Below are 72,089 nucleotides of genomic sequence, written 5' to 3'. Positions count from 1 at the left end.
TGATATGATGTATCAATAAAGAACAATTGAGACGGAGATATGATATGAAATGCATGAACATGACTGGGTATATAATATCAATAAAATCAGTGAGATGACAGCAAGAAACGACCACTAGGGGTCCCAACAGTTCCGACATAAATCCTAAACATGATATCTAGCATGATTAATAGCTCAATTACTTTATCATAAGATGAAAACACGGATATCAACAAAATAGAGTCACTATATAGTTCCATGGAATCAACCAGGACACAATTCTCACGGTGCACGCTTGCACGCCCGTCACTTGGCATGTGCATCACCTCAATACCAATCACATAGCAAATAGTTTGGGGTTTCGAACCCTCAGAACTAAGTTTGAAAGCGTTACTTACCTCAAATCGAGCAAATCCTACTCCGAAATGCCTTTGCCCCTCGAATCAGTCTCCAAAAGCCCCGAATCTAGCCACAAGCAGTACGGTATAATTAATATAGGCTAAAGGAATCAATTCCACAAGAAAAATACGAAATTATAAGCCAAAAATCTGAAATCAGCCCAAACCCGCCCCCCCGGCCCACGTCTCGAAATCCGACAAAAGTCATAAAATCCGAAAGCACATTCACTCACGAGCCTAACCATACTAAAGTTACTCAAATCCTATAAGAAAATCCCATTCAAAACCTCAAAATTCTAATTCAAGAGTTCTTCCTCTTTTTTCCCCCCAATTTCTCACCCCAATTCACAAATTAGATTATAAAATTAAAGATGAAATCATGGGATTTAACCAAAACCAAGTAGGAATTACTTACCCCAATCAACTCCACAAAAATCCTTTCAAGAATCGCCCAACCCCGTGTTCTCTAGCTCAAAATATGAAAAATGGGTTCAAACTCTCGTTTTTGAAATTAATACTATCTGCCCAGATTTCCTTCAGCGCGAACACGACCGTCCTCTCGCGTTCGCGTAGGCCAACTCAAACTGCCTCCCAGTTTACTCTTCGCGAACGCGATCAACGCTTCGCGAATGCGAAGCTTTACAAGCTCAACTCATCGCTAACGCATCCCATACCTCGTGAACGCGTAGACTAAAGACCTGGGGTCCCCAGCTGCCTCACTTCTCTTCGCGAATGCGACACCACTTACGCGTTCGCGATGCATACGTAGACCACACCTTCGTGTTCGCGTCCTCTTCTTCACGAACGCGAAGAACAAAATCTTCGTAGGTAACATAAACCCTTCACGAACGCGAGGCTCCACTCGTGAAAGCGTAAGAGGAAACCAAAACATATACACCAGCAGATATTAGCCATCAACCAAAGTCCAAAAATGATCCGTTAACCACCCGAAACTCACCCGAGGCCCCCGGGACCTCAACCAAACATACCATCAAGTCCCAAAACACTATACGAACTTAGTAGAATCCTTAAACCACCTCAAAAAACATCAAAAACACGAATCACTCTCTAATCCAAACTTAATGAACTTCAAAATTTCCAAATTCTACAAACGATGCCGAATCATACCAAACCACGTCCGATTGACCTCAAATATTGCACACAAGTCATATTCAATATTACGGACCTACTCCAACTTTCAGAATCGGAATTCGACCCCGATATCAAAAAGTCACCCCCGATCAAACTTCCCAAAAATTCGACTTTCGCCATTTCAAGCCTAAATTAGCTACAAACATCAAATTCACAGTTCGAACACGCTCCTAAGTCCAAAATTACCCAACGGAGCTAACAGAAATAACTCCATTCCGGAGTCGTCTTCGTACCATTCCGACTACGATCAAAATCCTAAAACTTAAGCTTCCGTTTTAGGGACTAAGTATCCCAAAACACTCCGAAACCAAAACAAGACCTTCCCGGTAAGTTACATTAGCAGAAACAGATACGGGAAATGCTGTAAATAAGGGAGCGAGGCTAATACGCTCAAAACGACCGGCCGGGTAGTTATAGGACATCGCAAGTAAGGCCACCATATTTTAATGGACAACACTTTTCTCATTGGAATGTGCGCCTGGAAAGTTATGCAAAGTCCTATGATGTCAAATTATGGCATGTTTTCAAAAAGGATAACCATCCACTTCCAGTAGCAGGACAACCACCTGCTGATCCTGAAGATTTAGATGACTACACTGATGAGCAAATGGATGTTGTCCTAGTTAACTCTAAGGCATGAAACTTGCTTTATAATGCTATAAGTGGAGAAGAATATGAGAAAATTTCAAGTTGTGATACCGTAAAGAAAATATGGGACAAACTGGAAGTTACTTATGAAGGAGCTAGCAAAGTGAAAGAAATTCGGATAAAGAAGGTGAATCCATTGAAGAAATGTTTTCAAGATTTATCAAAATCATTGGTGATCTGAAAGCCGTTGGTAAACCTTACTTAAGTGGTGATCATGTTAGAAATATTTTGAGGAGTTTGCCTACCACATGGCAGACAAAAGTAGTTGTACTTGAATCTCAAAATTTAGACAAACTATCATATGATAAACTACGTGGAGATCTCATAGCATTTGAGAAAACACATCTCAAGAAAATGCATCAGGAAGAGAAGAAGAAAAGCGTTGCATTCAAAACTACAACTGAAGGACATGAGAACGATATTGATGACGACGCAGAAGCTCTTGAAGAAGAAATTGCCATGGTTTCAAGAAATATAAATGGATTGATGAGAAGATATAGAAGCACAAAAAAGGGAAGGATGCCATCTAGAAGAACCAGATAATATAATGAACAAGACAAGAACAATTGAAAATGCTTTGAATGCGGAAGGTATGGTCATGAGCTGAATACCCGGATATTAAAAGAAGTCTACAAAAGGTTCAATAAAAACAAATCATTCGAAAGCTGGAGTGCTGAAGATAGCTCAGAACATGAAGAAATAGCAAACATGTATTTCATGACTATCTTGGAAAATGATATGAACAAATACACTGGTTGCTGGACTGATGAAGATGTATCAGATAGTGACTACAAAGAAGATACTAAAAATTGCTTCATTGCACAAGGTGAAACAAGTGAGGTAAGACCCTATAACTGTGAAAAATATAATGAATTACAGGATATTCTTGATCTTACCCTAAAAGAGTCTCAAAAAAATTCTAAATGAATTAAAGAGACTCAATAGGGAAAAGAAGGACTGGGAACTCAAACTTGAAGTCTATAAAATCGAAAGGGACGTGCTTCAAGATGAGGTTCAGGAATTACAAATGCAACTTAGTGGCATGCGCAAATTCACCAGTCATAGTTCTGTCAAGTTCAACCAAGTGACTTACAAGTCAACTGGAAAAAGATCTGTTAGAACTGAGTCCACAAGTACTAACACCAGTGGTAGATCAAAAACTGGATCAACCCCTGTGTGTCATTACTGTAACAAGGCTGGACACATATATTCCTTCTGTAGATTTCGTAAATCTAATGTTTCAGGATGGATTTGTAAGCCCAAAAATAGTACTGATCCTAGTATAACTAACCAACAAGGACCCAAGCAAGCTTGGGTACCTAAAAGAATGTGATAATTCTATTTTGCAGGAACACCACAAAAAGAGTACGCAAAGGGAAAGGGTACTTAGACAATGCATGTTCCAATCACATGACGGGTGATAAAAATCTGTTCAAAGAAGTAACAAAAATAAATTGAAGAAATGTCAAATTTGGTGATGATTCAAAAGGAAAGATAGTTGATACTGTCACAATTCCATTCAGCAATAACGGTAATATTACAGAAGTATACCTTGTGAATGGACTCAACCATAATCTCTTGAGCATAAGTCAACTATGTGATTCGGAATATGAACTTAAATTCAAGAAAACAGAGTGTGCCATTGAAGATGAGTCAAGTAAAATCATTCTCCCAGGAAAAATATATGAAAATATATACATTCTAGATGGCATTGAAAACTTAGATGGTCATATTTGTTTGGCATCCATATCTGATGATCCATGGCTATGGCATAAAAAACTTGGTCATGCAAGCATGCATTTAATTGAAAAACTCTCCAAGCATGATCTAGTTATTGGCCTTCCCAAACTCAATCTTTCTAGAATTCATGTATGTGATGCATGCGAGATTAGCAAATATTCTAGAAACTCTTTCAAAGCCAAGACATTGTGTCCACAATCAAGCCCTTACAATTACTTCACATAGACTTGCTTGGACCTACTAGAACTGCTAGCATTGGAGGTAAATGATATGCTTTTGTTATTTTTGATGATTACTCACATTTTACATGGGTAATTTTCTTATCTCATAAAGATGAAACTTTGAAATTTTTTGAGATTTTCTGCAAAAGAATTGAAAGAGAAAAAGTGTATCTTATCTCAACCATACAAAGTGACCATGGAGGAGAATTTGAAAGCAGAGCCTTTGGAGAATTCTGCAACGATTAAGGATATACTCACAATTTCTCATCCCCAAGATCACCCCAATAGAATGGGGTAGTTGAACGCAAGAATATAACTCTGCAGGATATGGCCAGAACAATAATATTAGAACATTCATTGCCAAATAATTTTTGGGCAGAAGCAGTAATCATAACATGTCATATCCTCAACAGATGTCTCATAAGATCCATTCTGAAGAAGACTCCATATGAATTATAGAAAGGCAAATGGCCTAATATAGGCTACTTTCTTCTGTTATGAGGTAAATGTTTCATCCAAAACAATGGTAAGGATAAACTTGGAAAGTTTGATCCAAGGAGTGATGAATGTATTTTTCTTGGTTATTCAATTAATAGTAGATCTTTTAGAGTTTACAACAAACACACTTTATCTATAGAAGAATTAGTGCATGTTATATTTGATGACAATAACACTACGACTGAGAAAGAAATCATTGCAGGTGATGAAGATGTCAGTCAAGAAGCATCACAGACGAACAAGTCACAAAAGTCAATTGATAGTACATACATAGTCACAGAGTCAACTAGTGAACCTGCTAGCAACCATACTAAGCCACAAAAGGAGTCAACTACTCCTGTAGTTGGAACACAACCAAATAAATGGAGAAGCGAACTAGAATATCCTTAAAAGTTTATCATAGGGGATCCAAGCGAAGGAATAAAAATGATGGGAACTCTCAAGAAGAAGGCAAACATTACACTCATTTCTCAAATCGAGCCAAAGAAAGTTGATGAAGCCTTAAAAGACTCCAGCTGGGTACAAGCTATGCAAGACGAACTTGATTAATTCGACAAGAATCAAGTTTGGGATCTGGTACCTAAGCCAGCAAATGCTACTGTTGTTGGAACCATGCGAGTGTTCAGAAACAAGTTAAATGAAGATGGAAAAGTAGTCAGAAACAAAGCTAGATTAGTAGCTCAAGTCTATTCACAGCATGAATGAGTCGACTATGATGAAACCTTTGCTCCGGTAGCATGGTTAGAATCAATTTGCATATTAATTGTCTATGCATCTTTTAAACGTTTTAAACTATTTCAAATGGATATCAAAAGTGCCTTTTAACCAGTTTTATTGATGAGGAGGTGTATGTAAAACAACCTCCTTGTTTTGAAAACTCACAATTTTCTTACCATGTATATAAGTTAGCTAAAGCTCTCTATGGACTCAAACAAGCCCCTCGAGCTTGGTATGGAAGACTGAGTTCCTTTCTAACTGATCTTAGGTTCAGCAGAGGTAAGGTAGTTACTACTTTATTCATCAAAAGATTCACTGAAGGTAATCTCATTATCCAGATGTAGATGATATTATATTTGTCAGCACTAATATTCTTTTGTGCAAGGATTTCTCAATTCTCATACAGAGCTAGTTCAAAATGAGTATGATGGGAGAACTCACATTCTTCCTTGGACTCCAAATTCATCAGTCAGAAAGTGGCATATTCATCTGCCAGACCAAGTATATATAAGAACTAATTCAAAAGTTTAGAATGAAAAATGCCAAAGCAATTGGAACTCCTATGAGCCCCTCTACAAGTCTAGACAAGGATGAACAGGGAAACTCAGTGGATAAAATGAAGTATCGTAGAATGATCAGATCTTTACTATATCTAACTACTAATCGACTAGATAGCATGTTCAATGTTTGTAAATGTGCCAAGTTTCAGTCAGCTCCTAAGGAGTCACTTAACTGCAGTAAAGCAAATAATTCGCTATCTTATTGGAACCATTATTTATGGACTATGGTATCCACGTTCTAACAATTTTAAACTTGAATGATTTTCAGATGTTGATCTTGCAGGTGACAAAGAAGACAAAAAAAGCGCAAGCGGTACTTGTCAATTACTGGAAAAGACATTAATCTCCTGGAATAGTAAGAAAGAGCGATCAGCAGCTCTTTCCGCAACTGAGGCAGAGTACATTGCAACTGGATAATGTTGTGCTCAATTACTCTGGATTTTACATAAATTGGGTGAATATGAATTATCTTTTAAACCTATTCAAATATTTTGTGATAATTTTAGCGCTATATGTCTATCTAAAACTCTTGTGCATCATTCTAGAGCTAAGCATATAGATATAAAGCAACATTTTATTAGAGACCATGTCCTTAAAGGATATATAGAATTATATTTTGTAAGTTCTATTGATCAATAAACGGATATTTTTATAAAATCCCTTCTTGAGGGCAGATTTTGTGCATTACGAGACCCTCTTGGCATTATTTTCATTAACTCATAATTTTAGGACCTTTGTGATAATTTTCAATTTCCCATCTTTTAATCCGCGTGTTTCCTTATGTGTGTAAGTAGCATTAATCATGTGTCCTTTACTTTTTCTTTTTCACACCTTTTCAATACCTTTTCAGAGAGCAGTCAATCATCGCGTCGAATCATTGACACATTTTAGTCTATACTCAACCGTTCATTTTTATCTTTTTAAGTCCAGTTCATCCACCAAACTCCCTCACATTGTTTGTATCTCCAAACCCCTGTTCTCAACCCTACAATGGCGAAAAACTCCAAAACCCATCTGCCTCAACCCATAAAAGCACTCATTCTCGAGCAAAACCCTCTTCTCAATCTCCTGAACCCGTAAATCTAGGATCAAACCACTCTGAGGAGTTTGCCTCTTATCATGACCTCTCAGATGATGCACGTTGCCACAATGAAAAATCCCTAGGAAAATGACCCATCGAAGGCATCCCTGAAACCTTCACACCCAAAAAGCCCAAAACTGATCTCTCAAGTTCTCTCGAATCAGACCTAAATTTTTAGGACACACCTAAAAAGTATGCCTTCATAGCCTTCTAAGACAAACCTGTAGCTCATGGTAGTGTCATTGATCTAAGTGTCATGGAGAGTCTCAACTACAAGGTCAGGGAACTCGTCGACTTCCAGGGGTGGAAAAACTTTCTTTTCCTGCCTTCTCCAAAGGTATACGAATCCCTTGTTAAAATATTTTATGCTAATCTTTGCTCTAACAAACCCGACAAGTTAGAATCCTTAGTCTTAGCAAACACATTGTGTTGGATTGTACTCTATTTGACTCCATTTTTCAGTGTAATTCTCTATATTGTTTAAGAATACCTGGCCTGACGAATTTGAGATTTCTTTTGATCAAGCAAAAAGGTGTATAGCTGAGTCACCCTCTGATTCCCTTTTCAGTCAATTAGGACCCAGTGATATCTACTTTGAAACCCGTGTCCTAGCACATATTGTAGCAATCACTCTTCTCCCAAGAACATTATCCTTCTCTACCTTTTTCCAACGTGATAACTTCCTGGTCTACTATTTTTGAACTAAGCACATGGTCAAAATTTCCTCCTATGTCATCAATTTCAAGATAGAGAGTGCCGATTATCCCATGAGTCTTCCCTATGGTATGGTCTTTACCCATATGTTAGAATCCCACAACATATCTCTTTCCAATTATCCTTATGTTACTATCACTAAGTCATATAATTCGCTAGCATGGGGTACATTGCGGTAAAGGAACTTTGGGAAAGAAGTAAGATGGTGAAGCCAGGAATGCTCCTACAGACTCAAAAGCAAAAACCTCTGTGTCTCTCCCAGTGTAAGTGATCTTGATCTCTTGGAAAAGTTAGCCTCCATCAATGACAAATTGACTTCCATCAAGGACTCTCTAACCTCTATGTAAAGAACAATTGAAGATGTCCATGAAGTGTCAAAGGAGACAGGTTCTGATATGTCCAAGATCAGGGTGCAGATTCTTAAGACTGGAGAGAATGCAATAAAGGCTTTTAAGGAGGTGCACGACAGTATTGATGGGATCTCAGTGACAGTAAATGCAAGCTTTGAACGCCTCAAGGAGGCTGTCTGCAATACCCTTACCTACTTTCTGCGATGTTGATGCATGGTTGTTTAAAACAATTTATTTTTGCTTCTCTTGGGACTGATGTTTTAGTCATGGATTGTACTGTTAAGACAATTACTTACTTTTGCTCTTGCATGCTGAATTAGATAACTATAGACTGATATTACTAACTTTTTGCTGATGCCAAAGGGGGAGAAAGTAATTTCTTTGTATTCTTGTGGTTGTTCTGTATTTTCTCGTGGTTGTCTAGTGTCTCCAGAAAACTTGTAGGTACATTATACAGTACATAATTGAGGGGGAGTTGACCACAATAACTAATCAACATGATGTCAAGCTGAGGGGGAGTCAACTACAACGAACGCAGAGTCAACTAATAAATAGGGAAGTAAACTGGTGTTATCATATTGTAATTTTGTCATAATAAAAAAGGGAAAGATTGTTAGATCTACATTTATTTTAATGATACAAAATAACATATCCTTTATGTGCAGAAACACTCCTGAAGCAATGAAAAGGAAGTAAAACAATCAAGGACTTGGTAGAAGATTAATGGAGACACTCCTAAAGCAATGGAAATGAAATATCGAAGATTTGAGATGAAAAATGAAGGAGTAGCGGAAACTCAAAGGGAAAATCAATCAAAGATTCGGTAGAAGATTAAGGGAGGATATTATAGGAAGTGCCTTAATCAAAGGAAGTCAAGATCGCAAAACTATGCACTGAAGATTCCTCCATCAAAGGACGACAATTCAAAGCCGAAATCAACGGATCTAATTTGATTCTTCAAATAACGGGAATATCTGCTCAGCAAAGGAAATATCCAATAAAGACCACAAGTCAAGGCAAATCAACAGAAGCAATATCTTATTCTTAGAAATAATAACTTTATGATTCTTTTCTAGGATCAACTCCCTTAGGTTTGCAATCTCTCAAGATTCACGAGATAAGAAGACCTCACGGAGTGTGTGTGTATATATATCTGTACCAGCATTGAAGATATATACTTTAATTATACGAACTTCATACTCTTTGTTCTACTCTAAAAAGTATTGTAATCTTAGCAAAGTTTATTGTGTAATCGGTAGAGAGAAGAAAGAGAGAAAAACATTGGTGAAGCATTGTATCACGAGCGTACATAGATTCAGAGGTGAGTTGGTATTCAAGATAACATCAACACAATTATACGAAACTTTTAAGGAGCTTTTAAGAGAGAACACTCTTGTAACCCAAGGGGATTGGAGTAGGATTCACCTTGAATCTGAACCAGTATAAAAATCTGGGTGTCTTTAATTCCTGCATTTTACTTTAATTCAGAGGTGTCTTTAATTCCTGCATTTGGATAATTTTGACATTGCTAAGGTAACAAATGCTAGATTTAAGCTTGAATTTGTTGCTCTTTTGTGAAATTGAAATAGAGGATATAAGTTCTGAGATAAGTTACTTGAAATCGTTTTTTGTGAGTTATGTTATTACACCTACCATTCTCAATATTTAATGGGCATGTGAGCAAACTTTGGGGCAAACATGGTATCAATAAGGTGTCTATGTTGAAAAATGGCATTGTATTGGTAAGATTTGACTCTGATGTAGAGAAGAATGAGGTACTGCAAGGAAGGATCTATCACTTTTATAACAAACCAGTTATAGTGAAAGCTTGGCATCAAGATATGGAATTCACAAGGGAAGAATTGTGCATAATTCCTATATGGGTTAAGCTGCCTGGGTTGGACTTCAATTATTAGAGTCCTAAAGGTTTGAGTAAAATTGAGAGTCTAATAGGGAAGGCATTGATGATTGATAGTCATACAGAAAAGAAAATAGGATTGAGCTTTTCTAGACTTCTCATTGAGGTTGAGATGGACACTCAGCTACCCAACAAAGTATTTTTTAAGAATAAGAAAGGGTTGCTCATGGAGCAAAAAATGTAGTATGATTAGAAGTCTATATTGTATAAATTGTGTAAGAAATATGGAGATGATGAGAAAATGTGTAGGAAAGAAGGTACAACAACCAGCAGTCCCTAAGGTGCAAAGTGGAGATGATCAAGTGGTAAAGGAACAAGCAAAGGCTAATGAAACAGGTGTTATGCAAATGGTAGAAGAGAAGACTTCAACTGGACCAACAATTACTAACTTATCACAGGCTAGGAAGGACAAAGTAGGTTGGGTTACACCTATGAATGTGGCTAAACAAACAACTAGACAAGTACTCCAAGAGAATAGAGTAGGAGAAAAGGGCGACCATAATAACTTTCAAGTCTTCGAGACTGGGGATGAAAATAAAGGTAAAGATGTTCAATAAAGTAATTGGACTACTAAGAATGTGGGAAGGAAAACCACACCTCCTAGTGGACATGGATAACATTATCTGCTGGAATATTAGGGGTATGAATGCCCCTATCAAACAAAAGGATATAAAACTCCTTTGTAAAAAGAAGATGTAGGCTTGATAGCTTTGTTGGAGACAAAAATTAAGATTGAAAAAATAGACCAAATTACCAGTAGGCTATTTGGTGATTGGGGTTGTATAACAAATCTGAGTAAGCACTATAATGGGAAAATATGGGTGTGATGACCCAAAATGTCATCTTTAAATTTAATAATTATTTCTATAATCTAAGACCTCGAAAAGTACTATTTATCATTCCTCGACTTGCGTGCGCAGTCCGTATAATTTTTCAGAAAGTTTTTATATGAAAAATTCATTAAAATATAAAATAGAGTCTTAAAACTCAACTGAATTAACTTCGGTCAATATTTTGAGCAAACGAACCTGGATCAATATTTTGACAGTTTCGTAGGTCCGTATCGTAATTTGGGACTTGGGCGTATGCCCGAAATTTAAATTAGAGGTCCTTAGCTCAAGTTATGGCCATTTTGACAGAAACTAGAAATTTAAAAGCTAAAGATTTTCAAAGTTTGACCAAAGATTTGACTTTTTGATATCAGGGTCGAATTCCGATTTCGGAAGATGGAGTAGGTCCGTTATGTCATTTATGACTAGTATGCAATATTTGAGGTCAATCGGACTTGATTTGATAGGTTTCGGTGTCGAATGTTTTAGTTGAAATTTCTTAGTTTTATTAAGCTTGAGTTGGGGTATGATTCATGGTTTTAGCATTGTTTGATGTGATTTGAGGTTTCGACTAAGTCCGTAATATGTTTTGAGACTTGTTGGTATGTTCGGACGGGGTCCTGAGTGGCTCGGGTGAGTTTCGGGGTTGTTTCAGACCATTTCTAGGCCATTTTTAGTTGCTGGTTTTTGGCCACAGAGGTATGCATCGTGATCGCGGACAAACGGTCATGATCGCGAACAGCAATTTTGCTGTTTGAACACTGTGAATCGCGATCACAGAAGCCTTTTCGCGATCGCGTAGAGGAAACTTCCGCTGCACTGACCCGAATTTGGAAGCTTATATCTCGCAATCTATAAGGAATTTGGAGATGATATAAAAATAAAATATTAGCCCTTTGTGTCTAGTTTTCAGAAAGGTAAACCATTTGTCATTTGGAGTTGTGTACAAAAGGTTATGATGGATACACTATAGATTGTCTGGGAAGAGTTTGGAAATCTTTGTTGCACAGGGCTGACTTTGGAACCTTATATCTCGCAATTTATAAGGAATTGGAGATGAACACCAAATGAATGTTATAGTCCTTGGTGTCTAGTTTTCAGAAAGTTAAACCATTTACAATTTGAAATTTTGTACAAAAGGTTATGATGATTATACTAGAGGCTATCTGGAAGAGCTGGACACTTGTTCTTCGCGATCGCGAAAGGCAAATTTTGGGCTGAGAAAAGTTGTGCTTCGCGATTGCGAAGCATTTTCCGCGATCGCAAAGATGTGGGCCCCACTGTCAATTTTTGAGATGAATTTCAGATTTTAATACGGAAAATTGGTAAATTCATATGGAATTAATTCCTGCGATTTGTATTGAGTATATTGAATTATTTATGACTAGATTTGAGAATTTCGTACACGAATTCGCGAGGCAAAGGTTTATTGGATTCTTGAATTTGGTTACAGCGAGATAAGTGTCATGGTTAACCTTGACTTGAGGAAATAAAACCCTTGAATTATTTGTTATGTGAAATTCACGTGAACGACGTATAGACGAGGTGACGTGTGTCTATGCATCATCAAATTAATTGTTTAAACATCTTAAATTATTTTAAGACACTAATTAATTATTATAATAATTATTTCTCTCATATTCCTTGTCAGATATTAATTCTTGAATTCTTGCAATAATTGTTACATGATTATTTGATTTGCGTGTCTTAATTGCTACTTGACATTTAGCATATTAAATATTAAACTGTCTATTTTCTCCTTGATTTTCATAATTAATTGATGCTTGTCATTATTTATTTCATAAATAAATTATAATTATTGTATGATTTGATGCTTAATAGTTTCTCATTGAATGTGGTAATTATTGGAGTAGTTTTATTACATTTAAGAGTTGTATGAATATATTGGAGGAACGGGTTGCACGCCGCAACCGAATTGATTGAAATGAATATATTGGAGGAACGGGTTGCACACCGCAATAGAATTGATTGAAATAAATATATTGGAGGAACGGGTTGCACGTCGCAACAGAATTGATTGAAATGAATATATTGGAGGAACGAGTTGTACGCCGCAATAGAATTGATTGAAATGAATAAATTTAAGGAACGGGTTGCACACCACAACAGAATCTGATATGAATATATTGTGGGATCGGGTTGCACGCCGCAACGGAAACTGATTGAAATAATAATTGGTTATGACTGCGAGTTGGCTTCAATTGTTGAAAAGCGATGCCTGTTTTATTTCTATTATTGTTGTTATTATTGTTATTGCGTACAGGTTAATGTAAGTGACCTACCTTAGCCTCGTCACTACTTCGTCGAGGTTAGGCTCGGCACTTACCAGTACATTTGGTCGGTTATACTGATATTACACTATGCACTTCTTGTGCAGATTTCGGAGTTGGCCCCAGCAGCGTACTGTAGATTTGCCCGGATACAGCTACCAGTGGAGACTTGAGGTATAACTGCACAGCGTTCGCAGTTCTGAAGTCCCCTTCTATCTTATCTCAACTGTATATTATATTTCAAATAGCTTGAACTTTTTTCAGACCTTTATTTGTATTGTTCTAGAAGCTCGTGCACTTGTGACTCCAGTTCTGGGATGGTATTTAGATATCACGATTATTATGGAATACTCACTTTATTTCAAACTTTATTTCCGCATTTGTTTTATTGTTATTAATTAATTTAATTTTTTTTTAAAATGGCTTATTATATTCTAACATTGGCTTGCCTAGCAAGTGAAATGTTAGGCGCCATCACGATCCCGAAGGTGGGAATTTTGAGTCGTGACAGCTGGTATCAGATCACTAGGTTACATAGGTCACACGAGTCATGAGTAAACTTAGTAGAGTTTGAAGGATCGGTACAGATACGTCTGTACTTATCTTTCAGAGGCTATGAAGTTTAGGAACAATATCATTTATTTCATTCCTTATCGTGCGGTATTGATTTAGCTTGAAACATATATCTCGTATTCCTTTGTATCCACTCGTGTAAGACATTTTGCGCTCGGTATCAGTTGTACGTCGACTGTTCGTGATGCCGCATATGGACTACGAGGGAGCCAGAGATGCTCAAACATTGCCTCAACGTGTGGTTCCGACTGAAGATGCAGACGCATTGAGAGACCACCCAGTGAATCATGTGTGTGTGGGGATCATGTAGGGGGTGCAACGGACCTTGGCATCTGGTTGATTTATACGAGTTGTGAAGGCTAATATTGTCGATCATCGGACGTGGTGAACTATGACTTTGCACTGAGTAGGGGGAGTCCACTATCAATGGATGGTTTGCGGGGTCATGTGTTATATCAGTTTTGGCCTGAAATCTATATATGTGGTACTGAAAGGTTCCCCAAAATTTTACACATGTTTAAGTCCTGAGATTTTGTAGAGGATAAGGTTGGCATTTGCGGTATGTCCGCCTACTTAATAATCCTATACTTTAGTACCAAAAGAGTTAGAGAAACAACTTTAAATTTATAGAAGGTCTACTCAGCTTGGACGTCATGGTTGCATATTTTGGGGTGTTTCAGAGGAAGTACAGTGGTTGACGAGATTCTGGACTATGTGGTTCGTTCTAAAAATTGTCTGTATGGAGTTCTACTTTTGTGATCATTGTATATAAATAGGGGTAAAGGTTACCCCAAAGAAGAATCAAAGAACATGTTAAGAAATGGGTCAGCTCAGCAGTGTTGAGTCAGCATAACAAAAGAAGAAATTGGCATTGGGAGAGATAATTCTCCACAAGTGTTCTTGGCAAGCCTATGAAGAGGGCAGACCAGCCAATGCAACACCGCCCACTTGGCTCAGTTCTCATAAATGCTTTTGAAAGAGTTTGTTTCCCGAATTCTCCGTAATGCGTGGCAAATAGGTTTTGAACGGTTGCGTCAGGTCACCATGACGGTGTCAGAATATACCATCAGGTTCAATAAGTTAGCCGTCATATTCCTAGTTTGCTCCCTACAGCCAGGGAGCGAGTCCACAGACTCATTAAAGGACTCAATTATAATCATAAAATTTTGTACGACTTTGGAGTTACAGGTTGGTACTTCATTTCCACTAGTGGTAGAAATTGCCAAGATATTAGAACTTGTTCGGGGTGAGGAAAAAGGAAACTAAGGAGACCAAGACGTCTCGAGGTTCTGGGGGATTCAGTGGATTTTACTCTGCGAGTATAAATTATTATGGCGGGGGCTCGGGCAGTTGGCCAGTCCAGTCCATACATCAGATTATTCGGGGTGCTCCAGTAAGTTCTTTTAATGCACCACTGACATGAGTTTCCTACAATGGTTATTCCAGCTATCTGGCATAGACTCAATATGAGCAGCCAAACCCGCAAAGGGGTTGTTATGAATGCGGTGATACTAGGCACATCATGAGAAAATTATCCCAGACTTGGGAGAGACATATTTCATCAAAGCACTCAGGCTACGTGCCCTATTGCAGTTACTACACCACCCACACGACCAGTTACTACACCACCCGCACGACCAGTTGGCTGGGTAGAAGGCATCCTAGAGGTGGAGGCCCAACCCGTTGATATATATTTTTTATGGTATGGCTGAGGTCGCTACATCAGATAGTGTCATTACAGGTACGACCACGATTTAAAATAAAGGAATAATTTCCTTAACTTGATTCAGTTCTGAGTATCGAGACGAGTCCTCCTATTGTGCTCCACTTATGAGAGAGCTTCGTAATTCTATAATCTACTTATGTGTTTGCTCCTGTTGTGAGATTCTATGGAGATAACTACGCCTATCATTCCATGTGGTCACTAATAAGAGTTGCGAGGCTAAAGATGGCTTTCTGTTACTCATTTCGGTAAGTTTTGATGTAATTTCTGGATAATTAATTACAAATTGTGAATTATATGCCCTACCGGTGTGAGGTTCATTATGTGTTATGATTTTGTGTAATCGAAATTATTTAAAAGGAGAAAATGAAATTTTTTGATTGGCACGATGTGCATATTACTTGTGATTCAGAACTGAGGACAAGAACCTCACATTTTAATATAAATTGATATGTTTAAACCGGGCTACGAGCTGCGGTGGAAGTTATATAAGGACGAAATCCTTGTGAGGAAAATTCTTGTGTTTAAGTTCTCCCTTGTGAAATTAAATTTGTACTACAGTAATAATAGGGAGTCATGCCTGTTAGTCTCATTTGAAAATTCTTGTATGAAATTCTCTGTGCATACTTGCCAAATTTATGTTGTAATTATTGAGTTTTAACCTACGAGGTAGGTGCCCGCCCAAGTGGCGTTAAATGTGACTCGTTAATTGAGGTAAATAATTATGAGATCTTCATGCCTCACATCTCGTTATCAGTATTGTGAAGGTTTGAAATAAGAGTTTTGTTAACATGAACTTAATTGACAATTCTGTAATTGATTATGAACAACTATTAAGACCAGATTGACCCAAAAGGGTTCCCCATTTAGATGGCCAGACGAGTGTGAGTTGAGCTTTCAGAAGTTCAAGACCGCTTTGACTACATCGCCAGTGTTGGTATTACCCACAGGTTCAGGATCTTATACGGTGTATTGTGATGCATCTCGCGTTGGGCCTGGTACAGCATTGATGCAAGATGGCAGGGTGATTGCATATGCATCACGGTAGTTGAAAGTTCACGAGAAGAATTATCCCGTTCATGACTTAGAATTGGCATCCATTGTTCATACGCTGAAGATTTGGAGGCACTACCTTTACGGTGTCTCGTGTGAGATATTTACTGATCATCGTAGCTTACAATATCTATTCAAACAAAAGGATCTCAATTTGAGGTAGAGAAGATGGTTGGAGCTGTTGAAGGACTATGATATCACTATTTTGTATCACCCCGGAAAGGCCAATGTGGTGGCCGATGCTTTGAGTAGAAAGGCTGTGAGTATGGGTAGTCTTGCGTATATTTCGGTTGGTGAGAAGCCGTTAGCTACAGATGTTCGGACTTTGGCTAATCAGTTCGTGAGGTTAGATGTTTCTGAGCCTAGTCGGGTTCTAGCTTGTACAGTCTCTCGGTCTTCTTTATATGAGCGTGTCAGAGAGAGACAATATGATGATCCTTATTTGCTTGTCCTCAAGGACACAGTGCAGCACGATGGTGCCAAGCAGGTTACTGTGAGAGATGATGGAGTTTTGCGGATGCAAGGCCGTATATGTGTTCCTAATGTGGATGGGCTTCGTGAATTAATACTTGAAGAGGCATACAGTTCTAGGTATTCTATTCATCCAGGTACTACCAAAATGTATCAAGATTTGCGGAAATATTATTGGTGGAGGAGAATGAAAAAGGATATAGTTGCATATGTAGCTCAGTGTCTGAATTGTCAGCAAGTTAAGTACGAGCATTAGAGACCTGGTGGTTTGCTTCAAAAGTTAGAAATTCCTGAGTGGAAGTGGGAGCGTATCACTATGGATTTTGTTGTTGGGCTTCCAGGGACTCATAGAAAACTCGACGCAGTTTGGGTCATTGTGGACAGGTTGACCAAGTCAGCACGTTTCATTCTAGTGGCAGTTACCTATTCTTCAGAGTGGTAAGCTGAAATTTATATTCGTGAGATTGTTCGCCTTCATGGTGTGCCTGTGTCTATTATTTCAGATCAAGGTACACAGTTTACCTCACACTTTTGGAGGGCTGTACAACGTTAGTTAAGCACACGGGTTGACTTAAGTACAACATTTCATCCACAGACAGACAGACAGTCAAAATGCACTATTCAGATATTGAAAGATATGCTTCGCGATTGTGTTATATACTTTGGAGGTTCTTGGGATCAATTCTTGCCACTTACGGAGATTTCTTATAATAATAGCTACCAGTCGAGCATTCAAATGGCTCCATATGAGGCATTGTATGGAAGGCAATGCCGATCGCCAGTTGGCTGGTTTGAATCGGAAGAGGCTCGGTTGTTGGGTACCGATTTGGTACAGGATGCCTTGGATAAGGTCACAATTATTCAGGATCAACTTCGCACAGCTCAGTCTATGCAAAAGAGTTATGCCGACCGTAAGGTTCGTGATATTGCATTCATGGTTGGAGAAAGAGTATTGCTCTGGGTTTCACCTATGAGAGGTGTAATGAGGTTCATAAAAAGGGCAAGTTGAGCCCTAGGTATATAGGACCCTTTGAAATTCTTGAAAGGGTGGGTGAAGTAGCCTACATGCTTACATTACCACCTAGTTTATCAGTGGTTCATCCGGTGTTCCATGTGTCTATGCTCTGAAAATATCATAGTGATCCGTCCCATGTGTTAGATTTCAGCTCAGTCCAATTGGACAAGTATTTGACTTACGAAGAGGAGCCGGTAGCTATTCTAGCCCGACAGGTTCGATAGTTGAGGTCTAAGAGTTATCCTTCAGTTCGGGTACGGTGGAGAGGTCAGCCGATAGAAGCATCTGCTTGGGAGTCCGAGTCGGATATGCGGAATAAATATCCACACCTTTTCACCAACTTAGATACTTTTTCTAATTCCGTTCGAGGACGAACGTTTGTTTTAGAGGTGGAGAATGTGATGACCCAAAAGGTCATCTTTAAATTTAATAATTATTTCTGTGATCTAAGACCTCGAAAAGATTTATTTATCATTCCTCGACTTGCGTGCACAGTCCGTATAATTTTTCGGAAAGTTTTTATATGAAAAATTGATTAAAATGTGAAATAGAGCCTTAAAACTCAATTAAGTTGACTTCGGTCAACATTTTGAACAAACAAACCCAGATCAGTATTTTGACAGTTCTGGTAGATCTGTATCGTAATTTGGGACTTGGGCGTATGCCCATAATTTAAATTGGAGGTCCCTAGCTCAAGTTATGGCCATTTGACGGAAACTAGAAATTTAAAGGCTAAGGATATTCAAAGTTTGACCACGGATTTGACTCTTTGATACCGGGGTCGGATTCGGATTCCGGAAATTGGAGTAGGTCCGTTATGTCATTTATGACTAGTGTGCAAAATTTGAGGTCAATCGGACTTGATTTGATAGGTTTCTCGAATGTAGAAGTTGAATTTTCTTAATTTTATTAAGTTTGAATTAGGGTATGATTCGTGGTTTTAGCATTGTTTGATATGATTTGAGGTTTCAACTAAGTCCGTAATATGTTTTGAGACTTGTTGGTATGTTCGGACGGGGTCCCGAGTGGCTCGGGTGAGTTTCGGGATGGTTTCAGACCATTCTAGGCCATTTTTAGTTGCTGGTTTTTGGCGAGTGAGGTATGCATCGCGATCGCAGACAAATGATCGCGATCGCGAAGAGCAATTTTGCTGTTTGGACACTGTGAATCGCAATCGCGGAAGCATTTTCGCGATCGCGTAGAGGAAAATCCTGCTGCACTGACCCGACTTTGGAAGCTTATGTCTCGCAATCTATAAGGAATTTGGAGATGATAAAAAAATGAAAGCTATAGACCTTTGTGTCTAGTTTTTAGAAAGATAAACCATTTGTCATTTGAAGTTGTTTACAAAACGTTATGGTAGATAAACTATAGGCTATTTGGGAAGAGTTTGGAAATCTCTGTGGCATAAGGATGACTTTGGAAGCTCATATCTCGCAATCTATAAGGAATTGGGAGATGAATAACAAATAAAAGTTATAGTCCTTGGTGTCTAGTTTTCAGAAAGCTAAACCATTTGCAAATTTGGAGTTTTGTACAAAAGGTTATGACCATTATACTAGAGGCTATCTGGGGAGAGCTGGACACTTGTTCTTCGCGACCGCGAAGCATTTTCTGCGATTGCGAAAGGCAAATTTTGGGCTGAGAAAAGTTGTGCTTCGCGATTGCGATGAGTAAATACCTGTGCAGTAGCTATATTTAGAGGTTTCGCCATTTTTAACATATTTGGAGCTATGGAGCTCGGATTGAAGCGATTTTTGAGGCTATTTTCACCATATGGATTGGGGTAAGTGTTCTATATCCTACAGTGTTTATATTTCATGAATCTATGATTATATTCATCATTTATATTGGATTTAGATGGAAGAAATTAGAATTTTTGTAAAACTTTCCAAAAATAAAAATTTAAGATTTGAAGGTCCATTTCACATCAGAATTTGATAATTTTTATATGGTTGAACTCGTATCGGAATGGGTGTTCGGATTTCGTAAGGTTTTTTGAGATTCGAGATGTGGGCCCCACTATCGAGTTTTGAGATGAATTTCAGATTTTAATCTGAAAAATTAGTAAATTTATATGGAATTAATTCCTGCGATTTGTATTGAGTATATTGAATTGTTTATGACTAGATTTGAGGATTTTGGATACGAATTCGCGAGGCAAAGGTTTATTGGATTCTTGAATTTGGTTGCAAAGCGAGGTAAGTGTTGTGGTTAACCTTGACTTGAGGGAATAGAACCCTTGAATTATTTGTTATGTGAAATTCACATGAACAACGTATAGGCGAGGTGACGAGTGTCTATACATCGTCAAATTAATTGTTTAAATATCTTAAATTATTTTAAGACACGAATTAATTGTTATAATAATTGTTTCTCTCATATTCCTTGTCAAAAATTAATTCTTGAATTCCTGTAATAATTGTTACATGATTATTTGATTTATGTGTCTTAATTTCTACTTGACATTTAGCATATTAAATATTAAACTGTCTATTTTCTCCTTGATTTCCACAATTAATTGCTACTTGTCATTATTTGTTTCTTAAATAAATTATAATTACTGTATGACTTGATGCTTAATAGTTTCTCATTGAACGTGGTATTTATTGGAGTATTTTTATTATATTTAAGAGTTATATGAATATATTGGAGGAACGGGTTGCACGCCGTAATAGAATTGATTGAAATGAATATATTGGAGGAACGGGTTGCACGCCACAACAGAATTGATTGAAATGAATATATTGGAGGAGCGGGTTGCACGCCGCAACAGAATTAATTGACATGAATATATTGGAGGAACGAGTTGCATGCCGCAACAGAATTGATTGAAATGAATATATTGGAGGAACGGGTTGCACGTCGCAATAGAATTGATTGAAATGAATATATTTGAGGAACGGGTTGCACGCCGCAACAGAATTGAATATGAATATATTGTGGGATCGAGTTGCACGCCGCAACAGAAACTGATTGAAATAATAATTGGTTATGACTGCCGAGTTGGCTTCAATTATTGAAAAGAAATACCTATTTTATTTCTATTATTGTTGTTATTATTGTTATTGTGTACAGGTTAATGTAAGTGACCTTCCTTAGCCCCGACACTACTTCGTCGAGGTTAGGCTCGGCACTTACCAATATATGGGGTCGGTTGTACTGATCCTACACTCTGCACTTCTTGTGCAGATTTCAGAGTTGGTCCCAGCAGCGTACTGTAGATATGCCCGGATACAGCTACCAGTGGCGACTTGAGGTATAACTGCACAACATTCGCAGTTCTGAAGTCCCCTTCTATCTTATCTCAGTTTTGTATCATATTTCAAACAACTTGAATTTTATTCAAACCTTTATTAGTATTATTCTAGAAGCTCGTGTACTTGTGACTCCAGTTCTGGGATGGTATTTAGATATCACGATTATTATGGAATACTCACTTTATTTCAAACTTTATTTCCGTATTTGTTTTCTTATTATTAGTTAATCTAAAATTTTGTTAAAAATGGCTAATTATATTCTAACATTGGCTTGCCTAGCAAGTGAAATGTTAGGCACCATCATGGTCCCTAAGGTGGGAATTTTGGATCGTGACAATGGGTGGCTTGGAGACATGATTGTTTCAAGGTTGACCTACTGACTAAGAATGCACAAGCAGTTACCTGCCAGGTGAATCATGTTAGCATGCATGTTACTTTTGTGTTGACAATAGTGTATGCTTTTAATACTAAGGAAGAAAGAAGAAGCTTATGGTGCTATTTAGAAACAATGTGTAGGGGTGTGAATAGCCCGTGGATAGTTATGGGTGATTTCAACTCTGTCTTGAACATTGAAGATAGAATATGAGGGAACTCTATAATAATGGCTGAGATTGTAGATTTTCACTAGTGTGTAGAGAACTGTGAGCTGATAGAATTGCCTACAAGTAGAAGCAGATATACATGAAATGACAAACATGGAGACAATAGGATTTTATCCAAGATTGACTGGGTATTTATCAACTTAACTGGCTAAATTCTATGCCTAGTTTCAGTGCAGAATACCTGAATGAAGGAATAAGTGACAATTGTCTACTCAAGCTAACTCCTCTTAATGTACACAAGAGAGCTAAAGAAGACTTCAAGTATTGCAATGTGTGGGCTACTCATCCTAACTTCCTAGAAGTGGTGAAGGAGGGATGGAACCAGCCAGTGCAAGGTTGCAACATGTTTAAAGTAGTGAGGAAGTTAAAAATGTTAAAATACAAGTTGAGGGATCTAAACAGAAGGTACTTCAACAACATTATATATATTGCTGATGAAGATAGACTGGCCCTTGCCAGAGCACAAACAACACTACATAGTAACCCCTTGGATACAAGGCTGCAGGAAGAAGAACAAAAGAAGTTCCACAATTTTAGGAAATTTTCTTATCTTGCTGAAGTTTTCTTGCAACAAAAGAGTCAAGATACATGGATTAAATTGAGTGATGATAATAACAGATACTTCTTTTCTGTGGTCAAACACAAAAAATTACAACAAGCCATAATTTAGTTAACAAACAATCAAATGAGGGTACAAACTAACCAAGAAGACACATCAACAATCTTTGTGGATTATTAGTAGGAGCTTTTAGGGACAAGAGGTAGGAATAGGGTACAAGCCTTTCAAAGTTTCTTGAGAAATGAGCAGACACTAACAACTGCACAACTGATGCAGTTAGTTAGGCCATACACAACTGCTGAGGTTAAGGTTGCCATAATTGGTATAGAGGAGACTAAGATCCCTGGTCCAGATGGCTATGGGAGTAGATTCTACAAAGCCTCACGGTCCATTATTGGGGAAGAGGTGAAAAATGTTATATTGGAATTTTTTGAGAATGGTCAGCTGTTTACACATATCAATTCCACTATCATTGCTCTTATTCCAAGGTAGACAACCCCTATTGGCTAGTCAATTTAGGCCTGTATCATGTTGAAATGTCATCTACAAATGCATGTAAGAGACTAAGGAAAGCCATATTAGTGCTTGTTGCTGATAATCAAGCAGCTTTATTGATGGGAGATCACTTATTCATAATGTACTTATCTGTCATGACCTATTCAGGCATTATAATAGTAAGACTACTCCAAGGTGTTTGATAAAAAATAATCTAAGAAAGCATATGACATGGTTAGCTAGGAGTTTCTGGAAGAGGTACTTAAAGGCTATGGATTTCCCATACCATTTGTACAACTGATCATGATGTGTGTTACAACTACTACATTTATAGTTAAAGTAAATAGTGTTGGATATGGCTTCTTTGATAGGAAGAGAGGACTCATGCAAGGAAACCCCATGCCTCCACTTTTATTTGTGTTGGTCATGGAGTACATAACTAGAGTGCTAAGGAGAATGAGTGACCTCCCTTATTTCCAGTACCATCCTATGTGCAAGAGTACAAAGCTCACCCCTCTCATCTTTGCAGATGACTTAATGTTGTTCTGTAAAGGCAATCTCAAGTCCATACACAGGGTGATAGAGGCTGTCAACCACTTTCATGAAGTATCTGGTTTGGTGGATATCCTTGACAAGTCAAATATCTTCTTAGCAGGGATTGATGATGAATTGCATCAGACAATTTTGAGCACTACATGATTCTCAATTGGAACATTACCTATGAGATACCTTGGATTACCTTTATATTCTAAGAAATGGAGTAAAGTTGAATGTCATAAGTTAATGGAGAAGATTACAAAGAGGATTAATTTTGGTTATCCTAAATAGCTTTCTTATGCTGGTAGACTGCAAGTTATTAATGCTGTCATCTTTTCTGTTTATAAGTTTTTGGGAGTTGTGTTCATACTTCCACAAAGTGTTATAAATGATATTGGTAGAAAGTGTAGAGAGTACTGAAGGGCATAGGAAATCGGCACTAGTGTCTTGGGATATAATCTGTAAACCCAAGAATTTTTGAGGGTTAAATATTAAGGGATGTAAACTATGAAATGTGGCAGCAGTAGGCAAACTACTATAGCAACTGGTGACAAAAAGGATGTACTGTGGGTCAGGTGGGTACATGACATTTATATGACATCATATAGGAATATATGAGATCATCAACCGCCTATAGATTGCAGTTGGTATTGGAAGAAGTTTAATGGGCTAAAGCACAATGTGGTACATTGGTATAATGGAAGCACACATACACTAACTGCTAATGATAGCAGTTATTTGCAATGCAAGATAAATGTCAAGATTTTGGGAGGTGGACTTGATCTGGAGTGGTGTTATGTTACCCAAGCAGAGAGTTCTGTTGTTGTTAGCCAACCAACAAAAGCTGCTAACCAAGGAAAGATTACTGAAGCTGCATATTCCTATTGCTAATGACACATGGTGTTGTTTGTGTGATATAGGTGTCCTAGAGACTCACCAACACTTGTTTGCAGATTGTAGCTGGGTAAGTTCTTTGAAGGGGGCATTAACAAGTTGGTCAGGTATTCCCTTTGAGACCTTGCAGTGGATTAGACGAAGGCATTGGAGGCAATTTAGAAAGGAAGTAGCAGTAGCTATTATTGGTGCTATGGTTTATCACACATGGCAAGGTAGGAACTGGAAGATTTTCAGAGAAGTTAGCTTTAACACTGATTTTTGTATTGGTCAAATTCAAAAAGAACTCAAACAGAGGATTAACATGCGTGCAGAGTCGAGGAGAGCAAGGAAATGTCAAGTTTTGGTTAGCAGATTTTTGTAATTCGTTCATGTATATACTAATTATGTTTTTCTTGAGGTCCTGATGCACTGGGAAGTTCCTAGTACTCTTGATGCTCCTTAGTGCGTAAAGCTTTTGGTTGTTATGGTAATATTCACAGATTATTACCAAAAAAAAAAGTACACGAAATTCAAGGCATTTGCCCTTCGTTATCACTTTGGGCTAGTCTTGCCCCTTCCGTTAATAAAAGAGCCAAAAAACGTCCTTAATTTCAAAAATATACCAGCTGATAAAATTTTAATACTAATTCGCCTAATTATGTTACTAGTTTAACAGAAGAGGAAAAATATGGGCCTCCCCGCAAACTGTAAGAGCATTATTAAACCTACTCAATTCAATACTAATATGCACATTATAGTATGCACCATGCAACATCTTTTACCACTTTTAAGGCATCACATAGAGCAAAATATGTGTTATTATTAAGAAACTTATGTAAGCACGTAATTTTTGACCCGCATAATTTTTAAAAGTTATTTTTAGCATTTGTAGTATTTTTAATATTTATTTGAGTTTATAGAATTTTTATCTTCAAACTTAATTTTAGAACATAAATTTGAAAACACCAAAAATAGTTTCACAATATAATGTAGTTTATTTTAATTAATTAGTGTTGATTTTTGCATTTTATAGTATATCTTGTATTATTTTAGAAGGAAGAATTAAGGTTTTGAATCCCATAAATTTCAGATTTAAGAAGCTTGCTTTGAATTAATTTTGGAGGAAGGTTTACCTAATTTTGAGCTCAGATTTCGGTTTTTATTAGCCCAATTCGGCCTAACCTTGAGCCCAATCCCTTAGCCCGCGACCTCGAGCCTCTTTTGTGTTTATTTTTACTTTTGTGTGTTTCTATCTCAATATGAGTATTTCTTAAAGCCAACTAGATCAGGTATGCAACCGTACTAGTTACGAGACTCGTGGAATGCCTAACACCTTCTTCCCGAGCTAAATGAACCCCCTTACTTGGATTTCTGGTGCAGATTATGTTTAGAGTAAAAAATATTTTTAAGGGAAAATTATTTTTTAAACGGTGACTTGGTACACCAAAATCCATGTCAAGTGGTGACTCTGAAAAATCCCTTTTAAACAAGCAAACTTTGTCACTTTCAAATTGAGACCCTTTTGAGCTCACAAATCTTTTTATCTTATTTAAAGAAGGTTAAGGGTAAAAAATGGGGTGTGACAACTTTGGCGACTCAGCTAGGGACTTGCAGGTTCGAGCTGGTACTAGATCTTGTTAACTTTTTAGAATATTTGGTTGAGATTTTTTATGTTCTTTATTTGCTTTGTTTGTTTCTTATTTTGTTTTATTTTATTTGCTAGTTGTTTTTGTGTTTGCAATTTTTCCTTTATATGTTACTACTTTATAACTGTCATCATTTGCATAACCCTAGGTCAATTCTTTCTCCAACAAGTCTCGTAGTATGCTCCATGTACACAAAATCTTTGTTGAGTCACCCTTATTTTATGAGGGGGGCCGTCAGACGTATGGAGTGGGTGAAAAGCTTGAGCAGCCACCATTAACCATACACTCCCCCGACTTGCCTTGTTAGTGAACCCCAAACGTAAGTCAGCCTTTAGGTCACGACTATGTGCATCATATCATTATGACCTAGCAGGGACCGGTCCTAGGTACCGTGTTCCTTTGTAGGAAGCCTCTCCAACCAAATGGGCCCGCTGGCCCATAAGGACATTGAATCATTCTATGTGCTAAATATTGCATCTTTGAGGGTAGAAAGGTCACTTGGCGGACTGATGTTTGGGAAAGAAGGGTAGAACAATGAAGTAAGAGAGAATATTGAGGGTTTTATCACTTTTAGTTTTCTTGCCCAGTTTTATAGAAAGATTAAAAAAAGAAAAAAAAAAAGATTTTACACTTTCTATCATTTTTCAAAAAGATAAAAAGAAAGAGTTTTTTTTCCAAATCAGTTACATTTTTCAAAGCTTTCTCCCATATCCAATCCTCCCAAACTACGCGTGCCTGATTCTTGTCTTTCGGGGCGGGATAACTAAGAAACCCACATAACGTCCGATCTTTTCTCATCTTCCTAGTGAGTCTCAAGGTCTTGATTTACGGGATTGTAGCCAAGTGTTGCATGTCTAGCCACTTTTGACCACATCGGTCGTTCTTGCAATATGGAGTTATTTTCGCAAAAGTGATTCCGTGATCCGTGTCTTAGATTCTTGAACCCACCATTATGTGTCTCCTTATTTTAGGGCCCGTCCTTGTTGAATTTGCATGTCTAGCCACTTTTGGCCACATCGACCGTTCTTGCAAAGCGGGGCCATTTTCGCAAAAGTAATTCAGTGACCCATGTATTAGAATCTTGAGTCCACAACTAGGTGTCATATTACTTTAAGGTCCGTCCTTGTTGAATTTGCATCTCTAGCCGCATTTGGTCATAATGGTAGTTTTTGCAAAATGGGTACTTTTGCGGACTATGATTACTGGGAATTTGAATCCATATAAGCCTTAGTGATGTATTTCCATGTCTTAGAGGTCACCTTTTTGTTGAGTTTTCACTAATATCCACCCTTGGTCACGTAGGCCACTTTGCAAAAATAGCCCAATCATGTCTTGCATGTGTCCAATAGGAGGTGTAGTGGTGTCACATAGTGCCTTGAGTCACTAACTGTATTCTCTTCATTCAAGTATGGACCCACTAATTCTATCCAAAGTGTTGATGGTAGTGAAGATTCCAAGGAAGTTGGTCAAGTGGTGGAAAATATTTTCCCTGTTAGAACAACCCGAGTTAATGAATAAGTTGGGCACCCTCACTTCACTTCTTGATGTCACACCTCGCCCAGATTTAGTAAAGGTAATGTTTACCTACTGGGACCCGTAGAATATGATTTTTAGATTTGGAGAGTGTGAAATAACTCCTACACTGTCAGAAATGTCTGGTCTCACTCGCATAAGTTACATAGGCAAAGACATGATACTTCCCTGAGATCACTCTAGAACTAGATTCCTTAGTGATTTGTTCCTTAAAGACAATAAACATTTGGGATGCCTCGAGCAGTCTTGGATATCTTTGGAGTATTTGGTTGCTAGATTTGGGTCTCAAAATGGCTTTGATGTCTTTTGGGATGAGTTTTGCATGACTAAGGCAAAGTGTCAAAGATGTCGTCTTGAAGCATTAACCTTGCTTTGTTGGGTATATTGGTGTTTCCTTTGGACGGGAGGCATATTAGCACCCGGTTGCAATCAGTAGTGATGGCATTATTTCATGAGAAACAGCGCAAAACCGTTACCGCTGTGCCAATAATCTTGATGGAGTTGTATCGAACCCTTAGTGAGGTTAGGGGAGGTGTTAGGTTTTTTGAGGGGAGTAACATTTTGCTACAATTGTGGATGATAGAGCAATTACACACCGCTTTCTTACTTTGTCCCATCAACCGTACTTTGTGTGATCGAGTGGTATACATTGAGCGTATGATGAAGTCTCCTAAATTTACATATCTAGTAGGCGTCATGGGTTGGATTGAGTTTTTAAGGTTGAGTACAAGTGGGAATGTTTTGTGGACCTACCTTTGGCTTCCTTTAGATGAGATCTTAGTAGGATGTCGCATGCAACCTTTCTTGATGTAAATAGGACTTAGGTGTGTCAGTGTATACATGCCGATTAGGGTGATGCGACAATTGGGTAGAAGGAAAGGGGAGTCGCCAACTCTGAATCTTTGAAGGCACATCATGAATTTTAGCAAAAAGACGGTTGATGAGATCAAGTACGTGTAATATTGGAACAATGCAAAGAAGATGAGAAAGAATACATTAGTAGAGGACATTGGCAGGCAAGCCCGAATGTACTCATGAGTACTTGATTTGGTTGTAGTCTGTTCCATCAGGAGTCAGTACCCCATTACCGGCACAACTCAGGGATTGAGCAGTTCAGACATATGATTCTTAGGAGGCTTTGGATCCAGATCCTTGGGGTAGGCTTGAGTTGTTAGGGTCCTAGTTAGCAGGTTTGTTAACAAGTGTGGAGCAGCATGGTCAACATCTTTTTAGGATCAACATTTAGGAGACGGGGGCACACGCCAAGACCCTTATTCCCAGTATTGGTGCATCTTTATGGGGCATGTTACAGAGCCTGAGCATGACAGACGCCTTAGGACCATCCCAGCCAGGGCCGTCGCATTCAGGAGCTGCTTGAGTAGGCATTTTAGTAATATTTTTTGAATCCGTTTTATGTTGTCTTTTATTTCTAGTCTTATTTAGTAGTATTAAGTCGTCTAGGTAGTGTCAGAGTCTGTCGTAGTCTAGTTGAGTTCGTCGAGTCTTTTTTTATCGTACTTTCGATTTTGTATTTGAAAACCAAAAAACAATTAATGAAAAAAAACTTCAAAAAAGACTTTTTTGTTTTTTTCCGTTTATTTTGTTCATCACTTTTCTAGAACTACGCTTGGTATGATTCATGTGGAGCATGATACGTAGGCAACTTATATCGGGTTCGATCGAATTATTTTTGAAATTAAAGAAAAAAAGGATGAAGTTCTGGGATGTGAGAAATGAGAGAAAAGAAAAGAAAAGAATGATAAGCAGAAAGAAAAAGAGGTAAACCAAAGAGTGTTAAAAGAAAATAAAAGAGGACGGTTGGAAGGAGCAAATTGGGATGATGCCATATGACCCTGTGACCCTCAAAGTCATTCTAGAACTGTTAATTGCTGCTAGGTGCATCACACGTAATGTGATATTATGATCTGACAAATGCCCTAACGGTAATATGTTGGCTTTGTTTTTCTCCTTTCTATTATTTTCATTGTTATCATGGAGGAAAGTGGTTAGTTTGTGACATTCTGGCGAGTCATCCATACAATACTAGGTCAAAGAGCAAGGCAGCCATGACTAGTAAGGAATTGGACACATGCGTTGTTGATCCGTCAAGAGAGATTGTGGAGTCAGAATCTGAATTGAAAGAAGAGGTCCAAAGGTTGAAACAACAGATGGCAGAGATGTATCAAGCTTGGATAAGTGGGCAGCCTCCATCCTCATTTCCCTCTAGCTACACTGAAAACCCTGCCACCATCCCACCACCATCGCAAGTCCAGATTCCCACTACTGTTGATCTTTCCCCACAACATGAACCAGGCTTTACCCCTTACCACAACTATCCTAGCACCTTGTCCCAACCTTTTCATACTCCACTAGTCAAAATAACCTCATATCCCGCTCCAATATCCACTCTTGTTTTTGTAGCCCCTCCACAAGCTACCATCCATCGATCTTCTAGTGAACCCACGTTCAAAGTTCCTGATGCCCAATACTATGCTCCAGAACCAACTTTAAAGGTCCCGAATCCCTATTGCTATACCCCTCACTTCGAACCTCCCATTAAAACTGAAAAGCCCGCTAAGAATGTGGAGCAAGATGAGAGATCCAGGCAGGTGAAGAGTCTAGAGCAGTCTTTGAGGAACATGCAAGGAATAGGGAGCCAAGTAAGTGTGTCTTACAAGGACTTATGCTTGTTCCCTGACTTCCAACTACCTGCTAGGTTCAAGATGCCAAAGTTTGATGTGTATGACGGACATAGAGATCCTGTGGCCCATTTGAGAGGTTATTGCAGTAAGATGAGAGGCGCTGGTGGGAAGGACAAGCTATTGATGGCCTATTTCAGTCAGAGTTTGAGTGGGGCCGCTCTGGAATAGTACACCCGTCAAGATTCTAGCAGGTGGTATACAGGGACGATATGGCTTAGGCCTTTGCCTGAAACTTTTAGTACAATGTAGACATTGTCCCGGATCTCCTGTCCCTGACCAAGATAGAAAAAAAAGCCTAATGAAAGCTTTAGGGAATACGGGCTCAAATGGAGAGAACAAGCTGCCCGGGTCAATTCTCCGATGGAAGAAGACGAGATGGTCAAGTACTTTCTTCAAGCCCAAAAGCCTACTTACTTTGGCAACTTTATCTCAGCCATGGGTAAGTCTTTAACGATGTGGTAAAGATGGGAGAAATAGTGGAAGAGGGACTCAAGTCGAGCAAGATACCAAATCCACCCCCAAAGAAAGGCAGCAGCGGAAAGAGACCTTTACCCCTCTGGGAGAGTCCTACGCCATTTTGTTTCAAAGGTTGAGGAAATTGGACGTGTTGAGGCCGACTGAGGCAATGATACCAAATGTAGCCCCAAAGAACCTTGATTATTCTCTGAGGTACGCATATTGTTCTGATGCCCCGGGGCATGATATAGAGAAATGTTGGCATTTGAAAAGAGCAATACAAGAGCTTATTGATACAAATAAAATTTACAGAGCCCGGATGCGCCAAACATCAACCAAAATCCTTTGCCAGCCCATGCAGAGACACACATGTTTGAAATGGTTCATAAGGATGGGGAGTCCGGGAATTCTTCCAAGTCTGTCATGATGATTCGTGCTAGTGAAGGTAATTAAATTAATGCTCTAAACTCTACAAAATCAATGCCCTTGATAGTTAAAGGGGTGACAGAGAAACTAGGCATGATCAACGTGAAGCCACATATGTTGGTTGTGAAATTGCCTTCGAAGGATGTTGGGGCAAGTCAGGAAAAGCCGAAAGTGGTTGTGCCAGGGATACCAAGCAATCCTATTGCAATCGTGAAAGGGGATCCCATTACCCCTGTTGTTATTAAGACAGTGACCCAATTGGGAGTGGTTGATACAAAGGATGTCCCGTGGAACTACAAACGAGTAATAGTGACGTATAAATGGAAAGAAGTAGAGGAAGAAGTCAATGAGACTAGAGGACTGACTCATTCTGGAAGGTGTTTTACCCTAGAAGAATTGAGGAAGGACAAGCCGTTCAAAGATAGACAAATCTCAGTAAAGAAGCCGGTCACCGAAGAAGAGGCTGAAGAGTTCATGAAAAAGATACAAGCACAAGACTATTCCACTATAGAGCAATTAAGGAAAACACCGACTCATATCTCTCTTTTGTGTTTACTGATACATTCAGATGACCACCACAAAGCCCTGATGAAGATTTTGAATGAGGCACATGTACATAACACAACCGAGCTCTTTATCTCATGGTGACGTGCGAGAATTCTGTTGTCTCGAGGGTACTGGTTGATAACGGCTCTAGTGCAAATATTTGCCCTTTGTCTACTCTGCAAAAGTTAAACTTTGGCACCGAAAGAATCCACATAAACAGTGTATGTGTTCGAGGCTTTGATGGGGGAGGGAAAGATTCTATCGGTGATATAATGCTAGAATTGTCGATAGGGCCTGTTGAGTTCACTATGGAATTTCAAGTACGAGATATGACTGTCTCCTACAATTTATTGTTGGGCAGGCCTTGGATACACGCGGCTAAGGCAGTCCCTTCTCCTCTGCATTAAATGGTAAAGTTCGAATGGGACATGCGGGAAATAGTTGTGCACGGTGATGAGGACATATCTGCTTATAATGATCTGTATGTACCATTTATTGAAGCTGAAGATGATAAAGGACCTTGGGTCCACCAAACTTTTGAAACAGTGTCTGTTGAGAAGATTCCTAAGGCAGAATGCATTCCAGGTACGAGGCTATCCTCAGTGTCTGTCATGGTAGCAAATGAAATGTTGAAGAATGGTTTTCTGCTGGGTAAAGGTCTGGGTTCATCTCTACAGGTATTGTGCTTCCAGTGTACCCATGTGATAATTTTGGTACATTTAGTTTGGGATTCACGCCTTCAGAGAAGGACGTAAAAAGTGCTAAAAGTAGGAACAAAAGGTATAGTCGCTCCCCAGGCCTGTTCCACATGTCTCCAAGTCTTTTGTTGAGCCAGGGCCGCAAAACATCTAATATCATCAGTCCCGAAACCTGTAATCGATGTTGATGAAGAGCTGATCAAGAGGTTCCACAGTCTGTTTGATTAGGTTAATTTAGCAGAAATTGGGGAAGGTTCTAGTAACGTAGATGTGTAGCTCGTTGGGCCAAATGCAAAGCTTAGCAATTGGGAAGCTACTCCTCTCCCCACCCGGAAGGAGTTTTGGTAGTTTGCTTCGTTTTCCTTTCTGTTATCTAGGTTATTCCAGGATTGTAATCCAGATTTTTATTTTCGCTTGTTTTGATGTTCAAACCCTTCTATCCTTTTATTTTCAATGAAATGCAATTTTCTGTTTTCCGTTATTCCTAATAGTGTTTAATTTTCGTTTTTCTTTTGTACATTTCTTTTTATACTGGTTCTAATTACACGACATGCATGAGAATTTTTTTGCAAAGTCTTAAACGCCAGTCTAATATTGAAATAATGGACCAAGAAGTAAAATATGAGGAAGTTAAATATGATGAAAAAGCAGCATTTGAGGAAATAAGTGAAGAGCTAAAATATTTTGAAGAGAAACCAAAGCCTAATTTAAATGAAAGTGAAGCAATCAATTTAGGAGATCAAGACAATGTCAGGGAGACAAAGATAAGTGTGCATCTGGAATCGCAAGTCAAGGAGGAAATAATCAAAATACTGTTTGAGTACAAAGATGTCTTTGCATGGTAGTATGAAGATATGCCGAGCTTAAGTACTGACTTGATAGTTCATAAATTGCCAACTGATCCTGTATTCCATCCTGTTAAGAAGAAGTTATGAAAGTTTGAGACTGACATGAGTGTGAAGAATAAAGAAGAAATCACAAAGCAACTTGGGGCAAAGGTCATTCGGGTCACTCAATATCCTACTTGGTTAGCTAATGTTGTGCCACTACCAAAGAAGGATGGTATGGGCAGGGTATGTGTTGATTATTGCGATCTTAACAAGGCAAGCCCAAAGGATGATTTTCCTTTACCGAACATTCACATTCTGATTGATAATTGTGCCAAGTATGAGATTGGGTCTTTTGTGGATTGCTACACGAGATATCACTAGATCCCGATGTATGAGGAAGATGCAGAAAAGACAACGTTCATCACACCATGAGGAACATATTGCTACCGAGTAATGCCATTTGATTTGAAGAATGTTGGGTCAATTTATATGAGGGCGATGACTACCATATTTCATGACATGATACATATGGAGATTGAGGTTTATGTGGATGATGTGATCATAAAGTCAAAGAAGTAGTCTGACCATGTCAAGGATTTGAGAATTATTTTTGAAAGGCTCCGCAAGTATAACCTCAAGCTTAATCCAGCAAAATGTGCATTTAGTGTCCTGTACAGGAAGCTGTTAGGATTCGTGGTTAGTCAACGCGGTACTGAGTTAGATCCGTCGAAGATAAAAGTCATCCAAGAGTTACCACCGCCAAAGAATAAAATTGAGGTGATGAGCCTGCTTGGAAGACTAAACTACATCAGCATGTTTATTTCTCAACTCATGACAACTTGTGAGCCCATTTTTAAGTTACTGAAGAAGAATGCTGTGGTCAAGTGGACTGAGAGTGTCAAGAAGCATTTGATAAGATCAAGAGGTACCTATCAAACCCACCTGTGTATGTCCCACCTGAGCTTGGAAAACCTTTAATCCTCTATTTGGCAGTCCTGGATAATTCTTTTGGCTGCGTAGTGGGTCAACATGACATCGCAGGAAAGAAGGAGCAAGCAATCTATTATCTCAGTAAGAAGTTCACTCCTTATGAGGTTAAGTATACTCTTCTTGAAAGGACATGTTGCGCCCTGACTTGGGTGGCATAAAAGTAGAAGCATTATCTTTTGTCCTACATTACTTACCTCATTTCTCACATGGATCCTCTAAAGTATATCTTTCAGAAGCCTATGCCCATAGGCAGACTTGTAAAGTGGGAGATTTTACTCATGGAGTTTGATATTATCTATGTGACTTCGACCGCAATGAAAGCCTAAGCCTTGGCCGACCATTTGGTCGAGAATCCGGTGACGAAGAATATGAGCCATTGAAGACTTATTTTCCCAATGAAGAAGTGTTATATGTTGACGAGGTTGATCATAATGAAAAGCCAGGTTGGAAACTCTTCTTTGAAGGAGTATCTAATATGAAAGGTGTCGGAATAGGGGCTGTACTCATTTCTGAAACATGGCAACACTACCTTGTAACAACCCACCTTCCATTTTATTGCACCAACAACATGGTTGAGTACGTAGCATGCATTCTGGGTTTGAGGTTAGTTGCAGGTATGGGAGTTCAGGAAATATTAGTTCTAGGAGTTTCAGATTTGTTGGTTCACCAGATTCAGGGAGAATGGGAAACTCAGGATCTGAAGCTCATACCGTATCGACAATGTCTGCATGATCTTTGTCAACGATTCAAGTCAGCTGAATTCAGGAATATTCCCAGGATTCATAATGAGATTGCCGATGCCTTGGCTACTCTGGCGTCAATGCTACACCATCCGGATAAGACTTACGTTGACCCTCTGCATATCCAAGTTCGTGATCAGCATGCTTATTGTAATGTGATTGAAGAAGAACTTGATGGTGAACCTTTGTTCCATGACATTACGAAATACATCAAGTCCGAGGTATACCCGGTACATGCGACATGTGATCAAAAGAGAACTATTCAGTGTCTGGCTAGTGGATTTTTCTTAAGTGGGGAGATCTTGTAAAAGTGGACTCCAGAGTTGGGACTGCTAAGGTGCGTGGATGCTAAAGAAGCTTCAACTGTCATGACTGAAGTACATTATGGAGTTTGCGGGCCATATATGAACGGGTTTTTCTTGGCAAAGATTCGAGCAGGTTATTATTGGCTCACCATGGAACGAGATTGCATCAACGTTTTTTGCAAGTGTCACCAATGCTAAGTGCACAGTAATTTGATTCATTCTCCGCCATCTGAATTGCACACCATGTCTGCACCTTGGCCCTTTGTTGCTTGGGGAATAGATGTTATTGGACCAATCAAGCCGACAGCATCGAATGTGAAAAGTTTTATTCTGGTGGCCATTGTGGAAGTAGTGACTTTCAAGTCCGTGACCTAGAAGAAAGTGGTATATTTTGTTCATTCAAAAATCATTTGTCAGTTCGGGATTCTAAAGGTAATCATCACAGATAATGCTGCTAATCTCAACAGTCTTCTGATGAAAGAGGTATGGCAATAGTTCAAGATGATGCACCAAAATTCCACTCTGTATCGCTCCAAGGCAAATAACGCTGTTGAAACTGATAACAAGAACATAAAGAAGATACTTCGTAAGATGGTACAAGGTTCTAGGCAGTGGCATGAAAAGTTACCTTTTGCTTTGCTGGCTTATCACACCACTGTTTGCACTTCATTAGGTGCAACCCATTATTTGTTAATATATGGAACTGAGGCAATTATACCTACGGAGGTTGAGATCCCATCCCTTCGGATCATCGTGGAAACTGAAATTAATGATGATGAGTGGGTCAAAATCCATCTAGAGCAATTGAGTCTGATTGATGAGAAAAGGTTGGCGGTAGTATGCCATGGTCAGTTGTATTAGAAAAGAATGGCATGAGCATACAACAAGAAGGTGCGTCCTAAAAAATTTGAGGTGGGCCAGCTAGTATTGAAACGCATCCTTCCACATCAGGCTGAAGCTAAAGGCAAGTTTTTCCCAAACTGGCAGGGGCCGTTTGTTGTGACAAGTGTGTTGCCATATGGTGCTTTGTAGTTAACAGACAGAAGGAAAAGTTGTGGATATGGCTATCAATTCTGATGTAGTCAAGAGATGTTATGTATGATTTCTTCGCTCATCTTTAATCGCATGTTTTGTACTTGACATTTTCAAAGTTAGGTAGGATGAAGACATGTCATTCTGCTATCAAACACTTTTATCCTTTGCTAGCCCTTTTGAGCCTCAATTTATTTTCTTTCATACCTCTCTTTTGGAATCAGAAATATAGTTAGAAAATGAAAAAGAGAAAACAAAAGAAAAAAGGGAAAGAAAGAGAAAAAAAAGAAAAGAAAAAAAGAAGAATAATAAAAAAAATAAAAAAAAAAGGAAAGGAAAAAGAAATAAAGAAAGAAGGAAAGAAAAAAAACCAACAAAAACATAACAACTTTTAGGTTGGAGCTACGTTCGACCCGATTCCTTTTAAGGATACGTAGGAAGCCTTACTTTGAGATTCGATCCCACCAAAATAAAAATCCAAAATTCCCTAGACTCAAAGACACTGTGGCAGAAATTTTAGTTTTGTAAAAGATCTGATTCCAAAAGTTACAATTTTGAACCCTTTCATCTTAAGTTGTTTTGAGCATTCATGCCATCCCTTCTTTCTAACCCTGTCTAAAAGCGTACATTACGGTCCAAAGAAAGACCTTCCGATCAAATCTTTGAGGATGCCAAATCAAGTGTGTGATAAGGGTTTGATCTTCTTGCATCATGGTTAATACATTGTTCATGGATACAAAGAGAAAATGAATAAAAATGAGTCTTATTGGTGAAAATCCTCGCGGGCACCATAAGGCGACCATGAGTTGAGAGATAAAAAAATGAGAGAGGCTTGATGGTAAAAACCCCTCGGGGTATAACAAGTCGAATGAGGTTGTGGGCTTTACGGAGGAGTTGAGTCGTTGAAGCCCAATTTAATAGCATGAAGGCATGCCACGCACTGAAGGTTAGATTGGTGGGATAGATTTGGATGATCAGTCCAAAATGCATGTCATGATCATTGGATCCAACTAATTCACTCAGATAAGTCTCTTTTCTTCTTTTCTCCAAATACACATTTTTGTTCAAATTCTTTTTACTCCTTTTGCCCAAAGTCACTTCGCTTCGTTCTTTTGGTTCTGTTTGTTTGAGTCTCCTTCAAGTTAGTCTTTGTTAAAACAAGCAAGAAAAGACTTTAAATTCTACTACTAGATTTTTGATTGCACAAGGCGATGTTCGGCCAAGCACATCACAAGTGACGTGAATCAGAAGGAGCAATGTGGTGATAACTTGAGTTCAAATGATCAAGTAATTCTTGAATTTTGAAAAACATAAAGTTCAATAGTTATCAAATGAATGGTAAGATATACAATCACTCAAAGGCTTCTATAAATAAGGTGTGGTCAAAAGTCAGACAACTTCTTGTCAGGTCGAAGCAGCCAATCAGAATGAAGTATGACAGTTGCAAAAGAGGACACTTTCAGCAACGATGCCACAAACTAACCACCTTGTTTTCAAACTCACAATTTTTTCTTTGTTTGAAAGAGGGACAAAATTTTGTTCGTTTGTAGGTAACCTCTACGGGGGAAGCAAGGTTACAGGTAAGCTCATTTTCGACTCCTCAGGACCCTCATGGATAATGAGATTTGGTTTTAAGTTTTTAGAAAATGGAATTTAGTTTTTAAAATGCTCAGGGCCCTCGTTGATAAAGGGATTTGGTTTTAAGTTTTTAGAAAATGAAATTTAATTTTTAAAATGCTATGTTTTGAAGTTTTCACTTTTAAAATTGGATTTTTAAACTTTAAATGCTCAACACCAATGGGATTCAGTCTTAAGTTTTGTTTATAGAAAATGGATTTTAACTTTCAAGTTTTCAGGACCCTCCTAGATAATAGGATTTAATCTTTAGGTTTTCACTCTTAAAAAATAGGATTTTTAATTTGAAAATGTTCGATTTAGACTTAAGTCTTTTCTTATGGAGAATAGATTTTAACTTTCAAGTTTTTAGGACCCTCATGGATAATGAGATTTAGTTTTAAGTTTTTGATCTTAGAAAATAAGATTTAATTTCTTAAGTCTCAGGACCCTCCTGGATAATGAGATTTAAATTTTAAAAGTTTTCAGGACCCTCCTGAATAATGGGATTTAATTTTCATGTTTTCAAGACCCTCCCCGATAGTGGGATTTAATTTTTAAGTTTTCAGGACCCTCATGGATAATGAAATTTAATTTTTAAAATTTATCAGAACCCTTCTGGATAATGGAATTTAATTTTATTAAGTGTTCAGGACCTTCCTGGATAATGAAATTCAACTAACACTCACAAATTTTCCTAGTACAAACTAGGGTAGAAAGTTTTCTTTGTTTTGTCTTTTTTGTTGTGATTTTAGGCACCCACCTAGAGAACAGGGGTATTTATTTCATATTTAATTTCAAATTTCAGCATTAATAGCAGGCGCCCACCTGAAGAACAAGGTTATTCAGTTTAGAGTTAATTTCAAGTTCAAGTCAGTAGCAGGTATCCACCTGGAGAACGGGGGTATTTACTTCAAAATGAATTCAAGTTCGGATCAGAACGTCAGGCACCCACCTGGAGAATGAGGGTATTTACTTTAGAAATTAGTTTCAAGCTCAAGTCTATTTCAAGTTCAAGTTTATTTCAAGTCCAAACAGTAGGAGCCCGCCTGAAGAATAGGATCAATTTTAAATTTTCAAGTTCAAGTCAGAATCACCGGGAGCCGCCCTGAAGAATATGGTCAAATTTTCAATCCTTTCATTTTCAATTCAAGTTCGAAGTACCAGAAGCTCACCTTAAGAATGTGAGTCAAAAGTTCGAGATACACAACAAGACCGCAAGAAGATTCAATACAGAAGAATAGATATGATTTTGTAGTTTTTATTGTAATTTTTATCTTATTTGGCTTTATTTTTTATGTAATGACAGGAACCATAGACCAGAACCTCGACGACACTTCAATCGGCTCGTTACCTTAATATACTCCACCTCGGTATCCTTCTCCATCTCTCCTACTTCTGAACTACACGTGGCCTGATTCCTTTATAACCAAGGATATGTAGGCAGCTCAGATACCAGGGTCCCATCACAATCTTTTTATCCATCATTATTTTATTTTAAATAAGTATCGGGTCAGAACCAATTACGTTGCTTACTTAATTCTTTGATAAAAACTCTTAGAGTTTTCAAGCAAAGAGGGGCAGCTGTAACCACGTAAGTTTGACCCGCACTATTTTTAAAAGTTATTTTTTTTAGCATTTGTAGTATTTTTAATATTTATTTGAGTTTATAGAATTTGTATCTTCAATCTTAAATTTAGAACATAAATTTGAAACACCAAAAATGGTTTCACAATCTAATGTATTTTATTTTAATTAATTAGTGTTGATTGTTTCATTTTATAGTATATCTTGTATTATTTTACATGGAAGAATTAAGGTTTTGAAGCCCATAAATTTCAGATTTAAGAATCCTACTTTGAATTAGTTTTGGAGGAAAGTTTGCCCAATTTTGAGCTCAAATTTCGGTTTTTATTAACCCAATTCGGCCTAACCTGGAGCCCAATCCCTTAGCCCGCGACCTCGAGCTTTTTTATGTTTATTTTTGCTTTTGTGTGTTTCTACCTCAATCTGAGTATTCTTTAAAGTAAACTAGATCAGGTATGCAGCCGTTCTAATTACGGGACTCGGGCAATGTCTAACACCTTCTCCCCGAATTAAATAAACTCCCTTGGAGTTCTGGTGTAGACTATGTTTTTAGAGTTAAAAATATTTTTAAGGGAAAATTATTTTTTAAACGGTGACTTTGGCTCACCGAAATTCATGTCAAGTGGCGACTCTGAAAAATTCCTTTTAAACAAGCAAACTTTGTCACTTTCAAGTTGAAACCCGTTTAAGCTCACAAATCTTTTTATCTTATTTAAAGAGGGTTAAGGGAGAAAAAAAGGGGTATGACAATAGCTATTTTAAGGGTGAGGTGCCATTTTAAGGGCGAAGTGCAGTAACAACCATTTTTAAGTCTGCTATTTAAAATATATCCAAAATTTATAATATATTTAAAGATTAGCCAATTCATCCAAACTTCAGGATTAAGTATCCTGAATTTGGAAATTCAAGACTTGGTGTCCTGAATTTGTGAGTTGCTAATTTGAAATTCAGGTCTAAGTGTCCTGAATTTCTGAACTACTAATTTAAAATTCAGGACATAAGATTTGAACTTCTGGACACAATTTTTGAACCTTAGGACACTATGTCCTGAAGTTTGAATTTTGAGGTTTAAACTCTTGGACTTCAGAACTAAGTATCCTGAATTTGGAAATTCAGGACTTAGTGTCCTAAATTTTTGAGCTGCTAATTTGAAATTCATGACACTTTGTCCTGAATTTCTGAACTACTAATTTAAAATTCAAGACAAAAGATTCGAACTTCTAGACACGATGTCCTGAAGTTTGAATTAAACTTTAGGAAGTTGTGTCCTGAAGTTTGAGCAAAATTGGCTAATCTTTAAATACATTGTAAATTATGGATATATTTTAAACAACACTGGCTACCTAGTAGTGGTGTTCGTCGGTCGGTACGGTACAATATTTAGATATTTATTCTGTAACGACCCGACCGGTCATTTTGAGCTCTAGCACATCATTCGGCGGTTTGAGACTTTGAGTAGTTTCACTATATGTATTATGACTTGTACATGTGGTCGATATTGAATTCCGAGAAGTTCGGAGTTAAATCAGAAGGAAAATTCTCAATTCAGAAGCTTTAAGTTGGAAGAGTTGACTAGGGTTTGACTTTTGAGTAAACAACCTTAGAATCGGGTTTTGAAGGTTCCAATAGGTTTGTATGATGATTTCGGACTTAGGGGTATGTTCTGGTTGAGTATCGGGTCGCTCTGGAGCATTTTAGCACTTATTGTGGAAAGTTGGTATTTTGAAAGTTTTAGAAAATTCCTAAGTTTGATTTGAAGTGGACCTTGGTGTTATTGATGTTTGTTTGGGATTTTGGGTCTTGGAATAAGTTCGTATTGTGATGTATGACTTGTGCGTAAATTTTGGCGTCATTCCGGAATGTTTAAGTATGAATAGCACGCGTTTGTCGAAGTTTGAAAGTTGGAAAGTTTAAAGAAAGGTTTTGACCATCGATTCATAGTTTTGATATTGTTTGACATGATTTGAGGCTTCCACTAAGTTCGTATCATGTTTTAGGACTTGTAGGTATGTTCGTTTGATGTCCCGGGAACCTCGGATAGGTTCCGTATGGTTAACGGATTGAGAATTGAACTTGGGGAATTGCTTAAGTGCACAAGGTCTGGTGCGATCGCACCTGTGAAGGATTTGGTCGCAGATGCAAGACCGTAAAGGCGTGTTTGGCATCGCAAGTGCGGAAATTGGATGGGAAGAGGGGATGTGCAGGTGCGACGTTTTGGCCGCACCTGTGAAATTGCAGATGCGGGGGGAGATGCGCCAGTGCGAAGTGGCGTGAGGTAGGCATTTTCACAGAAGCGGATCCCAGGTCGCAGATGCGAAGTCTGTCCGCAGAAGAGAAGGCAGGGGCCTTTAGGGGAAACCGCAGAAGCGTAGATTTGGCCGCACCTGCGAGGTCACAGAAGAGGTTAAGTGACCCGCATGTGCGAAATGCCTGGGGAGTGTATTAATTCGAAGGGTTCCGAGATTTCCTCATTTTTGGATCTTGCAAACTCGGTTGGGGCCGAAATTTTAGAGGGGTTTTGCTATATTTCAAGAAGTAAGCAACTTTTGGTCGTCTTTATCTATTAATATTGAATACCCATTGCATTTTCCACCTAAATTATGTGTTTTTAAGGTGGAATATAGAAAAGTTTGGGCTAGGGATTGGAGAGTAAGATTTGGGGATTTGAGTGGCAATTTGATGTCAGAATTGGATAATTTTGGTATGGTTGGACTCGTTATTGAATGGTTGTTCAGATTTTGATAATTTTGTTGGATTCCAGGGGCGCGAGCCCAAGGGTTGACTTCGTTGACTTTTCGAGCGGAGTTGGAATATTTTATAAACTGATTAATTATGAGTATTAGAATATATTTTTAATAGTTTTCATGTTGTTTGACTAGTTTCGGATCGATGGGCATTGGTTTGAGGTGCTAGAGAGGCGTTGGAGCCGGTTATGGAACTCCGAAGTGAGGTAAGTTTCCTGTCTAACTTTATGAGGGGGAATTTACCCCGTAGGTGTTATATCTATTATGTGTTGCATGTTGTGGAAGCTAAATACGTATGAGGTGACGAGTGTCTGTATGCTAGAATTCCTGATTATGTTCGAGTAGACTTTGACTCACGCCATGTACATTCATGCGTGGGGTCGAGGACCCGTTAAAGCTTCTTATTCTAATGGGATCAGGCCGTTCGCCTCTGCAGGAATATGTACCACACTCTTATGGGATCAGGCCGTTTGACTTGGCAGGATTATGTACCACACTCATATGGGATCGGGCCGTTCGCCTCGGCAGTATCATGTTTCACATTCTTATGGGATTGGGCGTTCGCCTCGGCATTTCTATAAAACACTCTTATGGGATCGGGTCGTTCGCCTCGGCATTTCTATAAAAAACTCATATGGGATCGGGTCGTTCACCTCGCCAGTATCATGTATCACATTCTTATGGGATTGGGCTCGCCTCAGCATTTCTATAAACCATTCTTATGGGATTAGGCTGTTCACCTTGGCATTTCTATAAATCACTCTCATGGGATCGGGTCGCTCGCCTCAGCAAAATCGTGTGAAATACTTGATAAGAAGTCCGTGTACTCATGAATTTTCCAAACCTGAGAGGAGACCGTTGATTTGGTGTTGACCATTACGTACTCCATTTGAAAGGTATTCAGTGTTTGAGGACTTTGTGTTCACCGTTCAGCTGTAGAGCGTATTATTTGCCTTTACTTGTACTCATTGTTACCCACCATGTTTCATATTTGCCTACTTTATTATATTTGATTTGCTGGACCACTAGTAAGTGTCAATGTCAACCCCTCGTCACTACCTCTTCGAGGTTAGGCTAGATACTTACTGGGTACACGTTGATTTACGCACTCACGTTGCACTTCTGCACTTAATGTGCAGGATTTGACATGTTCATTTGGTGGTCACTTGGTTGCGGAGGCGTAGCTGCTGAGGAGACTCTACGGTGAGCTGTATTCCATGCCATGATTCGTAACACACAGAGTTTCCATCATAATTATTTACTTTATCATGTCTAACTTGTGCTCCAGACAGATGACGTAATTTTATTGTACGTTCTAATAGATGCTCATGCACTTCTGATACCGAATTTTGGAGTGTTCTAGAATTTGTGTATAGTTACTTTACATTGACACACTATTACTTTATATTTCATTTAAATTGTACGTACCTCCTATTTTTAATTAATTGATTTCTTTATCTAATAAGATTCATGATTTAAAAAATAATTAAATAAATAATTAAGCTGATAGTTTATCGTTGGCTTGCCTAACGGCGGCGTTGGGTGCCATTACGACCTATCGTGGAGTTTAGGTCATGACAGCTTGGTATCAGAGCTCTACGTTCACTTGGGTTTCACGAGTCATGAGCGAGTCTAGTAGAGTCTTACAGATCGGTACAGAGACGTCTGTACTTATCTTCGAGAAGCTACATGGCTGTTAGGAGCACTTCCCTTCTTGATTCCTCATCGTGCGATTTGATCCCATTGAAGCTCATGCCTTCATTTCCTTCCTACTCATTCTTATACAATGTTGAGCGCTGGTTATCACTTGGGCATCGAGGATTTGTAATGGTACTGTAGATGTGGTGTAGGATATTTCTCCCGGCGTATTCGAGTGGGCTATTATCATCGCCTTGTGGAGGGGTGTTCTGTCATTTCAGCCTAGTGTTGGTGTTGCCTACGATCGAGATTTGATATTTCTGAATTTAATGGAATTCATATTAACATTATGGTATCGGCGTCCTTGATTGAAACATTGAGGCTCATCGGCATGTTGGTCTTCATTTGTTGCCTCTAGGCACGGTGTTGTGAGATGGAAAGTAAGAGGAAGTTACTAGAGATGGCTGTGTGTCATTACTTCAGGATCGAATCAGCGTTTCCAGTGTTAATGGTTCGAGGGAGATGATCTCTGAGATAGTTTTTGTGCTTAGGAATTTTGAGTGTGATGAGAAGGGCTTGATTGGAATGTAGGAAAGTGTGAGTATTCGATCATTGTTCTGGATGTAATACGTCTTCGAGTTTCAATCGTGTCGTTAGACCTTCGGGCGATGTTAACGAATGAAAGGATTCTTACGGCTGGCGGATCAGTGTGGACCCAGGGAGATTAATTGATTTCATAGTAGAGGTAACTATAGCAATGATGTTGGAGTAGGTCGATATGAGGTTACACAGGGGGGCCATCTCATGCAAATAGGTTAGCAGTTGCGTGGTGTTGAGAAGGTTCCGACGAAGAGTTTTACTTTCTTCCCATCATGGGATGCATGTAATACGATGCGAGCTTGGGTCGCTTGAAGAAGACGATATGACCCTTAGGAGATTGAGCATGCGATGGTGGCTGATAATTCGGGATGTATCATGATTGGTGCAACAAGAGCTTGTGAGAAGTTGGCCAAGTAAAGGTGCATGATCATTGTAACTGGGGAAAATAAGTCGTTGTTGGTCTAGATCTATGTGATTATAGCGTAAAGCTAAGTGGGGGAGCTCGCCCTCTACGATTGGGCCACGTGGTTAATTGCCCATGCAGGTTTTAGATATCGGTGCATTGGTGGATTAGTAATGACCAAGAGAAGGAAATCAAGGGTATTTTGGACAAAGAGTTTGGCGTATATGTGTTACATTTCGCCTTATCGATTCATGTGCAGGTGTTGGGATAACTCAGAATGTATATTTCATATGGATGTGATGTGCAAAGAAAAGAATTCATCTGGTTGCTTCTTTGGAAGTGTTAATGTGCTAGCAAAGCACTAGAGTTTGGCTACATATTTGGGATCAGGTCAGAGTGGGTGACTCTCAACAATGGTCCTAGTGGGTTCAAGAATTAAAGTGCGGTGTTTAAAGATTTTGGGTTTGTTAGGTGGCCGAGGACTGGGCTTTTCAGTAGGGTGTGAAGAATACTTGGGGGAATTTCTATGTTATCATCGGGTCTATGGTGCAGTGTTAGAGAAATAGGAGAAACAACTTTGGATTTGCAGGAGATCTTTTAGAACGGGTGTATCAGTTGTAGATACTGTTGAGTGCATAAGGAGGGTATTATATGGCTGATGGGTATTGAGATGATGTGGCCTCGTGATTTGGGTGACTCGGGATGAGTGTTGTTTGAGGTCTGTTACGTGTTTGAATAGAACTATTACTTCAGAGGCAAGTCAAGAGTAAGTTGGAGGAAGTTGAGTCAGTTTGTAATGGTTTAAATCAGCATGGTTGTGGAGATAATCAGTTCCTTCGGTGTGTTGAGGCTATACACGTGATTCGTGGATGTACGCGTGGGTATGAAAACCACCGCAATTCGATTGATTTGGAGGTATTTGATCATGACGGCATGTTATGTGTAAATGGATCTCGAAAGAGTCATGTTGGTTTAGACCACAACTTGAGGTTTGATTTTCTGCGGTTATGAGGAGTTGGTCGAGTGGCGATTCTTATTCTAAAATAAGTTAAGTGAAAGGTTTAGAGCCGATGAAGTGTTAACTCTACTGATGGTTCAGGAGGTTATGATGAAAACTCTTGTACTCTTGTGTAGTAGCATGATATGTGTAGTGAGTGGTATGGAGATTTGGTAGTTGAGAATCAGGGTTGCAGTTCAGTTTTGTTAATAATATCACGAGCTTGAGAGAGCAGAGGGAAGGTTTCGGATGTTCAGAGTATGCTGGCGCTATCTTAGTGTCGCCTGAGAACGGTGTTCTGTGTGTGAGGCATGGTGTATTGATTTACAGATTCTTGATTTGCACTACAGAATTTGCACGGTTGGTGGTATGGATGTGCAAGCCTTGCTACCTAATGCGGGAGGTCATGGAGTGACTCATGCGAGATAATTGTATAAGGGTGATTTGTCAGCCATTTATATGGTAGATATTGAAATCAGGTATGGAGATTCTAGTACTGTTGCTGATGGGAGAGTTTAGGTCGGGGAGGCGCTCTATTTCCTTTGTTGCAGATTGTAAAAGTTTGTTCCTTATCCGACAGTTGATCGTATGTGTCACGGATATGGTCTTTGTAAATATTGGGATGTTATAGACCCATTTGGAGATAGCCGAAATCGGCTTGAGGTCTGTTAATAGATCTAATGTGAATGTATGCCTTACATCAGGTCGAATGTGTTCATTCAGCATAGCATTGCCTATGGAGGAGTCTTCGGGCGTTAGATGTTATTCTTTTCGTCAGCTATCCTATGTAATACTCTATTATGCCATATGGGTTGTGAGATGGCTTGATTGTTCGCACATGTGTTGTGATCCTGTGTAGCTTGTGATATGATATGAGCAAGATGGCTCTCGAGATGCAGGCCATTTATTGCGCCTTAGTCGTGCTTAGCATTTTGTGGCGCATGGTGCTATCTATCTCCCCAGAGTTGTGTTTATGCACTTAACGTGCTTGTGGTCGACATTCGGGCATTTCGTGGGTAGGAGCATTATGTCCCGATGGGTATCTTCTTGTTGATTGTTATGTGTGTATCAGGTGGCACGCCGCCATGGGTATGATGTTTGGATCGGGTTGCACGCCGCAACATTGAGATGTTGAGTACGGTTCCCTATACTTATTTTTGTGTGTCTTGTTTCTCATCTCCGAGAAAGGTTCATAGCATCTGTTGACCATTTTATTCGTTACGCGAGCTGAGTAGTTCTTTGCGAGACTTCGTTCTTCCTTATGTGTCATATTCTAGTTGTACCTTGTTGGCACATTGATGGCGTCATATGAGATCTTAGTCAGTGTCTAAGGTAGCTTATTTCATGAGCAGCTTGTACGGGGTGAGACGAGGTTATTAGACCTGAAATCAGTGTGATCGGATTTATGTAAGATATATTAAAGAGAAAATGTCACTATTCAGTTCAGCATGAGGTAACGGTTCTTGTCTAGCGTGGAACTCCATGAGTTATTGATTTGACGGGTGGTTATGAGTTCTTTCTTCATTGTAGTATTATGAGGGTTGAAACCGGGCTTATATGTGTTATGAGGTATACTACGGTCATCTGATTTGTGAATTTGCAGCTATTGTAGTTGGAGGATATTATTATAGACATACGAATTGTGTGGTGCTGTTACACCCCATGTTTTCGTACGTAAAAGTATGCCATAAGTAAATTGATGGAAGCTCGGAGATGAGATGTTACATCCCGCATTTTCGTATGTTAAAGTTTCGTCGTAAGCTAATCGACGTAAGTTCGGGATAGAGATTATTTTGGGATTATAAGCGTTATGCTATTTGAACAAGTGATGAGTAAATTCGTGAAGGTGAGAGGGTAAGCAAATCGAAGAAAATGAATTTCGTCGAAGTTTGACATTTTGAGATAAAATACGGTCCAAGCTATAATACCCCGTATTTATGGACTAGTATCATACAAGGTACCACATGACCATGATAGCAAGATGTATAAGGTGTGTTAAAAGTAAGTAGTACTTTAAGTAATTTGAGATAATTCTTAATTATGTGGGTAATTGGTCAGTTATAGGATTAGTGAGAGATTAATAAGTTAATTAAGAAATTGGTGGTTAATTAATTAAGGTCTTTGGATAAGTAAGGAGCCCAACGTGGCAGCAAACTTTGCCCAAGTGAATTACTCTTAATTCATTTGATAATGTGGCAAAATTGGAAGGATTTTGGTGGCCAAGTATTACAAAGTGGGGCCCATACCACCAAGACTTATAATTTCTTTAACCCACAAAAATAAGAAATCTCCATACATAAAAAATGAGAGGTTATGGTGCTAAGTAATGGTGGAAAAGCTTCAGCAAAAGAGTTCACACGAGATTCCATAAGGTAACGACATTGTGAGATGCGATTCTAAGAGTACACAGTGCAATATTTCTCAAGAATATCATACAGATTTTTCCCTACTTCAATTCGCCGTTACGTGTTTTCGCAAAAGACATGTGTTAGAGGGATCGTCAAGAGGATCGGTCCAGGTATGTTAAGGCTATCCCTTCTTTCATTTTGGCATGATCCAAATGATACAAATGAAACGAGCAAAATACGCAACTTTCATAAATGACTCTATTAATAGAAATACTAGGGTTGTCTATATTCTTGATTCCCCATGTGTCTTATTATTCTATCATCTGTTCATGGGTCTCAGAAAATACGTAAGTTGATAAGTTTATTTTATGACATTAATCAAAGGCATAATGGTCCTATGACGTTCCGAGAGATTTTATTGACGTATTTCATATGCACTTCATTCATTTATACATGTACATTGACCCATGACCAGATGACGTTACATACACGTATATTATATGTATATGGGATATGGAAAAAGGTTACGACGTTATATACGCACCACCACCTGATCAGCTGGTATACATTGATGATTTGCCCACAGTGGCCGAGATGATATGATGGGATGTCCTCAGAGGCTTGATGTTGTTATGAACGCATATACCTATGCATGGTATGACATTTATATGCATATGCATGACATTATAATATTAATGATTCATAGAATTGTTCAGACTTACATGTTGAGTCTTTTACTCCATGTTTCTCTCATGTCTATTATTTAATGATTTTTATTCCTTACATACTCGGTACATTATTTGTACTGACATCCCTTTTGCCTGGGGACACTGCGTTTCATGCCCGCAGGTTCCGATAGACAGGTCAAGAGTCCTCCAAGTAGGCTACCAGCTCAGCGGAAGGTGTTGGTGCGCTCCATTTGCTCCGGAGTTGCTATTTGGTCAGTATGATTAAGTATGTATTGATTGGTATGGCGGGGCTCTGTCCCGACCTTTATGACAATTATGTATTCTCAGAGGCTTGTAGACAGATGTCATGTATTTGAAAGGTTGTATGGCCTTGTCGGCCTATGTTTAGTGTACGAGTGCTCATTGTGGCCTTATAGGCCCGTATGTCAAATGTATAAGTTTTTATATCAGATTGGGTCATCTTATATTGAGTATTCCCTTATGTTTATTCTGGTTAGCCCATGATGGCCCATTTGGCCTATTTGCCAATGACAGTACGATAAGAAGGATATGTAACGTTGGTACTCAGTTGAGTAAGGCACCGGGTGCCCGTCGCGGCCCATCGGTTTGGGTTGTGACAAAAGTTGTATCAGAGCAGTTCTGTCCTAGGGTGTCTACAAGCCGTGTCTAGTAGTCCTATTTATGGGTGTGTTGTATACCACACTTATAAGCAGGAGGCTACAGGGCATTTAGGACTATCACTCTTTCTTCTTACTCTAGACCGTGTGGTAGAGCTCAGTTGTAAGAACTCAATTTCCTAAACTCTATATTATTCATAATACGACGATGCCTACATCCAGAAAGACAGTTGGTAAGACATTTAATGAGGCTATGAAAGAGTTGAGTCAGAGGAACTCGATTATTTTATGATGCTTATGATGAGTAAATGTAAGGTCTTCAGTAGATCATGTGTGTACTAAGGCGTGTAAGCCTCTTGATAAGGAGCCTTAAGGAAAGAATATCTATCCACCCTTATGGTGAAAGGCAATGAGAGATTCAGAAGATAGATACAAGTTTGAACAAGTAAAATAAGCAAGATGAAGAAGGGTACGAGGTACCCAGTTAATGAAGATTATCAGTATTTACAATTCAGGCAGAGAAATATAATCCTTTTGAGTTACCTTCAATAATAATAGATGTATGTACAATTGGCCACACCCATCTCATTTATGCCCTATGGGGGCTAACAGAAGTAATATAAGAGAAGGCAGGATATCAGGATCTAGCTGGGGTTAGGGTAACCCAAAATGGTGGATGGATTGTTAGCGTTAGCTGACATTTCCGAAGGATATTGCAAATGTGCTAATAGATCTCCTTGTGAGACACCCAGATGGTGCACTTTAAAATAGTACAGCTAGATATGAGTACTACAAAGATAGGCACTAGAAGCCTTGAAGGGATAAATATTACCTTAGTGTGGCTTCCGTCCCTAGTAGAGAAGGAATGTTAGGCAACCCGAAGAGCCAGTAGATGGAGCAAGGGGAGCTAAAAGCAAAAACATATCTTGTTAAAGTTTTTAGAATAAAGTGATAGATAGAAATGTTAGCAGGGAAATAAAAAGAGAGTTAATGAAGCATTATGAGTAAGCTATGATACATGGATGACAATGGTAGATCAAAAAGATGACAGTATTACAGAATCTATAGTCAAGTGAAGGAAAGGGCGAGAGGCGACAAGCCTTGAGACAACAAAAGGGTATAGGCCATAAAATCATATCCTCATTTTGAGAAATAAGTTTGTGACTCCAACGCGACTACCAAAAGGAAAAGTTATACGCCAGAGTAATAAGAAATCAGCATGGACTGATGAACAAGATAAACTAAAAATGAACTAGGGACTGAGTAATAGTCGACATCATGAGAATTTTAGAGATTGCATCCCGACAATAATAGAATGGACGACAGAAGAATACTCTTTAAAGGTCATTTAGGAACACGCTTCCCTAAAGCAAGCAAGGTGAGCAAAGTTAAGCTTAAGGGACTGTATGTGCTAGTTACACTAAGTGTCGCCCTTGCGAGTAAGGAATTTTGTTATCCTTGGTATAGAAGGATTACCACGAGGCGAGTAAGGATCATCGATGATGTGGAAAGATGACAAAGATAAAGAGGTAAAAAATCTATACGTAGATCATCGTAGCACTAAATCTTAGTACTCCCCTAAATGGGGGATATGGAGTGATGTGGCATTAAGTCAAAATTTAGTAGTTCTAGTAACTATGGAATGGTAAAGGAAGAATGCGATTAAAAAAAATGAGAAAGGGATGAGATTGCACTTATTCAAATCCTACAGATATGCTACGACTCCAGACCATTATGCAAATATGATGTAAAAGAGAGAAAGTAAGGGTTCCTGCTCGAGATGTTATTAATAAATAAGGAGTCAGTACGAGATGTAAGTTAAGATAAAGGGAATAACCCAAGAGGGATTACGCAGATTACAAATATGAGAATGGACCAATGAGCAGTTAGTAGTTAATTCAGGAAGAGTCTGGTTATGGCTAGACAAGAGGTTACAGACAAATCAACAGATCATGCAAGATAAACATAGTGAACCCCAACATGGGAATTCAGTCTCGCAGATATGACATCTTGACCCTTGAGAAATATTCAGATAAGAGTTGGGGTAGTTAAAGGTACCGTATGAATGTTATGGAAATAAAAGATAATCGCACTGGGAAGACAGTCAAGACTTCAGTTCAGGAGCAACCCTACAAGCACAAGGGCGAGGAAATAAGTAACTACGGATAATTATAGGCGAGGAAGAACATCAAAAATTCTGTCAAGTATACGATGTGATAAGCTCATAGCTTTACAAGAGGCAGAGGATCCTCCCTAAGTACTACAATGAAAGACTAGCTGAGGAAATAAGGAAGAAGGCTTCAACCTAAGCATAGTAACTTGAAGAAGAAATGGCCATGTAAAAACAGTTTCACTACAACATTGTATGCACTCCATAAGAAAGTGGCACCTACCGTGGCTAATGAACAGAAAGTAAAATCAAAAGTAATATTCGAGATCATATGAGTTGCACGAAAATTTTGGCATGCGTGGGAACTAAGATAAGCTATGTATGCATGCAACAAGTGGCAAAACGACCAGCAAAAGTAATTGCTTACATTTAAAGAAATTTGAGAAGGAACGAAAGGAATTATTCGATCAGTGATCCATAGTGAGTTAAGTTATGAATACACTTAAGATTTCGGAGTATTATCCATGCAGCATATATGTTGACAATCATATAACTGTAGAAGACTCTGGTATAAGTTAAAAGAAAGAATTGATTCCAGGTCATAGATAAGGGATTGAATTGTTAGATGACGGTATCACGGATATTCCATAGCAGCTATGAAAGACTAAAGTAATAACTAATACCAGGAGCCGCAGATCAGAAGATAGGTTAAGCCTACATAAAGGTTGATCAGAACGAAGAGGAAACTAAAGAGTTACATCAACAAAGTAAATTAGGAGTCTGATTATTGGACCCAGAAACTTATAGAAATCGTGATTGAGAACATAGCAGAATCACTCTTAATATCAGAGGTATAAGAGAGATAGTACAACAACTATATTCTATAATGACTCTATGAGAAAGCCAGTTAGAAGAGTACCATCCTCATAAGAAGTCAGTAGAAGCTCCCACCGGATTGTGTGTGCACTAGAGGTGCAAGTATTATAATAGAGCTTCAAGTTGTGGATGTGAATTATACTTATGTGGAAGGGAGGTCATGAAAGAGATAGAAGATGTGATGCGAGATTTTAAGGTAAGTAAGGTAAATGTGAACAACGTACGAGATACTCAAGTGCAGAAGGTTGTGAATAATCCATACTTTAGATAGTTGGCTAGAAGCGTTGAGATTCAGTATCCAGGAATGATAGCGGTGTCATTAATGGCATATCTTCCAGCCTATGATTTCTAGGTACCGAGAGGCAAGTTGAAGGAAGGTCGCGAGCTAAAGTATGGTAGAGCAACACAGTTTTAGGAAGATATGAGTAAGAATGAGAAAAGGTGAGTGAGAAGGTAACCAGAATGGATAAATCCTCGGGATTAAGCTCATGAAAATAAGAGAGGGAGTCTAAGACTAGTAGCATTTAGAAAAGATGGAATGCTGCCCTGGTAGTAGAATAAGGGTGTAATTGTGATAGATAAAGGATGATGTTTGGGCCTTCGATTGAGTAATGATTTGAAGAAAAAAAGGGGATTTCACGGATGGCACATGATTAAAATACCCACGTAAGGTGAATCACATTGGGATGCTATGAAATATGGTAATATAAGTATGGTATGGCCTCAGGTGGATCAGGAAAATCACTTCAAATGTTCCTCGATGCAACGTAAGCCCTAGCGGCAAGGTATTATGCAAGAAGTTTCAAGTTATTAGTGGTAGATTGTAGATCAATATTGAGGTGAATCAACAATAGATGGATAAAAGTTACAAAGTATGAGATGAGATTAGACCATCATTCTTAAGATGAACAATAATGATGAAGCATTAAAGAACTTAGATTTATGCGTATAGGATAAGCAACGAGAGTAACTTGAGTTGGTAGCAGACCTCAGTAACGATAAATCAAAGTAATAGTCATGGCAGTAAAGTCATACAGATGGATAAATGGATCTATGAAATAAGGTATAACAATATTTGTAAGATCAACAAAGTACCGAGTGAAGAATTTCAGTATACCCATAGATGCCTAGAGGGATATCTTATTATAATGACCCGGTCAGTCGTTCTGAGAGTTGTAGCCCTGTTTTCCCCATTTCTGCTCATTTATGTGTTGTTCAGGTGTGTTGAGTTGTATCGAGTTGGTAGGTTTGGGTTCAGAGTAGTTTTGGAGTGAAATAAGATACTTAGTCTCTTAGTTAAAAAGTTAAGTTAGAAAAGTCAACCGGAAGTTGACTTATGAGTAAACAAATTTGGATGTGTATTTTTATGATTTGGTTAGCTTTGTTGGGTGATTTTATACTTAGGGGTGTGTCCAGAATGTAATTTGGAGGTCTGTGGTAGAATTAGGCTGGAATTGGCGAAAGTTAGAAATTTGACGCTTTTGGTCGGCAGTGGAAAATTAGGTATCGGGGCCGGAATGGAATTCCGAAAGTTGGAGTAGATTTTTAGTGTCATTTGTGACGTTTTTGCAAAAGTTGAGGTCATTCGGACGTGGTTTGATAGGTTTCGGCATCGTTGGCGAATTCTTGGAAGTTTAGAAGTTCTTAGGCTTGAATCCGAGGTTGATTTGGTGTTTTGGTGTTGTTTTGGGTGTTACGGAGGTTCGACTAATTTCGGGTAGTGATATATGACTTGTGAAAATTATTGGTTGAGGTCCCGAGGGGCTCGGGATGATTTCAGATGGTTAACGAGAAGTTTGGAAGTTGGGAAATGCAGCTGAAGCTGCTGTTACTGCTAATTCCGCATCTGCGGAAGGAAAAGTCGCAGGTGCGAGGTCGCTGGTGAGCAAGGATAGTTTGCAGATGCGGGCAGTGTTGGGCTAGGCGGGATACGTAGGTGCGAGCTCGCAAGTGTGAGACCCGGGGCGCAGATGCGGAAGGGAGGAAGCATGCTGGCCTCGCAGATGCAGCATATCACGCGCAGGTGCGCAAGCGCAGGTGCGACAGGTTGCCCGCAGATGCGAAACCTGGGCTCATAAGTGAGTTCCGCACCTGCAATGAATTTTTCCGCAGGTGCGGTTGCGCAGAAGCGAGAAAGGGTCCGCAGGCGCGGAATCCCTGGGGCTGAACCTATAAAAGTAACCCTTCACGAATATTTGCCCTTTTTCCACCATTGTTGAACGGTTTTGAGATTTAGGGCAGTGCTTTTCAAGGGAGAATCATGAGATATCAGTGAGGTAAGTCGCTTGGGTTTAATTACACGCGTTTATGATGTTTTTCCATTGATTAGCCATGAATTTTGTAGGGGTTTAGGGTGAAATTGAGGGAGTTGGGGCTTGTGTTTTGGAGAGTTTTAAGTGAGGATTTGAGGGATCAAACGGAGTCCGATTTTGATGAATTTTATATGGTTAGACTCGGGAGAGGACGAGATTTCCAATTCTTCCATTTTTGACTGGTTTCGTGACGTGGGCCCGGGGGCCGGGTTTTTGCCGATTTCGGATTTTTGGCCTATTTATGTAGTTTTTAATGTGGAATTCGATTTTGTAGCCTATGTTGATAATAGTATTCTGATTTTGGTTAGATTCGGAGCTTTTGGAGATCGAGTCTAGAGACGAGGGCATTACGGAGTAGGATTTTTGTTAAGGTAAGTAACAGTTTTAACTCTGGCTTTGAGGGTATAAACCCGGAGATTTGACATCACGTGATTGTTTGGAAGTGATACCCATGCTAGGTGGTGCGTGTGGGTGTGCATCGTGAGGGATTGAGACTTGGTCCGTCCCATGAGGCCGTGAGGCCTAATGGCTATTATTTGTGGTTATGTTTTTATTTGTTGTTGAACTTGTTTGCCTTCATGTTAGAGATCATGCTTAGGCTTTATTCATGCTCACATTATTCGCACTCAGTCATAGATATTATTGTACATGCTTACCTCAGTCCCTATTATTTTGCTGATATGTTGTGATACTTGACGTGGGCTGTGTTTCCCTTATTTGTTGATGATGGTGAGGCTAGAGAGGTACATGACTGAGTGAGGCTGAGGGCCTGTTGTGATGTATTTGATTGAGGCACGTGAGTTGTCCGTGCAGATCCAGGTATTGTTACCTTAGCACGTGAGTTGTTCGCATAGCACGTGAGTTGACCGTGCGGATCCAGGGATTGATATTATGGCACGTGAGTTGTCCGTGCAGCACATGAGTTGTCCGTGCTTAGCGCTTGGGCTTTGGTAGCCCCTCCGGAGTCTGTACACACCCCAGTGAGCGCATGTACCTATTGAGTGTTGAGTGCTGAGTGCGAGTGCTGAGTGATGGAGTGACATTGCTGTGAGGATTCATTGCTTTTGCTGTTGCTGCATTTTACTTGTTAATTGCTTTGTAACATTTATTGAGTTGATGGAATTTACCTGTTTATTTTAAATTGTGATAAAGAAATAATTGAATTGTTCTACTTAGCTCGTCACTACTACTCAATTCCTTAGTTATTTCTGTTATTACTGAGTCGGTTGTACTCACACTACACACTGCACTTTATGTGCAGATCCAAGTGAGTTAGAGCGTGGCGATCGTTGAGTTCAGGCCGGCTATCGTTGGAGACTGCAAGGTAGCTGCTAGGGTCCGCAGGACCTTGTTACTCCTTTTATCATTTCTTCTTTTGGTCTGTATTGACAGTTAGACAGTTTTATTTCTTAGTTAATTGATTTAGATGCTCATGACTTAGGGACACTCCGATGTTTGGGGCTCGTTTCCGTATTTTCTATAATTATATTCAGAGTTGATTTAGTTTATGAAAAATTCAAATGATGGAAATGTTTTATTAAATTCTTATAATCGATTTAGTAGTAATATTTTAGGAAATAGGCTTGCCTTGAAACACGATAGGCGCCATCACGACCATGGTTAGATTTTAGGTCGTGACACTTATCAAGCTCTGTATATGTTTACAAAGTGAGGCCTAGAGATTGGCTAAAAGACGGAGGAAAAAGGAGAGAAGAGTCGCATAAGCGCACTTATAAGGTCAGAGTCGTACAAGTTGCATGACAGATGGTAGGAAAAATTACGAGATAGGGAGGATTCTGACCACAAGTCATGGTGTGAGAAAGAGACCTAAAGGGGGGGAATGCCCTGGCCTTTGGATTTATTCATAGAACAGTTGCCTAGATAGGAAGGAGAGTACTACAATATTCGCAAGAGCTATAGGTTATGATAATGATAAGTGCATCAGTCAACATTCGAGGACGAATGTTCCAAAGGGGGGAATGATGTTACACCTCATGTTTTCGTACGTGAAAGTACGCCATAAGTAAATTGGTGGAATCTCGGAGATGAGATGTTACATCTCGCATTTTCGTATGTTAAACTTTCGTCGTAAGTTAATCGACGTAAGTTCGGGAATGAGATTATTTTGAGATTATAAGCATTATGCTACTTTGAACAAATGATGAGTAAATTCGTGAAGGTGAGAGGGTAAGCAAATCAAAGAAAATAAATTTCGTCGAAGTTTGACATTTTGAGATAAAATACGGTCCAAGCTACAACACCCCGTATTTATGGACTAGTGTCATACAAGGTACCACATGACCATGATAGCAAGATGTATAAGGTGTGTTAAAAGTAAGTAGTATTTTAAGTAATTTGAGATAATTCTTTATTGCCTCAGTGAATATTTGCTGAAAGAGGGTTACATAAATGATGTTATTTGTCCATGTATTTTTATAAAGAAAATGGCTTCAGAATTTGTTATACTTGCTATTTATGTTGATGACATAAATCTTGTTGGAACTCCAGAAGAGCTCCAAAAGGCAATTGAATATCTTAAGAAAGAATTTAAGATGAAAGATCTTGGAAAGACAAAACTTTGTCTTGGTCTGCAAATTGAAAATTCAGCAGACGGGATCTTTATCCATCAATCTGCTTATACAATAGGGTCTTAAAATGCTTTTGCATGGACAAAGCGCACCCATTGAGTATACCAATGGTTGTTCAATCACTTGAAGTGAATAAGGATTTGTTACGACCTCAAGAAGAAGATGAGGAACTCCTTGGTCCCGAAGTACCCTATCTTAGTGCAATTGGTGCAATTAGTGCAATTGGTGCACTAATGTATCTTGCTAATGCTACAAAGCCTGACATAGCATTTTCTGTTAATTTACTAGCAAGATATAGTTCTTCTCCTACACGGAGACATTGTAACGGGATTAAACATATATTGCAATATTTAAAGGGAACTCTTGATATGGTTTTATTTTATGCTAACAAAGATAGTGCAGATCTTGTTAGTTATGCAGATGCAGGTTATTTATCTGATCCCCATAAAGCTAGATCTTAAACCAGGTACGTGTTTACATGTGGAGGTACTATCATATCATGGCCCTCCACAAAGCAATCTATTGTTGCTACTTCTTCAAATCATGCTGAAATAATAGCTATTCATGAAGCAAGTAGGGAATGCGTATGGTTAAGATCAATAATTCATTTTATTCGAGAAAAATATGGTTTGGAATGTGAGAAAAGACCTATAATTTTATACGAAGATAATGTTGCATGCATAGCCCAATTGAAGGGAGAATTTATAAAAGGATATAGAACAAAGCATATTTCACCAAAATTATTCTACACACACGATCTTCAGAAAAATGGTGACATTGATGTGCAACAAATCCGTTCAAGTGACAATCCGGCAGATTTATTCACAAAATCTTTACCAGCTTCAACTTTTGAGAAGATGGTTTACAAGATTGGAATGCGGAGACTCAAATATTTGAAACAAGGTATTTATCAGGGGGAGTAAAATACGCGATGTACTCTTTTTTCCCACAGGTTTTTTCTTAAAAGGTTTTTAATGAGGCAGCTAGCAATGCGTATTACTAAATATGTGTACTCTTTTTCCTTCACTAGGATTTTTTCCCCCAGGGTTTTTTTCTAGTAAGGTTTTAATGAGGCATATTATCTTTCAATGAACATCCAAGGGGGAGTGTTATAAATATATTATATTATGGATGTTCATTTAGTACTCCGTTGTAATTAAGCTTCTTGAAGAAGTTTATCCATATGAGACTTCGTCGTAAATATGTTTATCTATTTAGTACTCTATTTGAAATAAGCCTCCTGAAGAAGCTTATCCTTTTTGGTACTCCGTTATGGATACATATTACCCATGGTAGAAGATTATCTATATCTGGTACAGTAGCAGCTTACACAACAGCTTAGAGTAGCAGCTTACAAGCAGCTTACACAGTAGCTTACACAACAGCTTACAAGCAGCTTGCAGCAGCAGTTTGCAGTAGCTGCTTACACAGCAGCTTGCAGCTTACACAACAACTTCCTTTCTTTTATAAATAGAGGAGAATTCAGTTCATTATGTACATAAGTTTGAAGTTTGAATAATATATCAGTTTCTCTCTATACTTGTCTTTACTTTACAGTCTTGATTTAATAACATATTTTAAAAATTAAACTCAAAACTGATTTTCCCAAAATCAAATTAAAATCAAAATTAATACTTATAATTGTGATGGAACTTTCGGACCTTCAATTTTAGGTAAAGAATGTTTAAGCAGATCTCTCCTTATAACTTATAATTTATTTATTATGGCAACATTTATTATTTTAGCTAAAACATTATTTATCAAGATCCATTAATATCCTTACCAAAAGATTTTTAAATAAGCAAATTATTAAAATAGAAAATATGCCAACTTCTTTATTTGAAAAAAATTAAAATAGAAAATATGCCGATTTGAGTGTAAGCAATATATATATATATATATTGCTTACACTCAAATCGGATAACAATTGAATTTATAAGTGGTTTAAGGATACGCGGCTTAACTTGATACAAAGTGATAAATTAAGTTGCAATTGAAATAAACAATGATAAAGTAAATTCAAACCACACGAATTGGATAGTTTCGATTTCGGAAGGTTAGCCACCCTCGAGCCAGATGCACTTTGATCAATATCACGATACAGAAGAACAAGAGTTTAAAGAGAAAAATAATAATGTATTACTTTGGAATGCGTGTTACCATGTCTTAAGTGAAGCATCAGACACCCTTTATATAATAGAGGAGTCCAACTTTAGGTACAATTCTATAAAAGGTAAAATCTCTTGATTTGTCGATTGTCAGTTCCTCATTGATACGTGCTGAGATTTTCGCTGCAATATCCTACCGGTCACGAATATTTCGGTCTTCTATTATGCTAACAATGCTTCTCCGAGCTCATTCAGGGCTAGAATCGATTCCGGGATCACGACCTCGATATTCTCGAAGGCGGTCATTCCAACCCCAGGTTCTAGCCCGGTCGGACTTGGGGTCGATCTTTAGTCCTTTATTGCCAAGTTCCAAACCTGACCTACCATATCGTAGGTGAGCTCGATTTCGATCGTATATAGATAGTCCCCTCGTTTTTCGGAGAGTAGACGACGAGAAATGACATAAGCTTCCGATTCTTACTTCGATACCCCGCGACGGAAACGACCAAACAAATAAAACGTATCGTCAGTCAAGTCTTAATGGCATTAAATGTATGTCAGCCACCGTTCAGCCATTACTGGATGTGAACCGCCATTGAAATACTATAAATACCTCTTCCTTTGTTCATTCCAACTTTACGTTCAAACCTTCTACCCTCGTACCTTCACAATTTCAGTACTTTCTGGCAGTTATACTTTGGTTATTTGAGATCCTTTGCAAGAACCCTTGTTCATTTCCATCTCAAGCCATCAAGTGTAATGACCCGACCGGCCGTTTTGAGCATTTGTATTTTGCTTGATTGTTTGAGGGCATGAGTAGCTCCGTAGGATGTATTATGACTTATGTGAATCGTCGATTTTGGCTTTCAGGTCATTCAGAATTGATTTGGAGGAATGATTCTCAACTAGAAGCTTTAAATTTGAAAGGTTTGACCAAGTTTTGACTTTTTAGCATTTGTCCTCCGATTGGATTTTTCTGATAGTTCCGTTAGCCCCGTTGGGTGATTTTGGACTTAGGAGCGCGTCCTGATTGTGGTTTGGAGGTCCGTAGTAGAATTTGGCTTGAAATGTGGAAAGTTGAAATTTTGGAAAGTGTGACTGGGAGTGGATACTTTGATATCGGGGTCGGATTCCGATTTCGGAAGTTGGAGCAGGTCCGTAATGTCAAATGTGACTTGTGTGCAAAATTTGAGGTCAATTAGACGTGATTTGATAGGTTTCGGCATCGGTTGTGGAAGTTGAAATTTTAAAGTTCAATGATTTTGAATTGAGGCGTGATTCGTCGTTTCGATGTTGTTTTGTGTGTTTTAAGGCATCGAGTAGGTTCGTGTTATGTTATGGGACTTCGTGGTATATTTGGACGGGGTCCCGAGTGGCTCGGGTGAGTTTCGGACAAGGTTCGGATGATTTTCATTCATGTTGCATTGTTGAAGATTCTTTTGTTCTGGTTCGGAGCCGCAAAAGCGGCAGTGCCATCGCAGAAGCGAGAAAGGGAGCTGGGCGTGAGGATCGCAGGTGCGGGTGCTTGGACGCACCTGCGCAATCGCAAATGCGGTTCAAGTGCGCAGAAGCGCGATCGCAGAAGCGACTTAAGGACCGCAGGTGAGAGGTTTTGCTGAGTGAGGTTATTTTGCAGAAGCGAGGAATAACCGCAGAAGCGGTGGTCACAAATGAGACAATTTGACCGTAAATGCAGAATAGCTGGGCAGAGTTATAAAAATTGAGGTTTTGGTTCTTTCTTTATATTTTGAGATGTGGGACTCCGATTGAGGCGATATTTTAAGCAAATTTCATCACAAGGATTGGGGTAAGTGTTCTCTACTCAGTTTTGATTATATTCCATAAATCTATCTTCGATTTTAGCAATTTGTTGATGAATTTTAAAGAGGGAATTGGGCATTTTGGCCTAAAGTTTCATAATATGAATTTTTGAGTATTGAACACCGATTTGGAGTCGGATTTGAGTGAAACTATTATTGTTGGACTCGTAATTGATTGGGTTGTCGGATTTTGTGAGTTTTGTCGAGTTTCGAGGCGTGGGTCCCGGTGTGATTCTTGGCCGGATTTGGAATTTGATGTAGAATTCAATCTTTATCATTTGTAAATGCTCCCTTGGACTTTAAGTGATGTATCTGAGTTTCTTTTGCCTAGTTTTGAGTCGTTCGGAGGTCGCTACGCACGTGATAGCATTTTTGGAGCATCGCTTGGCTTTCTCGGTGATGGAATTGGCTTGTTCAAGATAAGTAACTTTTCTAAACTTAGTACTAAGGGTATGAAACCCCAAATTACGTGTTGTGTGATTGGTATTGAGGTGACGCATATGCTAGGTGATGGGCGTGTGGGCATGCACCCTGTGAATTTTGATTCCATTGTTTCCATGGCACTGTATAGTGGCCATATTTTCGTTGATATCTGTGTTTTCACCATGTGATAAAGTAACTGAGTTGTCAATCATGCTAGATATCATATTTAGGCTTTATGCTGATATTTTTAGGACCCATAGAGGTCGTTGCTTGCTGTCATCTCACTGATGTCATTGATATTTCGTACTCAGTCATATTCATGCATTTATATCATATCTTAGTCTTAGTTATTACTTATTGATATATCATATCATTGTTCTGGGTCAGTTTTCATGACATTGTGAGCCCGTGGGTGAGACTGGAGAGATTGATGACTAAGTGAGGCCGAGAGCCTGATTGTGAGTGACAGTTATGGGATCGGGCTGCACGCCGCAGCGGTTATATTGGTGATTATGATAGCACTTGGGATGCAGGAGCCCCTCCGGAGTCTGTAACACACCCTAGTTAGCGCGGATGATACTATTGAGGGATGGATTTCCCTGGACATGGATTTGTCCGAAGTACTTATTACCTGGAGATGGATTTCTCCACAGGGTTGGATTACCCTTTTTCCTCGGTAATGGGTGACTTATAGTCACTGTTGTATATGTTACTGGATGGATTTCCTTGGGCCGTATGGGCCATATACAGTACTGAGTGGTTGAGCATGATGAGTGAAAAGTGCGAAGCAGTGAGATTAAGTACTCTGAGATTGTGAGTACATGATTCATCTCTGAGATACATGACATTGGAATGCATACATGACATACATGCATAGAGACGCATTTTCCTCATGATGTACGGTGTCACGTCATTCATGACTTTTACACGCATTGATATGTGAGCATATAGAGGTATTTCGCACTTTCTATCTGGAAAAGAAATGAAACATCTTACTCATTTTGGAAAGGATTTTTGATAAAATTTACAGTTTTCAAACTATCTCATACTTTTCGACGATTTTGTAAAGGATTTGGGTTTTCACTGCTATTCTTGAAAAGCGGAACTATTTTCGGGAAATTGTGATAAAGTCGAGCATTTTATTTCGGAATTACTTCCTTATTTATATGCTCTACATTGTTATAAATAGTTGTTGGCTATTGGTGTTGGACCCGACCATATTCTAGCTCGTCACTACTTCAACCTAAGGTTAGATTTGTTACTTATTGAGTACATGTGGCCGTTGTACTCATACTACACTTTTTGCACATTGCATGCAGATTTTGGATGTCGATGTTGCTGTGTTCGATGGGAGCTGGATTGGAAGATGTACCTGCGTCCCTGTTGTAGCTGCTTCTTGTTCATGGTAGCCTTAGATTTTAAAACTCTATTTATGTAATTTTCAAACAGAAAGTGTATTTAGTTTTATATCAACTTTGTAAACTCTATTTTTAGACGCTCATGATTTGTACTACTAGTCCTTGGGGAATGTATAAGATTCAGATAATATCTTTGTTTAATTGTCTTATTAAAAAGTTAATTGAAATTGTATATTTATTAGTTGGCTTACCTAGCGGGTTGGGTTAGGTGCCATCACGACTAGCGGATTTTGGGTCGTAACAGATTGGTATCAGAGCTCTGGGTTCATATGTTCTACAAGTCATGAGCAAGTGTCTAGTAGAGTCTTGCGGATTAGTATGATGACGTCCATACCTATCTTCGAGAGGCTACAGGACATTTAGGATATACTTCCCATCTTTCTTTCATTATCATGCGGCATTGATTCAGCTCGAGGTACGTGTTGTAGAGTCCACTCCTTGAATCGATGTAATGTTACATGCAACTTATCCAGGGACCTTTGCATTTGTTCCTCTCTAACCTCGAACGCCCCATTAACTTGGTTCACCATCAGGAGGAGTCACACTTAGCTTCGATTACTTCCGCCCCCATGCTTTTCTCTAGTTCGAGACCTGCAATCATAGCCTCATACTCGGCCTCGTTGTTAGTCAATTTTACGGACCTAATGGATTGCCTAAATACATTGCCTGGTGGTGGCTTCAATAAAATTCCAAGTCCAAACCCTTTTGCGTTTGAGGCACCGTCCGTAAAGAGGGTCCAGATTCCCGAAGAAGTCCCCGAGTTCACCAACAACTCTCTTTCGACCTTGGGTATTAGGGCCAGTGTAAAGTTGGCCACGAAGTCTGCCAAAATTTGAGATTTAATGGCGCTCCGGGGTCAATATTCAATATCGTACCCGCTGATTTCCACGACCCATTTGGCCGATCATCCCGAGAGCTCGGGTTTATGCATTATATTTTGCAATGGGTACGTAGTCACAACACATATAGGATGACATTGAAAATATGGTTTCAGCTTCATAGAGGCGCTTAGCAAAGCGAGCGCCAATTTTTCTAGGTGAGGGTACCTAGTTTCGACCTCACCTAGAGTCCTGCTAATATAGTAAATAGTAAATTGCGTACCTTGCTCTTCCCGGACCAGACTCCACTTACCGCTATCTCCGATACAGCCAAGTACAAGTATAGTTGTTCGTCTGTCTTCGGCGTGCGAAGCAGCGGCGGGCTCGATAGATACCGCTTGAGTTCCTCCAAGGCCCGTTGGCATTCCGGGGTTCATGAGAAGTTATTCTTCTTCTTCAATAGTGAGAAGAATCTGTGGCTTTTATCGGAGGACCTCGAGATGAATCGCTCCAAGGCGGCTATGCATCCGATTAATCTTTGCACGGACTTCACATTGTCCACAACCGTGATATCTTCGATGGATTTGATCTTGTCGGGGTTGATCTCGATTCCCCGATTAGATACCATGAATCCGAGGAATTTACCTAATCCAACTCCGAACACACACTTCTCCGGGTTCAACTTCATATTATATTTCTTTAGTATGCTGAAGGTTTCCTGCAAATGTTTTAAATGGTCCTCTGCTCATAGGGACTTAACCAATATATCGTCATTGTAAACCTCTATTGATTTTCCTATTTGTCCCTCGAACATCCGGTTTACTAGGCGTTGATAAGTGGAACCGTCATTTTTTAATTCAAATGGCATCACATTATAGTAGTACGTTCCATACTTGGCGATGAAGGCGGTTTTTTTCCTGATCACCCGGGTTCATCCGTATTTAGTTGTACCCGGAGTAGGCATCAAGAAAACTGAGGACCTCGTGGCCGGCCGTGGCATCGATCATGCGATCGATATTGGGCAAAGGGAAGGAGTTCTTGGGACAAGCATTATTCAAATCCTTATAGTCCACACACATTTTTAATTTACCCCCTTTTTTAGGGACTACCACTGCGTTTGCCAACCAATACGGGTATTTAACCTCCCGAATGGACCCTATTTTAAGGAGTTTAGATACCTTGTCCTTGATGAAATCATGTTTGACCTCGGACTAAGGTCTCTTCTTCTGCTTGATCGGGTGGAACTTTGGGTCCAGGCTTAGCTTGTGAGTGATTATCTCCAGCAAGATCCCTGTGATATCAAGGTGGGACCAAACGAAACAATCTTCGATAGCTAGAAGAAACTGAATGAGTTTTTTCCTGAGCTCGGGGCTTAACCCTGTGCCCAGGTATACCTTTCGATCGGGAAAGTGTTCGGTTGATACGACTTGTTCCAGTTCCTCGACCGTTGATTTTGTGGCATCAGAATCATCAGGAACTATGAAAGATCTTGGGACTCCGTAGACGTTGTCCTTGTCTACCTCTCGTTCATCTGATCTGGTCGAGGCTGATGTCGGTGACTGCTATTTGGCCCCGTCTTTGACCATCCGATTTGGATCCTCCGAAGTTGAGAGTATGGATGCCGAGATCACCTCATCGACCGGGAACATCTCCTTGGCAGCCGGTTGTTCCCCATAAACCGTCTTGACTCCTCCGGGTGTTGGGAATTTCAGCACCTGGTGCAGTGTCGAGGGTATTGCCCTCATGTTTTGAATCCATAGTCTCCCGAACATGGCGTTGTATTTCATATCCCCTTCGATTACATAGAACTTGGCTTCCTGTATGGTTCTGGCGATGTTCACCGGTAATGTTATCTTCTCTTTAGTGGTCTCGCATGCCATGTTGAACCCGTTCAGGACTCGGATCGCAGGTACGATCTGATCTTGTAGGTCGAGTTGTTCCACGACCCTTGATCTGATGATGTTGGCTGAGCTACCTGGATCAATTAACACATTCTTAATTCGAGATTTATTTATGAGTACCGATATTACCAGTTCATCATTGTGGGGATGCACAATCCCCTCAGCATCTTCGTCGTTGAAAGACAAGGTTCCTTTCGGTACATAATCCCAAGTCCATTTTCCCCTTGTGATGGATACTTTAGTGCGCTTCAGCATCGGACCCTGGGGAATGTCGACTCCACCGATGATCATGTTAATAACGTGTTGAGGCTCTTCCTGCTCGGTCTGGTTACTAGAATCCATGTTCCTGAAGTAGTTCTTGGCCCGATCACTCAGGAATTCTCGGAGATACCCGTTGTTGAACAGTCGGGCCACCTCTTCCCTTAATTTTTGGCAGTCTCTGTTCTGTGGCCATGAGTATCGTGATATTTGCACATTAGGTTGGGATCCCTTTGGGCTGGATCAGACTGTAAAGGTTTAGGCCACTTGGTATCTTCGATGCATCCGATGGCAGATACGATAGCGGCGACATCGACGTTAAAGTTGTACTCCGATAATCTTGGTGTTTCTTTCTTCTGTCGAAGCTGTTTTTGCTCATAAGTCCCCAGTTGCTCTGACCTCGATCACTTCTCTTTTCGTTTCTCATAGAGTTCCGTCCGGACCCACTGCTTCTTCGGTACCCATTGTACGGCTGATACCGATCCCTGTTTGATCTCGGTTCACGATCGATTTCTCTATGGACTCTGTCGATGATTCTGACGGGATACACGGACCCGAAAGGGGCCCCAAGCAGATCATCTTCGACCCTAATTTTTGATTGATACCGGTTATGGACATTGGCCCAAGTGATAGCCAGATATTCCACCAAGTTTTGTTTCAATTGCTGTGAAGCCAACGAGCTCCGAATATTGAGTCCTTGGGTGAAATCCTGAACGGCCCAATCATCAGTGACCGGTGGCAGGTCAATCCGTTCAATTTGAAACCGGGACACGAACTCTCTGAGCATCTCATTATCCTTCTATTTTACTTTGAAAAGGTCCGACTTCCTGGTCTCGACCTGGATAGCCCCAGCGTGTGCTTTTATGAAAGAATCTTCATGCATCGCAAATGAATCGATAAAATTAAAAGGTAAGTCATGATACCATATCATAGCTCCTTTTGACAGGGTCTCTCCGAACATTTTCAACAAGACAGACTCGATCTCATCATCCTCTAATTCATTCATTTTTATGGCACATGTGTAGGAGGTAACATGCTCGTTTGGGTCGGTCGTTCCATTGTACTTAGGAATCTCAAGCATGCAAAACTTCTTATGGATCGGCTATGGAGCCTCGCTCGGAGGAAAAAGTTTTTGCACGAACTTCGTGGAATCTAGGCCTTTCAATATCGACGGTGCGCCCGAGATTTGGTCGACCGTGAAATTGTAGGTTTCTACCTTTTTGCCATTATTTTCGATTTTCTTCTCCCCTGACTCTACCCGAGCATCTTTATGATATCGGGGTTAGTCCCCGATTCGTTTTCATTCGACCTCTCTTGGACTGGTTCATCCCTGCAGGTGACTTCCCGAGACGGATCGGGTTCAATTCTGCTCGGTGCGCGATTTTGGTTATGTAATTGAGCTATCGCCGCCTGTTGAGCCTGTAATATTTCGAAGATCATCCGTAAATTGATCCCATCTCCTCCAATTTTTTGTGTATTTTGAGCTGCCGATCAGGCTCCACCACGGACGGTATTCTCGGGATCGGTAGGCAGGTTTGCATTGATAGCCACATGTGAATTAGCGTCAATCGGGTTCGCGACCAAAATTCCGACGCGATCAATGGGCAGTACCTCGTCACTGGGCGCTATGTTATTATTTTTACCGTGATGGCTGGACTCATTGTCAACATGTAGGGGTGCTGATTAAGAGTTTGACATTTTGAGCTTTAGCCTGAAATTAGAGACACTTCAAAGAACAAGTGTAAAGTAGTGTGTGTTATGAAAATTTGTATCAAATAACCACTATTATCCTTAGCCCCATGGTGGGGCCAAACTGTTTACCCTCAAAATCGGATAACAATTGAATTTGTAAGTGGTTTTAAGGATACGCGGATTAACTTGATACAAAGTGATAAATTAAATTATAATTGGAATAAACAATGATAAAGTAAATTCAAATCATACGAATTGGACAGTTTCAATTTCAGAAGGTTAGCTACCCTCGAGCCAGATGCACTTTGATCAGTATCACGATAGAGAAGAACAAGAACTTAAAGCGAAAAATAATAATGTATTGCTTTGGAATGTGTGTTACCATATCTTAAGTGAATCATCAGACCCCCTTTATATAGTAGAGGAATCTTACTTTAGGTACAATTCTATAAAAGCTAAAAAATCTCTTGATTTGCCGATTGCCAGTTCCTCATTGATATGTGCCGAGATTCTCGCCGCAATATCCGACCGGTCACGGATATTTCGGTCTTCTGTTATGCTAAAAATTCTTCTTCGAGATCATTCGGGGCTAGGATCGATTCCGGGATCACGACCTCGATATTCTCAAAGGCGGTCGTTCCAACCCCGGGTTCTACCTCGGTGGGACTTGGGGTCGATTTTCAGTCCTTTATTGCCATGTTTTGAACCTGACCTACCATGTCGTAGGCGAGCTCGATTTTGACTGTATACAATATATATATATATATATATATATTATATATATATATATATATACACACGCGAGAGAAGGGGGACAAACTAAATGAGAAAAATAGTGTACTCTTGTCTCACTGGGAATGAAAGACGGAAAAAGTAGTAAGCATTTGGTAAGTTCATACATTGCTTAATTTTGTTGACATAGACTAATACTGTTTGATTTTATCATTATATACAACAATATACCCGGTCTTATTTTATACCGTGGGGTCTGGGAAGGGTAGTGTGTACGCAGACCTTACCCCTACCTTGTGAGGATAGAGATGTTATTTCCAATAGACCATCGGCTGAGGAAAGTATAAGCACTACATTAATAAAAATATAGACAAGAAGGGACAGTACCAAAAAGATATATAAAAGCAGAATAAAAATAATAAGGTAATAAGGTAATCCACAGTCATAAAACCTACTGCCCACAGAAAGCGAGGCTGTATGCCAATTTTACTGTTATGAACACTCTAGACTACCTACTCCACTACCCTAATTAATCCTCGACCTCCATACCTTCCTATCAAGGGTCATGTCCTCGGTCAGCTAAAGCTGCGCCATGTCTTGCCTAATCACCTCTTCCCTCCTTTTCTTTGGCCTACCTCTACCTCTCCGTAGGCCCTCCAATATCAACCTCTTACACCTTCTCATCAGGGCATCTGTGTTCCTCCTCCTCATATGACCAAACCACCTAAACTGTGCTTTCCGCATCTTATCCTCAATAGGAGCTACACTCACCTTGTCGCGAATAATCTCAACAGGATTTTATCATTATATATGAAGTAAAATTTTCATTTTCACACCAACCTCGTAACGGAAAATCCTAGTATTTCATCAACTGCAGGGCGTGCAAATTAAATAGTTGAAATTCCAGGAGAGCTACGTAAAATATTATAATACCAAAAAATTATATTATTTTAATTTTTGACGTTCTCTTTTTAATATTTCTGTTTCTCACCCTTATTTCCTGGAGGTTGGTGGTCTTTGATGTGTTAGGAGATTAACAACATAAAGTGTTATGGTAGACAACAAAGTTATGTTTGTCCTATTATCTCGACGAAGATATATACGATCATAAGATAATCAGAAGTAGACTTATAAACTTTTTAAAGTTCTTTGCTGATAAATTATTCTAATACCCCTATGTCGAAGTCATCTTATAACTTACCCCTTGGAACTCTTTGGATAGTCTTGAGTCAAAACTACTTTTAGATATTCATAATTTCTTAAAGAAGCTGCCTCTATGCTCATGTATGAATAGCAAAACTCATGCAGGTTAACCTGGATGATCCTAGGGTATAAAACTCGTGATAGAAGGACAACTTTCCTTTCGCTGAACGGAATCAATAAAATTTCTTGGTGAATACCTTTTTAACTCAAGAAATGCTAAAACTATTTAGAGTTGATATTTCTAACTAAGTTGGAAGGAGGGGTTTGGGCAAAGAGCAACTTGAAAGTACATAACTTCCATCCCAGCACTGAAAGACGTGACTTCAGGAGTGAATTTTGGAAGAAAAGACTTCCTTTACTTCCTGCAATTTCTTCCTCACTCAACAATTTCAACTTCTCGCAATGGGAGCCTTTACTAGTAAAGGCACGTGGAACCGGGGAGGCAGATGGGACTCTATTTAAAGGCTTCAGGTCGAGCCCCCTCCCTTTAATAATGTTGAAGAATCACAAGAGTATTATTAGTCCTACTTAGTTTGTTAAGGAATAATTACTGAAATTATTTGGCATTGTTCTTGTTATTCAAAAACTTTATATAAACTATTGTTGGAGAATAAAAATGTCACTCTACGTTGCTTAACAATGGCACAAAATTTGCTCTATGTGATGCCTTAAAGCGGTGAAAGATGTTGCATACTATAAGTTGCATATTAGCAGTGAACTGAAATGCCCTTAAAGTTTACGATCGAGGAGATTCATATTTGCCCTCTTCTGTTAAACTAATAACATAATTAGGTAAATTAGTTATTCTCGGTTAGTTTTCGTCAAAATTAAAGGCATTTCTGGCGCTTTCTATTAACGGGAGGGGCAAGACTAGCCCAAAGTTATAAAGTAAGGCAAATGCCCTGAATTTTGCGTACTTTGGGATAATTTTGGCCCTTTTTTGTAAAAACAATGAACAGATATTGTACACGGTTAAAATCAGGCCCATCCGATTTTACTGTTTGACCAAGACCGGGAGTTTACATCGAAGGATGGTCTCGTAACGGAATAGGCCATATCACGAGGATAAGGTACCGAGCTTAGAACCGAGGTACCTGTCGAGATCGAGGTTAGTAACGATTGAAGCCAAATGAGACAGACATCGAGCAAGATCAAAGATAGCATAAAGGCAAAATATCCGTGGCTGACCGAGGATCATGGCGTAAATCTCGGTGACTGGTCGAAGATCATGGCATAAATCTCGGAACGGATCAAATCAGAAACGGTTAATTAGCTAATCATGGGGTTTCTTTCTGTAATTAGAATTGTACCATAAGTGAAACTCCTCTACTATATAAAGGGGGGTTCTAATCATTTGTTGGGGGTTCTAATCATTTGTAGGACATGTTTTGGACAGACAGAAAAAATAATATAATTTTCTTTATTGTTCTCACCATTGTTACTCAGCTTGTTATGCTTTCATAGTTCTTGCATCAACTAGTTCAAGGGTGTCCAAACTCAAGGGCTGAGTTTCATTCTAACAGTGGTTTTCTTTACTTTATTGTTAATTTCTATTATTCATCCTCATATTTATCAATTGGTATTGTGTGGAATCACTTGTCCTTAGAACCATTTTATAAGTTTAATTGTTATCCAATTTTAAGGGTAAACAGTTTGGCGCCCACTGTGGGGCTAAGGATAATTGTGATTGCTTAATACTAATTTCAATAACACACACTGCTTTACACTTGCTCTCGTAAGAATCTTTATTTTCAGGACAAACATGTCAAACTCACAAGCAGCACCTACACATGGTGACAACAACCATGGATTTCATGGGGAAAACGACAACATAGCCGCCCTAGGAATTGAGGTTCCTCAGGCCGACCTCGAGGAAGCACCAATTGCAAATCCCATCGATGTCAGTTCACCTGTCGCCCTAAATGCAAATTTGGATGTTGAGCCAGAAGGTAGTATACACAGGGAAGTTCGATCAAGTGGTCGAAGTACACAGGGCGGAGAAGATGGTGGAGTTAGCCTCCAATTGATATTTGAAATATTACAGGCTCAACAGGCCGCTATAGCACAACTATAAAATCAACACCGAACACGGAGTAGAATCGAACCAGAAGTCGTTCAAAAGACCGAGCCTGTACCGGAAATTTCGAATGCCAACGAATCGGAGACTGACCCCGCCATTATAAAAATATTCGAGGAGCTCACTAAGTGGATTGAATCGGGAGAAAATAAAATCTATGCAAATGATAAGAAAGTAGAGACATATAACTCCTGGGTAGAGCAAATATCGGAGGCGCCGCCGATTTTAAAAGGTATGGATTCAAAGAAATTTGTGCAGAAGCCTTTTCCTCCGAGTGCGGCACCGAAACCCATTCCGAAGAAATTCCGAATGCCAGAAATTCCTAAGTACAACGGGACCACTGACCCTAAT

The 72,089-nt window shown here is 39.2% G+C and overlaps 2 protein-coding genes across 2 annotated transcripts; both read left to right on the top strand.

Moving 5' to 3' along the window:
• Window positions 1-24,139: 24,139 nt before the first annotated feature.
• Window positions 24,140-24,643, top strand: LOC138896223 (uncharacterized). The gene has a single exon (XM_070181010.1). The coding sequence runs from the start codon at window positions 24,140-24,142 to the stop codon at window positions 24,641-24,643; it is 504 nt and encodes a 167-aa protein (XP_070037111.1).
• Window positions 24,644-33,218: 8,575 nt separating this feature from the next.
• Window positions 33,219-71,735, top strand: LOC138896222 (uncharacterized). The gene is made up of 6 exons (XM_070181009.1): window positions 33,219-33,433; window positions 33,776-34,023; window positions 34,119-34,192; window positions 34,759-35,049; window positions 35,629-35,960; window positions 71,417-71,735. The coding sequence occupies exons 1-6, from the start codon at window positions 33,219-33,221 to the stop codon at window positions 71,733-71,735; spliced, it is 1,479 nt and encodes a 492-aa protein (XP_070037110.1).
• The last annotated feature ends 354 nt before the right edge of the window (window positions 71,736-72,089 follow it).

The sequence above is a fragment of the Nicotiana tomentosiformis genome, chromosome 7 (assembly GCF_000390325.3).
Source record: "Nicotiana tomentosiformis chromosome 7, ASM39032v3, whole genome shotgun sequence".
NCBI classification, from domain to species: domain Eukaryota; kingdom Viridiplantae; phylum Streptophyta; class Magnoliopsida; order Solanales; family Solanaceae; genus Nicotiana; species Nicotiana tomentosiformis.
Note: the sequence above shows the minus strand (reverse complement) of the source record. Positions and strands in the feature narration are given on the sequence as shown.

What these genes read in the sequence shown, in the direction of transcription:
- LOC138896222 (XM_070181009.1), top strand. Translation starts at nt 33,219, where the DNA reads ATGAGTGTGAAGAATAAAGAAGAAATCACAAAGCAACTTGGGGCAAAG. An exon ending in GCATTTGATAAGATCAAGAG is followed by an intron (nt 34,024 to 34,118) that starts GTACCTATCAAA and finishes TTGGCTGCGTAG; the next exon opens with TGGGTCAACATGACATCGCA. An exon ending in CGAAATACATCAAGTCCGAG is followed by an intron (nt 35,050 to 35,628) that starts GTATACCCGGTA and finishes GTATGGCAATAG; the next exon opens with TTCAAGATGATGCACCAAAA.
- LOC138896223 (XM_070181010.1), top strand. Translation starts at nt 24,140, where the DNA reads ATGTCAAGATTTTGGGAGGTGGACTTGATCTGGAGTGGTGTTATGTTA.